We start from the raw sequence: 71,355 nt of genomic DNA, 5'->3' as shown, positions 1-71,355 counted from the left end.
CATTTCAGCAGCAGACCCCAGACATTTGGGACATGCCCTTTTCAGAATCTACATTCACCAGATGCGATATCAAAACCAACAGCACCTAAATCACCTTAAAATGAACACATGTACATGTCCTAGAACCAAGGATCATTTTACACCGTGGATCATTCAGGGCAGCTCTTGTTTCAGGCATCACACGCAAGCCAGAAAACAACCTTTCCCCCCCTCCCCCAACTATTATTCCAAGCCTTTCACTGTGGCCAAAACGTTTAATCTTTTTCCTTTCTTTTTTTAACGACAAAAGATGTCCATGATGGAGAATCTAGTAAATTCATTTCCTTGCGGATGGATTGAGAATGGGCATTTTCCCTCCCTAAAAAACAGCACCTGGCTGAGACTGCAGGCTGGGATTTGGGTGGGATACTGCAAGAACATCCCCTCCCCCTCTCCTCATCTGCTCTCTCTCTCTCTCTCTCTCTCTTTCTCTCTCTCTCTCTGCGGTGGGTTATTAGGATGTGAGTCGAGTGCTGCTGCTGAAAGCTGGTTGCTATAAATAGCTCGGCTGCTCCACACGATCCCTTTTGCACCAGGCTGCAGTGAGCTAAAAATAGCACTCGGGCCACGTGTGTCGGCCTCCCCTCTCCACCCACCCCCAGCATGGCCAGAGACGGCTGCTCCTCTCCCGGCACACGAGGGCTACACATGTGCTCCCCCCTCAGCTGGAGGCAAGCGTCTCCCATGAATAGAGACACACACTTCCATTCATGCCCTTTCATCACTGCTGGAGCAGAGCCCCCCCCCCCCGGTTGCTTTACCTGGGAAGCACTTTGACTGCAGCAGCTGATGAATGGAAGTTGTCCATTCATGACCAACTCTTCAGAACATGGGAAGCGACCTTAGATGGAGCGCAGACCATCAGGTGGTCTGTCTGGTTCAGTGCCATGGGCACCAGCCTGCTCCATCGTGGTCCAGCTGCCATCAGCCCCAGCCATGAGATGGGAGTTGTAGTCCAGTGACATGTAAGGGAAGGGTGGTCTATGCTGCCTGGCAGCCAGATTTCAGACTCCTGGAGATGCCAGGAATTGTACCTGAGATGCTTTGCATACCTTTCCCAAAAAAAGGTTCAGCATTCTTCTCCCTGCTTGCCCAGGATACGAGCTCAGGCCCACCTTGCTCCACATGTTTCTAATGCTCATCAACCATGGAGGGTAGCGGAAGGGTCATAGAACAAGAGAGGGCCAAGGAGGAGTCAGGGAGGGGGGCACTGAAGGTGTGCTTGGGCCATGGCTGTGCAGGTGTCAAGGCAGAGCCCTCGGCACCTATCAGAGGTGATCCAGGCATCATCTGTGATCATCGGTGCTAAGAGATTACAGAACATCCTGTTGGATGGCATGGACTGTAACCCGTATCATGAGAAAGAGGGGCAGCGAGCAAACCTGCTAACTTAAACCTTCCTGTGGTCCTCCTCATCAAGGCACATCTTTATTTCCAAGCTGCCTCCACTAAGCCACCCTTTAACCTCTTTGACTTTGCCACTGTCCCAGCCAACTTAACAGTACTGGGTAAGGCGGTAAGGCAATTAGGCGTGAGATGAAAATTAAGGCATCAGAAAATTAAGGCATCAACAATTTTAGATTTTTACTAAAGGTTTAGAAAAGCAGCAATTTAATAGTTGTTGTGGTGTTATTTCTAGGAGGAAAAACAGATGTAGCAGAAAATAGCATGGAAAAATGCATCCGTCTAAATCTAGTTTAGATGGTTTTCTTACTTTAGCCAGACCTAGCAATAAAGACATTTCAGCCCATTGCAGTACAATGTCCAGCCTTCTTGAATACTGCTCATCTTATTTGGTCTCTGGAGCCTGGGTTCTCTGCAACACACTCTATCCTGGCTTTTTTTTTAATTGCTTCTCATTTTCTCTTCCAATTTCTCCAACAACACTTCTGCCTGCTTGCCAGCTTCACTTCTATACACTATTCTAACCCCCTCTCCCAGCCTCTTGGGCGATCAAAAAGGTTGTAGGGTTTTGATCAGTTTCTGATTCCTGTAATTCGGTTTCTTTTCTCTCCTTACGTTTCAGTTTCCTAGGCTTGAGCCTGTGCACTTCCCATGACTTTTGAACCTCCTGGCCCACTTGCATTGGCTGCCTATACGTTTCCAAGCCCAATTCAAGGAGCTGGTTTTAACCTATAAAGCCTTACACAGTTTGGGACCACAATACCTGACAGAACGCCTCTCCCGACATGAACCTACCCATTCACTGCGCTCAACACCTAAGGTCGGAGGATGGCAACAAGGGAGAGGGCCTTTTCAGGGGTGGCCCCCCAATTATGGAATGATCTCTACGATGAGGCTGGCCTGGTGCCAACATTGTTATCTTTTCAGTGCCAGGTCAAGACCTTTCTCTTCTCCCAGGCATTTAACAGCATTTAACAGCGTATGCTAAGTTGGGGGGGGGGTTAATGAACCCCAGAACTGTTGTTGTTTAAAATGGATACTGTTTTATACCGTTGTTTTTATATTTTTGATGGTTTTAAATTTTGTATACTTTTTAATGTTCACCATTTTTAACTTTTGTAAACTGCTCAGAGAGCTTCGGCTATGGGGCGGTACATAAATTAAATAAATAAATAAAACCATCCTCTAAATCAGGAGTAGGCAATCTTTAGGCCATGGGCACATTTGCCGATTTAAGTCACTGTTCTGGGCGCCACAACAAAATGGCTGCCATGGGAGGAGACGTCACCTACTGAAAAGACTGACTATATGGCAGAGCTGGGTCTGAGCCCCAGCATGCTACAGAATTCCTTTGAACCCACAGTTTTCAGCACCAAAAGAAACCATATATCACAGTAATCCCTGCTGCCAGTAAGAAAATAAGTTAATTTGTTTAAAAAGTGGGAGGGGTTAGGGTATCTTGGTGGATGCCAAGAAAGGTGTTTGCAGGTGCATTGCTGCCTGTTGTCACTACATTCCCTACCCTGCTCCAAACAGAAAGCAACCATTTTACAACCAAGACCAAAACACAAAATGACTGAACAGTTTCATACCTTCACAACACAAAAGCCAAGAAGATCTCATTGCTCAAGTAAGGTCCTGGCCCAAAGAGGTTCTACATAGCCCTTCCTTTCCAATGGGGTTCAATGACCAGCCTGCACAGGTAGGGTGACCATATGGAAAGGAGGACAGGGCTCCTGTATCTTTAACAGATGTATAAAAAAGGGAATTTCACCAGGTGTCCTTTGTATGCATGCAGAACCTGGTGAAATTCCCTCTTCATCGTAACAGTTAAAACTGCAGGAGCCCTGCCCTCTTTTGTATCTAGTCAAGAGGGCAGAGCTCCTGCAACTTCAACTCTTGTGATGAAGAGGGAATTTCATCAGGTGCTGCATGCATACAAATGGCACCTGCTGAAATTCAACTGTTAAAGATCCAGGGGCCCCGTCCTCCTTTTCATACGGTCACCCTATGCATAGGCGTGGCTGATCCATAGCCTGAGAAGACTTCCAGCTACAGTTTTGATAGCTTACCACATGGGGGGAGCCCACAAACAGAAAGTTCCCAGTTTTTGTAGCCCCAGTAGCTTAGCACTGCATGCAAGGAGTAGAGGTTGGTGCAAAAGGAAAGTTCCCAGCTCTCTCTTTTATCAAAAGGGCTAGACATTTGCTCTCTGACATATATTAAAGTTAATAGGGGGTGTTTTCCTACACTAGATAGGGGATTATGTCAGGACCAGCATCACGGGTCAGCATAATGGGGCATCTGCTGAGGTTCCACACTCTAGCAGGGGGCCTACAGGCAAAAGCTCCCTGGACCTGCTGCTCCTCTTCACCATTGCAACTTGCTGGTTCATCCTTCTCTGGCCTTTGCACAGACAGCTGTGAAAGGGGGGCAGCAGATGCTCCTGCCTATTTGCTCAATGTTTCTCTGCCTCGCAAGCAAACAGGCAGCAGCAATGATGAGAAAGAGGATGAGGAGCCAGAGCAGCAGGTGAGCATGGTGAGAAGGTGAGAAGAGGGATTCACTGAGGGAGGAGATGCCACTGAGGATGTCTTGTCCAAGAGCCCTACGAAAGCTGGTGCCAGCACTGGGTTATGTTCAGCAAAGATGCGTGTACCTACAAAGATGCACGTGCCATCCAGTGCTCATCATGGTTGCATGCCTTCCTGTCTATGAAGCTACCATGCCCCCATGTGGCTGAGAAAGACAGATCATGCACACACACACACGCACGCACGCACACACACACACACACACACACACACACACTCACACACACAGGGACCACTTGGATAATACTACAATTCTCCCCACCCCTCCTGTTCTAAACTTTTAAAGTTGGATGGCCCCTAAATTAGGTATCTAACTCTTACATACAGTATCTATTCCGGAATCAACACTTTTAATATCATTTCTCTTTTTATATTTCAATCCATCAAAGAATTAAACAGTCTGCATAACGTAACAGTGCAAAAAAAAAAAAACCCATGAATTAAAAGAAAATCCACAATTCATAAAATCATCATCAGGATTCACAATACTGGGTTGGGTCCAGATTTAGTTAGAGTGGACCTATTGATATCAAGTCCCTTTGAATTCAATGAGTCTACTCTAGGTATGTCTACATCTGGATCCAACCCCATTGAGAGTAGTCATTATTAGGATAATAACTGGTCTTCAAATTTCTATGGCCTCTTGACATTTAGTTGGTGATATTAATATAACCCTAGTCGTGTTTCCAAAATATATTAAGCCAATTTCCTATCCTACTCTTTATGTTTGATGTTCAATATCATAATTATTTTTTAAAATGCTGAAAGCTCCTGTATCTTTAACAGCTGCGTTGAAGAGGAAATTTCAGCAGGTGTCATTTGTATGCATGCAGCACCTGGTGAAATGCCCTCTACATCACAACAGTTAAAGCTGCAGGAGCCCTGCCCTCTTTTGTATCTGGTCAAGAGGGCAGGGCTCCTGCAGCTTTAACTGTTGAGATGAAGAGGGAATTTCACCAGGTTCTGCCTGCATACAAATGACACTTGCTGAAGTTCCCCTTTCTATACAACTGTTAAAGATACAGGAGCCTTGTCCTTCTTTCCATATGGTCACCCTACCTATATCATACTTCAGAAGACTATCACTGTTGCACTTTCACATTCCTTCCGCACACAGCCCATTCCCCCCCCCTTCCCTCCTTTCACACGCAGGGCTTAATTCATTACTTCCTGGGGTGCTGTTTTTTTTTAATTATTTATTTATTTATTTATTTTATTACATTTCTATACCGCCCAATAGCCGAAGCTCTCTGGGCGGTTCACAAATCATATTTTAAATCATATTTTGGCAAGATATCCAAATCAGCAAACCATGGTTTGAGCAATACCTCCTAACCAGGCTGGCTGGGAGAATGCTGGGAATTGTAGTCCAACATATTTGGATGCCACTCAGGGAAGGCTGAGTTAGACTAACACTGGATACAACCCACTGGAAACTGTTTATGAATTGGATGTTGTTGTTGTTGTTGTCACTTGTATTTTACATTTTTTAATGTTTTAATATTACAGCATGTTAAATTATATTTTTAACTTTTGTATATTTTTATTTATCTGTTTTATTTGTATATGTTTTACTTTTGTTAAGTCACCTTCAGTCCCAATATTAGGGAAAAGGTGGGATATAATAATAATAATAATAATAATAATAATAATAATAATAATAATAATAATAACAACAACAACAACAACAACAACAACACAACAACAACCCACTGACAAGAAAAGGTGATTTCTCTAGCCTTGTAAATCACACCAATGAAGCAAATTGTCATCATTTCACTCACTCACTCATCATTCATTCTTTTGTTCATTCATTCAAAAACTTCTGTTATTCTGCAGGGTTTATGCTGCAAGGGCTGGCACGGATTCCACCATTTCTGTCTGCAGCATATCCTGGAGCCATAAATGTCAACAATGGACTTCATTCACAAGTTTGTTTGGGTTTCTCAGGAATAGGGCCAGTTCTCTCATTACAAAAAGTGGTCAAAAAGCACATCTGGCAGTGAGACGTTTTTATTATTATTCCGGAGAAGTGTGGTGCTCTGATCATCAACAGGATGTTTTGTCTTTATCACTCACCTTTTTAAAATCTGATTTTCCTAGTAATACTGATATTTAGCATGGGATCTATATGAGCACACGGATCCTTACAACAACCCTGGAAGGTAGGTCACTATTGTTATCCCCATATTGCATGGGGAAGGGCTGAGGGTTTAATTGCATATAAAATGCTATAATAAAGGGCCTCTTCTTTGTTGCCACCCTCCAAGCCCCTCATATAATATGATGAGCATATTATACAAGTAGGTTCATGCTGGCTGAGGTACTCCGTCAGGAATTGCGCGGTATATGAAAGGTTTTATAAGTCAAAACCAGCACCTTTAATTCAGCTGGGAAACCTCCAGGCACCCGGTGGAAGCAAGCCAGAATCGGCGTTCTGTGTTTGAACCTTCTGGTCTGGCCGCCACATTTTGCACAAGCAGCATCTTCTGAATTGTCTCCAAGGGCAGCCCCACTAGCACAGTTCTCCTTATGGTTTTAAAGAGGAGACATACCTCCTTTCAAGCAGCATCCTTGGTGGCTCTCGGACAGACCCTTCCTGCTCTCTCACTCTGTGGTCACAGGCTCAAATCCCCATGTCATTGCTACTCAAGGGGAGGCTGTGTCTTCATATCTGGATGGAAGAACACATACTTTGGTTTCAATCCCTCTTCCTCACCATCATCAGTTTAAAAGCATGAGGTAGCAGGTATCTTTGGCCTGCTCCGTACATGCAGCAGGATCTGGTGGCTGCAATAGGAGGGACCACCACACCACTTCAACCTGCAGGTGGAGCACCGTATTTTTAGGGCTTCCCGATATTAATCAACTCCTTGCAACGAAAACCAGAACGATAGGGAACCACCACCCCACCAACACGGTATTATTCCCTTATTGTTACTCTAGAGTATTCCCCACCCTATCCCGCCATCTTGCTTTTTGTAACATCTTGACTGATGAAGAGATCTGGAGATTCCAAAAGCTTGCACATCTTTTTGTGAACCTTGAATTGGCCTAATAAAGGGATTACATTATATGGATTTGGGGAGTTGGTTTTACTGGATACATGATCAAATTTTGATTAAGGAAATGTTTGAAATTGATACAACTGGACCAGACTTCCGGTGAGTTTTTTTTTTTTTTTCCTGTTAAGAACCAAAGAAGAGACCTGTTAGATCAGCACTCCCCAACCTTTTTGGCACCAGGGACCGGTTTTGTGGAAGACAATTTTTCCACGGACCGGGGGGGGGGGGTTGAGGGGATGGTTTTGGGAAGCCCCGCCCCCATCCACCCCCACTTCAGCATACTGGCTTCGCTTTGGCTGGGTGGGTGCCTGTTAGCCGAAGCAAAGCCAGGATGCTTGGGCGGGCGGCTTCGGAACGGCGCACCCGGAAGTCGCTCTCCCAGAGCGGCTTCCGGCCGGGCGCGCCATTCTGAAGCCGCCCCACCCCACCCCAGCATCCTGGCTTCGCTTCGGCTGGGCAGGCGAGATGGCGCTCCGTGCCCAGGTACGCTGGGGTGGGGGTGGGTGGGTGAAAGCAGCTCACCTGCGCGGCCCAGTTCCTAACAGGCCACGGACCGGTACCAGTCCATGGCCCGGGGGTTGGGGACCCCTGTGTTAGATCATATGAACAGCCCAATCTTGTCTAGCCTCCTGTTTCCCATAATGGCGAATCAGATGCCTCCAGGGATACTTCCCAGAAGCCTCCAGGAAACCCAGAAAAGCAATAACTCCATCTCAGTTGCTCCTCATCAACTCGGCTTCCATGACTGTACATTCACACAGGACGGGATTCCTCTTCTAATAAGGTGCCTACTGCGCCATACACAAGCAGCATATACAACAAAAGAGGGTGTTTCCCCCCCTGAAATGACTCTTTTCATCCTATGCTGATCAAGATGATCAATTCATTGTACTTAAAATGAACTTGACTGAATTGATCAAGGTTTCTCTGATTGGGTGACTCATGAAAGAGTCACATTTCATTGTGAATATTCTGAAACAGCTATCAGGGATGTTGAAACAGTATGATTTGCTTCAGGATTTTATTTTGTTTTTGTCCTATTCAGCCCAGCTTAGCAGGTATGGATAGACAGGAGATTTTTTTAACATGATCAGAGAAAGGGGGAAACGGAACAGCTTTGCCACCTGGTGGAAGACATGGCAAACTGCAATCCCATGACAGAACCCAGTATTCACACATAACACACATGCAGGGCTGTGTATGTAGATATACAGAGTCTAGCATCCACTGCTAGTCCTACTAAGAGTAGATCCATTGAAATGCATGGCACTTAGATTAGTCATCACTACAGTCATTCATTAAATTGTGTTTGTTTCCTATATGCTAAGAGTAAATTATTGGTTTGTTCTCTGAATGCTGATAATTAGCCAAAACAGCACCACCCCGGCAGAAGAGGGAGGTATCAGCTGGTTAGGGGCTATAGGAAAGGCATTCTAAGTGAGGAACCCAAATCAACCCAATGAGGACTGTGCATATTCAGTGGCCATATGATGCGGACTGTTTGTTGGAAGACCATCGGGGAGGGGGGGAGAAATGGAGTATCATCAAAAAGGGTATGGCTGACTGGCTGGCACCCTGAACAGGAACACTCCACACAGCAACATGTTGTTGCAAGTCCTTTTACTATATATCAAATATGTATATAAATTACCAAAATACTTAGAGGCAGGACTAGCTTTAGGGGTGGATGAGCTGGGTACTCACCTGCAGTGCTCAGCTGAAGGGGGCACTGAGCTAAACTCAGAACTGAACACTGTGTTCTGACTGAGAATCAACCAAAGCCAAATAGAGTGGTGCCATTACTCTTCAGGATCTGGACATTAAATTAGGGTGGCCATATGAAAAGGAGGACAGGGCTCCTGTATCTTTAACAGTTTATTTATTTATATTTATTTATTTATGTATTACATTTTTATACCGCCCAATAGCCGAAGCTCTCTGGGCGGTTCACAAAAATTAAACCATAATAAAACAACCAACAGGTTAAAAGCACAAATACAGGATAAAAACCACGCAGCAAAATTGATATAAAATTAAAATACAGAGCTAAAACAGTAAAATTTAAATTTAAATTAAAATTAAGTGTTAAAATACTGAGAGAATAAAAAGCTGGCGATGAAGGGAGTACAGTGTAGGAGCCAGGCGGACCTCTCTGGGGAGCTCATTCCACAACCAGGGTGCCACAGCAGAGAAAGCCTTCCTCCTAGTAGCCATCTGCCTCACTTCCTTTGACAGGGGCTCACAGAGAAGGGAAAGTTGCATAGAAAAGAAAAATTCAGCAGGTGTCATTTGTATGCATGTTGCACCTGGTGAAATTTCCTCTTCATCACAACAGCTAAAGTTGCAGGAGCTATACTGTGACCAGATTTAAAAGAGGGCAGGGCACCTGCAGCTTTAACTGTTGTAATGAAGAGGAAATTTCACCAGGTTCTCCATATATACAAATGACACCTGCTGAAATCCCCTTTTCAATACCACTGTTAAAAGATACAGGAGCCCTGTCCTCCTTTTCATATGGTCACCCTAGACATTATGCTTCCCTTGATACAGCCTAGGAATTGCATTAGCCTTCTTCAGCATTTCATAAATCTTGATCATGGCCCAATCAGGTTTCAATCCTGAACTCACTCACTCCTCTCTCCCAGAAAGAACACCTATAAGAACTTTGAAACTGAGAACTGGTGCCTGAGTATTGCTTTTGCTTCCCCCACCCCCACCCAATTTTTCCCTCACCATCCCTTTTCCTTTCATGTCGTGTTTTTTAGATCGTAAGCCTGAAGACAGGAAGTCGCCTAGTTCACATGTAACAATGACCCAGAATACAGGTTGAGTATGGCTTAAGTACAGGTTGTTGATGTTGCTGCTGCGTGCAAACCCTGCAGTGTGTTAACCACAAACAACGCAGAATTCACAACCCAACAATAAAGCATGGGTTGTTCATGGTTAACAGCCCATAGTTAAGCCACAGCACTAGAGTTCACATGTAACAATAACCCATCATTCAATGACGACAAATTCTCAACCCATACTCCGGGTTGTCTTTATGTGCAAATCAGGCCACTCTCTTATTAACCAGTTCACACATAATGGCTAATTATGAGTTGTTTAAATAATAATAATAATAATAATAATAATAATAATAATAATAATAATAATAATTTTATTTCTTACCCACCTTTTCCTCTAGATTGAGGCAGGGAACCACATAGAATACAAAAATATTATAAAATACATAAAACTGATTAAAACATACAAAATTAATACATTATTAAAATAACAGCCAGACATCTTAAAATTCGACTGGGTATGCCTGCTGGAAGAGATTAGTCTTTATTGCTTTTTTTATATTCAGAAAGACTATTGAGTTGGCGGATCTCTCCAGGCAGACCATTCCACAGTCTGGGAGCAGCAGAACAGAAGGTCCTCTGAGTAACAGTTGTTAATCTAGTTTTTGCTGGCTGAAGTAAATTCTTCCCAGAGGACCTGAATGTGTGGGGTGGATTGTATGGGAGAAGGTGATCCTACAGGTAACCTGGACCCAAACCATGTAGGGCTTTAAAGGTAATTTTACAGAAGGCAATTTTTGTGAACCGCCCAGAGAGCTTTGGCTATTAGGCGGTATAAAAATGTAATAAATAAATAAATAAATAAATAAATAACCAACACTTTATACTTCACCCGGAAACTAATTGGCAGCCAGTGTAGTGATTTTAAAGCTAGTAATATGGTCACCCCTAGCTGTACCAGTGACCAACCTGGCTGCCATATTTTGCACTAGTTGAAGTTTCTGGACTAGGCACAAAGGTAGCCCTATGTAGAGCATATTGCAGAAGTCGAACCTCGAAGTTACCAGCACATGCACTACCATCTTTAGGTCTTCCAATTCTAGGAAGGGGTGCAGCTGGCATAACATCCGAAGCTGATAGAAGGCACTCCAGGCTGTCGCATCTATCTGAGCTGTCATTTGGAGCGACGGATCCAGGAGCACCCCCAAGCTGTGAACACAGTCTTTCAGGGGGAGTGTAACCCCATCCAGAACTGGTTGACACACCTCCAAACACAGGTTCGGGCCTTTAACAGTAAGCACCTCCGTCTTATCTGGATTCAGCTTCAGTTTGTTTTTCCTCACCAAGCCCATTACCACCTCCAAGCATTCATTCAGAGGAGACACACTATCCTTAGCTGATGTTGTTGTCGAAAGCATAGAGAAGTATATTTGGGTGTCATCAGCATACTGATAGTACCTCGCCCCTAGGATGGAGCCTTGTGGTACACCATACAACAGATCCTTCTTTGAGCTATCCCCAAGCGTTACCATCTTGAATCTGTCCGAGAGGTAGGACCAGAACCACTGAAGCACAGTGCCCCCAATTCCCAATCCCCTCAGGCATTCCAGAAAGGTACCATGGTCGATGGTATAGAAAGCCGCTGAGAGGTCCAAACGCACCAGCAGGGACACACTCCCCCTGTCAATACTCAAGCGTAGATCATCTGCTAAGGCAACCATAGCAGTCTCAACTCCGTATCCTGCCCTGAAGCCGGTTTGAAATGGGTCCAGAAAATTTGTATCATCCAAAACTGCTTGGAGTTGGTTAGTTGTGGCCACACAGCAGCGAGCATGTTGCCTCCCACACACTCGTCACTTCCGCTTTCCAGGGGGGAAAAATGGGAATACAAGGCAGGCATTAAATGCCTCTCCCAGGCATTTAGCAATATATGCTGAGTTTTGTCTTAACTGACCTCAGAATAGTGGTTTTAAATAGATATTGTCTGTTTTTATGCTTTTTATGGTTTTAAATTTTGTATATTTGTTTTTAATGTTCACTGTTTTTAATCTTTGCAAACCGCCCAGAGAGCTTCGGCTATGGGGCAGACTAATAATAATAATAAATAATAATAATAATAATAATATCCACACCAACATCCAGAAAGCAGTCATAATTAAAATATGCTCAGTTGTCAAGAAGTTCCTGAATCTGTAAAAGACAGCATGACTTGGCAAAGCCCATCATGCTCATCTAGAAAAACCGCCTAAGAGATTATGATGACGATGATGAAGATGATGATGATGACGGCATTGTCATAATGAACTCATGATGCCCATACCCAGCTCTCTGGGTTGTTTAACCCTAAACAACCCAGAGTGCCAGGTTTGGACATCACAACAAGCAAGAAAGGGTTCATTCCTGGGTTGTTTCAAGAAGTAGAAGTGAGCAGGATCCAGTGCACTCACTCACAAACAACCCATGGTTTGTAAACCATGGGTTGATTGATTATACAAACTGGGTCATTATTAATCCTTCTAAACTGTTCTGGGAGCTGGAAGAGTGAGATAAAGATGCAGTAACATAAAATTTAGGAAGTAAATCTCATTGAACATACATGTCAATACTTTCTTGTGGGTAAACATGCTTGGGATTGCCATTTGATTGATAAATAAAGAGCCCCTAAAGGGCTTTAGCCTTTCCATGTAGGAAAGGTGTATATGCAGAGGGAAATGTGTAAAACAACCAAATTTAACCAAATTAAGAGTTGTTATTGTTGTTGTTGGAGGTTAAAGGTCCCAAAGATCTCAAAAGTTTTAAGAATATTGTTCACAGGGATCTGGATTTTGTACAGCTTCTTCTCAAATGCATGATCAGCTCCACATCCTTTTCAGCCATTAAATTGTAGGCAGAAAGGGACTTCTTGGTAGCAGCCCCTGACCTGTGGAGCACTGTTCCACTTGTTATCTACCATGACCCATCACCACAGGTCTTCAAGTGGGCCCTGAAGACTCATCTATCTACCTTGGCCTGCAATTGTGTTTGGGTTCTGCTGGGGCCATTATACATAAGTTGCTTATCTAGTTTTAGATGTTAATGGTAGTTTTATCATAGTTCATATTCTAGTTTTAAATTTCATTGTATGCTCCTTTGGAAGGGTTTGCCCTAAAAGGCAGCTTATAAAACTTTTAAATAAATAAACTAAAGTTTGTCCACTAGATGTCAGAGTCGTCCCATCATTTAGACTTTATATTTCATGGATTTGGATATTTGGGATTTAATAACAAGGGTTGCATTTAGATGATGATGATTCTGCCTTCTCAATCAGATTTCTTGAACTTGCAAACATACTGATGAACAAGACGAAATTGTCAAGAGTCCCGAAGTCTTATCTCTAACAGACCTGAGCTGTTATTTTTATTTTTTGAAATAATTTTATTGGTTTTCCCAAAACAAAATCAACCAAAAGAATGGAAAAGAAAATAAATAAATCAATAAAAAATATATGCATTGAATTTAAAGTGTGTTACAGAGAAAAGAATAAAAGTGCATATAGAGAGCATTTGACGGAATGATCAGAAGAGATTATGAAGAAGAATCTACGTAGGACTTTGAGAAATCAGGGGCAAGCTTTCTTCCTTCTAGGACACCCCTAATGCCTACCCATGCTTCCCAGACCCTATTCAACTGTACATCAGAACCGGATTTCTTAAAAAGTGGGTAGAGGACTCCTGGGACTGACTGGCCTGACAGTCAACCCCTCTCAATTGAAGTTCTAATCTTCAATAAATGCAGCCTGGAGGTACAATGGGGATCAGTATATATTCAGACATGCACTCCCGTCCATGACTGGCTTGTTATGGAGAGGTTGAGATAGTGATTGTGTCAGGAGGGGACCCACAGCAGACAGATCTGGGGCATCCTAGTCTTCCCAGCCGCATATAATCCCCCATCTTTTGTAAAGAATCAAGGTCTGGTCTACGACACACACAGCAGAATGGGGTGGTAAAATTCCTTCAGCTTGGGATTTTGGGGGCTGGAGTGCCAGACACTGCGATCAACATCTGCGGCATTCCTCCAAGTGCCACCTTCAATGGAGGCTTGAAAGGCGGCAACAAAGGAGAGGGCCTTTTCAGTGGTGGCCCACCAATTATGGAATGATATTCCTACTGAGGCCCACCTAGCGCTAACACTGTCTTTTTGGCACCAGGTAACGACTGTCCTCTTCTCCCAGGCATTTAATGCGGTATGATGGGGTATTTATGCCAGCTGCCTCAACAGGTCTCTAGTATTTGATTAAAATTGTTTTTAACTCTTTAAAAAAAAATTGGTATAATTAAATTTTTATGCTGTAGTTTATCTTGTGAATCGTTGCCTACCGCTCAGAGAGCTTCAGCTATTGGGCAGTATAAAAATGAAATAAATCATAATCATGATAATTTTTAATTGTTCTCATGCCTGAAAAGCTCCCTGCCAGAAGCAAATTAGCATAGCAGGGAGAAAGAAGGTTGGTTACAACCTATCTGTTTTGCACAATTTCGACTTCCTGGGCAAGTTTACTGTTTTTATCACTACAATTATTCTGAACATAAGATGAGTCCTGCTGGATCAGTCCAAAAGCTGATCTATTCCAGCACTCTGTTCAAGCAGAAGCCAAACAGATGCCCCAATGGGAAACCCACAAGCAGCAGCACCCTCCAGCTCGTGTTCCCCAGCATACTGCCTCTGACATTGGAGAAAATATGTAACCATTATGACTAGTAGGCATACTGAATGCTGTGTGTCCTCTTCTACAGAGGACAGTCCTCTATTTGAAGAGCTATCCTCCTGTCCAATTCCAGTTTAAAGATAAAGAAACGTAAGAACTGTCGCCCGCCCACAGTCTTCCACAGGGTGGCGAGATGTACTGAATTTCCTTTTAAACTATAATAATCATTTCTAAATACGCATCTATGCATATACATTAGCACATGCAAATCATTATCCTGTTTTGGGGGGATTCATATGTGGCCACCCTTGCACTAATAGCCTTTATCCGCCATGAATTTGTCTAATCCCTTTGAAAGCTAAAAAGCCCTCAGCATTGTGACCTTTCCTCATATGGGGAAATTGCTCCAACCCCTTGAACGTTTTGATTACCCAATTGAGCCACTTCTCCAGCTCCACAATATCTTTTTGGATGTGTCCCCAATAATCCTCCTTCCCAGAGCGCCAAGGCCCCCAATACTGCTCCTCCCAGCAGCTGCTTTGTTAAAACAGAAAGCAGTTACGTTAAATTCATTCGTGCATTTAACATCACCTCTGCCTTGGCCCTCCATGTCATTAAAACAGTGCTGGTTTCCTGACTACGACGTGGGACGCATAAATCGAGTCGGAGAAGATGCAATGTACCCCGGTCACATACGAGACATTATTGCAGGATCCAAAACAAAATCGGTGGAGCGATGCCCAGAAAAGCAAGGGCCGAAAGACTTTAGCAGCGACCACCAGAGGAATAGGCTGAAGGCCCTGTGTCCCTTAGCACTGAAAATGGTTTCCGAGGTCTCACTTTCCTCCCGACAACTCTAAATCAGAGGGAGGAGAGAAAAAAATTGGCAGTGGCCTAAAGAGCTAGCTGGAACGCACAGGAGATAGGGCACAGGGTGGTTTCTATGGTGCTGCTCTTTCAAGAGCCCTGAAAATAGCTAGGGATCTGGAGTATTATCGTTTTTTTTACAGCCAGAAAGCTGAACTCCACTAGATTAAATCATTCATTGTAACTACATTCGAATTGCTGAACCTGGGATTCTGTTGAATATTTATTTATTTATTTATTTATTTATTTATAGTATTTTTATTCCACTTCTTGGTCAAAAAAGGGGGACTTACATATAATAAATTCAATGACAGTCTCTTCCCATAGGTTTATAATCTGAAAGGGAAAAAGGAACGCGGGGGTGGGGGGCAACATTTCAGCAGGGTTTCCCACTCTCCTCCCCTTCACTATACCCTACTGGAATGGCTGCTGGATATAAGAGTTGAGGGAGGCCTTCACCCGCCTGGCATTCTCTAGCTGTACTGGACTACCATTCCTATCATCCCCAGCCAGCAAGGCTAATGGTATGATTTTAAAAAACTTCAAATAACACTGCCTACATCCATTGGCTCACCACAGCAGTGGTGTCTATATTATTAGCCAACAAGGTTTTGTGAATGGCAACGGTTCAGGTAATCATCACTGTTTGTACTTTTTGCTTTTCAATTTCCCTCTGAAAACAGTTTACGTCTCTCTCCCCCACCCCACCCTTCGTCTAGCATGCCTATATAACTCTGCTAAATTTGGTTAATACTATTAGGATGACCATATGAAAAGGAGGACAGGGCTCCTGTATCTTTAACAGTTGTATTGAAAAGGAAATTTCAGCAGGTGTCTTTTGTAGATAACCTAGGGAACCTGGTGAAATTCCCTCTTCATCACACCAGTTAAAGCTGCAGGTGCCCTGCCCTCTTTTAAATCTGGTCACTCTAGTATAGCTCCTGCACCTTAACTGTTGTGATGAAGAGGGAATTTCACCAGGTTCTCTATATTTACAAATGACACTTGCTGAAATTTCCTTTTCTATGCACCTGTTAAAGATACAGGAGCCCTGTCCTCCTTTTCATATGGTCACCCTAGTTAATACATCATGCATCTGATGAAGTAGACAGCGTCCACAAAAGCTTAGGACACAATAAATGTTGTTAGTCTTTAAAGCGGACAGAAGAACAGAAGAAGAGCCACGCCGGCTCAAACCAAGGGTCCATCTAGTCCAGCATTCTGTCCACACAGTGGCCTACCAGTTATCCATGGGAAACCCAGAAGCAGAACATGAGTGCAACAGCACCCTCCTACCCATGTTCCCCAGCAACTGTTGTACATAGGCATTCTACCTCTGATACTGGAGTAGCATTTATTTATTTATTTATTTACATTTTTATACTGCCCAATAGCCAAAGCTCTCCTGATATAGATATCAGGACTAGTAGCCTTCTCCAGGAAATTGTCTGATCCTCTTCTATAGCCATCCAAATTGGTGGCCATCACTACGTCTTGTAATAGCGAATTCCATAGTTTAACTATGTGCTGTGTGTTCCTTTTATCTGAGCCTCCACCTTGGCTAGCTCCATTAAAGTTCTGTCTGAAACCCAGAGCGGATTCACCGCCCCACTATCATCGGAGCCACCATCTTCCACTGGCCAATACCTCTTCATATAGCCACAATGCTGGGAAGCGGATATGCTGAAGAACGAACACAATCCCCCAGCAGGCCGATCTCTAGACCGCTTGGTAATAAAACATTGACACCCCCCTTTACTGTAATAAATATAAATGAATGGTTGTGCCCCTTTTACTGTGATCAGCATAATAAACAGCTACCCACCTTTTTTTTCTTGCTGCCATTGAGCATTCCTCAACACATTGGGACTATATAATTTGTTTAATGTATGATTACAGTGGTGTAGGGGAGCTGGGAGAAGGGCCGTTCACAAAAATGGGTGACCGTTTGTTTGAAAGATTATCATAAAATACGGTCAGACAATTACATTGATTATGGGAGAGGGTGTGTGTGTGTGTGTGTGTGTGTGTGCTAATGGAACAAACCTATCTCCCCTGTCAGCGTCTATAGCCAACACATTCAACAACGCCACTATAATCAGTGTAGTAAAAGATCACTATATGCCAACGTAATAACGGGATCAGCTCTATCTAAAAACTGTAATCTGTGTGTGCAGCTAGAAAGTACATCATAATCTTCAACAATCTTTGCCATCCACAGTCCATTCACACTCACTCACACACACACACACCCCTCAAATACAAACAAGGAGGGGCACTGCAGAAAAGTGAGCAAAACTAAGGCTGACAAGACATTTTCTGCTCCAATAAATGTCCCAAATATTATTATTATTATTTATTTATTTATATAGCACCATCAATGTACATGGTGCTGTACAGAGTAATATGCCGAAGGGTGTGAAAAAGAACTTCACCTCCCCCTTCCCATCCCACCCCATTAGTTTCTTTCAAAATGAGGAGAAACAATGATAGAGTGAGGGAAAGCTTTGAGCTAAACATTGGCCCTGTTCAGACGACACCTTAAACCACAGCTTTAACCATGGTGAATAAGGCAAAAAGCCCTTTTCACCATGGTTAAAGCTGTGGTTTAAGGTGTCTTCTGAACAGGGTCACTGTGAATTAGTGTGTCATGTGAACCATTCCTAACCATGGTGGCCACATAACCACAGTTTAAACACACTCACTACCCACTTGCTGCAAAAAGGTTAGTGGCTCTAACCATGGCTTAGCGGTCTAACCATGGTTTAGCATGTTGCCTGAAGAGGGTCAATGTTTAGCTCAAAATGCTTAGCCATCGTAGTTTAGTGTGTTGTCTGAATAGGGCCAGTGGGTCCCCAGCCTTTTTGGGCCCATGAGAAACTGCCGCAGGCACCAACACAAAATGGCTGCTGTGGGGGGTGGGGCTGTCTACTTATAAAGGACAAGTGTCTTCCCTAATAAATTTCACAGAAGGGAATCTCAGGCTGTTCAACACCCATCACATTAAGAGGAAGACACAACCAGAACTACCCCTAACACCAAAAGCAAAAAGGGACAACACACAGGCAAAACTACACATTCACAAAGAAAAAGATAAACACAAGAGACAGAACCACCATCGCCACCAAAAAAGCAGGCAAAACACATAACGGCCCCGTTCCAGGCAAAACAACCCCAAGTAGCTGCTTTCCCAATGCTAATCCCAGCTTACCAGGCTGTAGCAAGGCTTTTCTCTAACTAAAACGTGAATAGGATTGCACTTTTAGTCAACAAAGATGAAGAGAAACTAGCCTTAGCCGATGAATCTATCAATTAAAAATCAGCATACATTTGCATATGGGCAAAACATTTTGGAAGCAAGAAGCACATTTCTTTGCTTTTAGGTGATACCCCACGGGTTCTAACTTCTTAGAAGAGGCATGAGAAAAGAGAATGCCTCTTCTAAGATGGCCGTCCCAACTGTAGTGTGAGTAAGAGCCTGCAACAAAAGGTGATTAAAAATATATATCTGGTGCCCCATCAAGGTCATCCTTTTAGTCAATACTGCTTGTAATTTCCTGGACTAGCTTTTGCGACTTTTTTAAAAAATGTTTTCTTCTTTTATTGTATCTTACTCCTTTGTTAGTGGCCCTCAGAACAAGCATTTTAAGTTGAAATTTTGGGATATAAGCCATGCAAGTTTTCAGACTCCTTGAAATTAGTGGGACTGGTTGATTTCAACGGGTCTATCCAAAGCAGAACTACAGTAAATAAAGCTGCAATTTGAGCAAAATAAAAAGCCCCATTGAACTCAATGAGACATCCTTCTAACTAGACCTGTACAGGATTGCACCGTAAATATTACTACACTGGGGGGTGGGGGAACAAAACCAAAATGTCAGAATTCTGAAGACCCACCTGTTTTCACTGGCCTTCCCATTATGGGCTGCTGGTTTTATTGGTAACTTCTGTTTTTATTTTGTTCTTATTCCTTTATATTGGATCGGTTTGGTGTGCGTTTTATCTTGTGCGCTGTCCTGAGAGGCTCCCAGCCTTAAAGGGTGCCTAAAAAGAATTATAAATGGCTTTGCATTCAGTGGCCTGCACCTACTCCCAAAATTGTTGTTATTTATTTATGTTTTTCATATTTATTATTAAATACACTGAACTCAAAACAAAACAAAAAAGACTATACACATCGATACTTATTCTATAACACTCTCCGTTCCCTCCTCACACTTGGTCAATTATATCAAATCACAGCACTAAATAGAAGTATCTCATTAATTGTGACAAGTCCAACGAAGTATTGCAAGAAGACTGTTGATTATCTTGGGGATGGGGGGCGTTTTATGAGTCCCACAGATTTCTATAGGCTTCTGCCAAAGTTGTTCTATTTATTTTATTATTATTTAATTATATTAGCAATAAAATGGCATTAACACATGTCCAGGGTCATTCAGGCTCCCTCCCAACATTTGCCCCTCAGCTATTTATTATTTATTTATTTAAAACATTTGTATCCCGCCTTATATCACTAGGATCTCAGGGCGGCGTACAGATAAAATCATACAATATAACACAGTAAATATACACAGCTAAAAACGAATTAAACCATGAATCAAGTTAGGTGTTCAGCGAGGTGTTCTCGCCAGCGCCAAGAGGCTTCCTTTGGAATGAACTACATTGATCCCCAATACATCTTCCCCTTGAGGATCCCCATTGGCCAACTGCCTTCGCAGTTACCAACCGTATTGGCTGCAAGAGCCCTGAACCCTCCTCCTCCTGCAGCTACATGATATCCCTTTCACTTAGGGCAGCCTTCCTCAACCTGGGGCGCTCCAGATGTGTTGGACTGGCTGGGGCATTCTGGGAGGTGTAGTCCAACACATCTGGAGCGCCCCAGGTTGAGGAAGGCTGACTTAGGGGATATCATATTGTCAGAGAGCTCTGCCCCGCCCCTTCTCTCCCATTGGTCTCAACGGCTGCTCCATGTGCCCGCCCCCAGAGAGCCGGGAGACAGCGAGCGCGTGCGAGAAAGATACGGAACATCTTCTCCCAATCGATCGAAAAGCCCCTTTCTCCCCCGCACCCTCTGCCCGCCCACTCCCTGTTTCCAGCGAATCCATTGGCCGCGAGTCGAAAAACCCGTCTTGCCCTGGCCTTGCCTTTGGATGGATAGATAACCTGATTGGGGGGAGGGTGGAACTCCGGCAAGGCTCTCATTGGTCGGAAGTGCCGCCACCTGGGCAACGATTGGCGAGGCCGAGCTGTCACAGCGGGAGAGGGGAGGAAAGTGGCTGCGCCCTCCCGCACCGAGATGGACCATCGACGCGGCTGAGAGCGGTGGCGCGCGGCGGACAGCGGGCAGGTCCGCGGAGCAGGGAGAGCGTCCGGCAGGGGAGGCGGGAGGCAGGCAGAGCCGCCCGCGTGGGTGGTCCCCCGCGGACCCTGCAGGGCGCGTGCTCCTCCTTCCCACCTGCCCATCGCCCTCCCTCCCACGAGGGCGCCTGCCTGGAGGAGCTGCCGCAGCGGCATCGATCCAGCTCCGCCCAGATGGGCGTCGCGCGTGGAGGGCACGCGAGGGGCCAGACCTCCCCGCGGCTTTCCAGGGCTCCTGCTTTACCCCGTTGGGAGGCTGGGCTGGGAATGAGGGGTGGTCTTGCGGGGGGTGGGGGGTGCAAAGAAGCAGCAAGGACGGCGGCTGCTCTGTGGGGTGGGGGATCAGCATTGATTTGTCGGTGTTGCAGGTGGCGGCTTGTCCGTAGGGGTTTTCATGCATGTAGACGGGGAGGGGCAGCAGCAGCAGCAGCATTATGGGGGAGGGATCAGGATCGGATTTGCGGAGGGGGAGCAGGAGGTGTGATCGAGGAGTATGCCCAGTTCACTGTGGCTGTCTGACGTTTGCCCCCACCGGATCAGAGCTGATGCTTGTCACTAAACGTCAGACAGCCACAGTGAACTGGGCATACTCCTAGATCAGCGGGGGTCTCGGTTGGCAGGGTTGGGGGATGAGGGTAACGCCTGGTGTAGGGGGTTGATATTATTTAGTATTAGGGGTAACGCCTGGTATGGGGGGTTGATAGTATTCAGTAGTATTCTAAATAACGAGAATAAAGCAGAAGTCAGTACTTGGGTCATGGAATGGCTAGTATGAGGGATTTGTAATGGGGATGGGGGGGAATCAGAGTTTGATATCAGCATCACCTTTCAGTTAGAGCAGCCTTACTGGCGTGCTCCAGTTGTTTTGGACTACCACTCCTATCATCCGTGGCCACCTGCTGGCTGAGACTGATGGAGTTGGTAGTCCAAAACATTCAGCAGCTAACTTACGGGAAGAGGATTTGCTTCAGGTGTTGTGGGAAGGGGAGTCCTCAGTTGGAGGGCACGCTGGGAGAAGGTTCGGTTTGCCAGAGGAGGTGAAGGTTGTTACCAAGCATTGGGGGTCAGTGTTACTTGGGGGGCTGAAGCTGAAGTTGGTTTGGGTGCAAGGAGGGGGAAGCCCCTCTGGTGGGGGTGGGGGTGAAGGCTTCCAGTCTGGTGTCATGATTGGAGCATAGTATTGCAGCTGAGATGTCAGAGCATTTTTGTCTGGAGAGGCGTGAATTGAGGAGGGAGATAGGAATCTCGTATTTGGACAGTGTAATGAGCTTCTCCTCTTCATCCTTGTTACTTTTCAGGCTCCCCTACCCCACCACACCATGCAAGTAGCTGAGGATGCCTGTACCCATTCGGAGGATGAGCTGCTCTGTGAGTCAAAGTAAAATATTCACTTCTGCCCCATCCTGAACAAAAGTCCTTTTTCTTTGGCAAAGAAGTCCACAGAAGTTACTGGTCCATTTGTTCACCAGTGCTCGTGTGAGTGATTTGTAACCCAACCAAGAAGGGGGTGGGGAGAGGAACCACCATATTTTGGAACGCTGCCTTGGCTGGTCACCTGTAGATGTTTCTTACTCGCCGCAGGTGATCAGTTGAGTGACACTTCCTCAGCCTGCCTTTACATCATCCTGAGTCTATGATATGGGATATATGGGTAGGCTGAATGCTCAAGGAAGTCCTCACGTCTGCCCATGCAGGGAACGGATCCTCCAGAAGGAGGAGACTTTGAGGGACACAAACACGAAGAATTGGAAGCACTCTTTGTAAGGACTGGGGAGGTTATATGGCAGCGTTCACACACCCTTTTGTCCACCGGATATTTTGGAGTGCAACTCCCAGCATTCCTGCCCATCAGCCATACTGGCTGGGGCTTTTGGGAGTTGAAGCCTAAAACATCTGGAGGGCATGAGGCCTAGGGAACACTGGTTTAACGGGACAACCACCCAGAACAGGATTAGTGGTAGGGAGTTGCGTAAGTACTATAAAGCATGCGCTGATGTGGCATTCTCCCTGTCTCGATCTTTGGATTTGAGTGGCGGTACCTTTGCCAATGTATTTATCTCTTGCTGTATGTAGTGAAGGAGCTTAGGGTCTCCCCACCCCCGACCCCAAAATTGATCCTCACAACGATCCTGTGAGGCTGTCACTGTTCCATGGGGTTCCGTCAGGAGCGGTTTTGCAAATGTCTCTCTTTTCCCTCCCGCTCAAGTCTGTGAAGACTGCCGCCTTTATTTCCGGGACTCCTGCCCGCAGCACGGACCCCCCACTTTCGTGGCCGACTCGCCCGTTCCGGAAAGGGCTCCATCGCGGGCGTTGCTCTCCCTGCCCGAGGGACTTGTGGTCAAGGAGCGTTCCCAAGGAGGCTTTGGGGTCTGGAGTGTTCTGCCGGCCCTGCCCCGTGGCTGCATCTTTGGACCCTATGAGGGGGAAGTGGTCCGGGCACGTGGCGACTGCACCCGTTACTCCTGGGCGGTAAGACCCATGACTCTCCCACTGGTGTCCATGTCCCCCCTACAACATAGAACAGGGGTGCAGAACCTCTTTCAGCCTGCGGACCAAATGCCATTTTGGAGATGCTCTCAGGGGGCCTCATTCCAGTGGTGGGCGGGGCCAAAGGCAAAAGGGGCGGGGCCAAAATGCCAGCCTATTTTAGCTTCAAGCTCTTACTGCCAGTAACGAAGCCTTGGGAGAGGCATTTCAACTTTTTCAGGGGAGGGAACTGTGCGAAGGATGGGAAACCCACCCACCCCGACGATTGGTTGTTGGGGAAAGTGGGTGGAGCCAGAGGAAGAGGGTGTGGCCTTCTGGGCACCCCCTCCCCAGCCACACCAGATCCGATCCCGGAGACTGAGGTTCTGCACCCGTCATAAATTTTGCTGTGTTCGCTGGATACAATGACTGGCCTGACTCGAGTTCAAATCTTTCCTTAGTCTGGAGGTTCATCGTGGAGCCTGGGGCAGTGGGACCGCTAGGGCTGGACCTCGAGGCCCCAAATGACCATCCAGAGAGCAGCTGGTGATGAAGGAAACAGTAAACTGCCCCAGCAAGAGCGTCTGGTCCAGCAGAGGCATGTTGGAGCCCACCAGGCCTGCAGCAACCATTCTTCTTGTTTTTAGGGCACAATCCTATGCATTTTTAGACAGGAAGAAGTCCTACAACTCCTACCATGGCCGGCTGAGGAATGCTGGAAATTGTAAAGCTTTTATTCTGTCTAAACCTGCATAGGATTGCACCCTTTAACATTTTATAGTTAGGGAGCAGTTGACTGGGCATGTGCATGGTGTTACAGTTGCTCTTTTTTAAACTTAAAATATATTCATATTAACCTTTCCTGAAACAAAATGCTTATGCCTGAGTAAATATATTTAGGATCAAGGCAGCAGAAGCCAAGTCCGTAGCCACAATAGTGCTATGAATTACTTGAGTTTAAAATGCAAAACTACACATGCTCAGAGTATTTCTCTCTCTCTCTCTTTGTTAATCAGGGTTGACTAACATGTTTTTGTTTCTTTGTCAGAAGCTTGAGATGGAGGGGAGGGGAGAACTGTTAGTTGCACGGTTCACGACTGAAGCAATGCACAGCGTAAGAAAGTGCCCACGCTTCTTGCGTATTAAACATGCAGCGCGACATTTTATTTACATTTTAACTAGAGCATTTTTACGGTACCCGTTAGCCGGAAAGCGTCCCAGGCAGTCTCTGCCTATAGGCTTACAATCTAAAAGACATAACCCGGGGAGGAAAAAGGGGAGGGGAAGCAAACGGAGGCACCAATTGTTAAAGTTTAATAGTAGCCCTTATAATGACGGGCTGCAAATCATTCAGAGAGAGGAGGGGCTTGATGGAGCTGACCTTCCAGCCAGGCTTATGGGATGGCCTTTAATTTTATATTTAAACTTGAGGAGGCTTACCTACAGCAGTTTCCCAGCTGGACGTTGATGCCTCCAGGCTGTGCCTTAGGAATATTATTTACCAATCGCTGATGGGGGTTGCTTGCTATTTCTAAGGAACAGGGAAATCGCCGTAGCCACAGTTCTGCAAAAAACAGTCCTGGCTTCCTGCTTATGCCAGTGAGACTTCAGCGAACCAGCTCTGTTGGCTTAGGTCTGTTTGCAACTTGAGAGCCTTTGGCGAGGTTCTTTTTGCGACAAAGGGAAGCGGCGCACTCAACGGAAGGGACATGGGATGAGAAATAGGATGGACCATTGGGTCGTGGTGCAAATCGTACCCCAACAATAGGACACGTCTACACTGGTGAAGAGATGGACTATTACTTGTGTAGCCGTGCAGACCCTGACAGCTTTTCTTGTTTTTAGCAGCAGGTTTCAGTCCCTCATGGGGTCACAAATAGACTTGCTGATAAACTGTCCAAGCTGCAGTGTGCTGGTATTTTTTATATTTTGGGCCCCACCCCATTTTGCCTTCAGCCCCGCCTACCACTAGGATTGCCCCCCCCCCAAGCTTTTCCGAAATTGAATTCGCTCCTCAAGTTGAAAGAGGTTTGTCGTCCCCGGTGTAGCATTTCAAATCTCTGTTCTGCCACAAAGCTTTTGGGTGACCTCTCAGCCTATAACCTCCTCCACAAGCACGTTGTGAAGTTAAAGTCACTGTGTGCAGCTTTGTGACCTGTGAAATAAAAATATAATTGTCTTTGGAGCACCCCTGAAGAAAGATCTATACTTGGAATGGGTGAGCTTAATAAATAGGCTTCTGTTTACCCGGCGGTTTCCTCACTTCCCTAACCAGATGTGTCAGGCCACATTTCCTATCATCCCCAGCTGCCATGTTGGCTGGGGACAATGGGTGTTGTAGTCCAGCACAGCCGGTGGGTGTCATGTTGCAGAAAGCTGCGATGGACCATCCTTTGACCACCTATGGTTATATCATTATGAAACCCAAAAAAGCCAATGAGTAAATGGTGTCTTTATTTTTGGGCCTCGTGATGTCGTTGCTTCTCCCAACCTAGTGCCTTCCTGGGATTTTGGGCCACAGATCCCATCATCCCCAACCATCAACGAAGGCAGACATGGTGAATGCTGAACTAGGCATAGGCTCAAGCTGTTCGGAGAAAACGCCAGCCATGGGTCGAGAAGCGGCATACCTTAGTCCAGTCTGGCATGCGCCATCTGCTATAACTGCCCCTTCCACACCAGTGTTAGGGTTCAGCATCCGTCGTGCCTGTTCCCTCCACACTGAGTAGATGGGAAGGTTGGCCGTTTGCACCTTTTTGTGTCGGTTTTAAACAGTGGAGGCTGGTGGCTGTGATGTCGGTGGGGCTGTGAATCCATTCTGAGTTTTAGTCAGTAACAGCTAGAATCTAAAAGAGCTAGCCAAGATGCCGGACCCGGACTGAGAGAAATAAGTTTAGGCTGAAGAAAGAGTGGATGGCCCAGTCCAAGGTCACCCAGTAAGCTTTGTGTGGGGATTTGAACCTGAAGCTCCCAACAGCCTAACCACTAGGCCACATTGTCATTGTCAACTCTATGCTTCAGGAGAAAAAGTCACACAGTCCTCTTGCCTACCCAAATGCAATCCCAAGAGGGAGGCAAAATACAGTTTTAAATAAGTGTGTGTGTGTGTGTGTGTATCAAAACAAGAAGAAATGAAAATACCTCTCAGCAAAAGATTTACAAAAAGACAGCCTTGCTGCCACTTGGGATATAAAAATTGTTTGAACACTCCCTGCACTGGAGTTGATTTTTTTTAAAAAATTTAAGAATGCTGTGGCTGTGCAGACCCGAGAGTTTATCGCCTTCCACCAGGATGCCACCAAAAACTCCGTAAGCACCCATGATGCTCCAACGTCTGCTTTCCACACTGCGGTTGCTGTAGCAGCAAATCCACTCTCTGAGATGTAAAACAATCCCATTTTCAAGGTTCCCCACAAAGGTAGCTTTGTAGAGGAAAGCCCTTAAGTGAGGCAGGGGTAGGTAGGAAGTAGATCAGGATCTACTGTTGGATCCGTGCATGATTTGCAGTAGATCTGCAAGGGGTTCCGACTCCCAATCGTTTTAACTGTAACAACAACAAAAAGATTCCTACATGCACATACATGCAAATTTGGTTGTTAGAAGCCCAGATCTTTAGTTCTTATTTGTATATATGTAGGTCATCCCAGTGTACTGTTCATGGGGCGGGGGGGGGGGTCTCATGATTTGCTCCGCCTCTTAAGCCACCACTGCCTCCCTGTCATTATTTTGCATCTAGCTCTGATTGCTTGACCTTTGGGCTTCTTGGGTGTCACAAGCCTGAAGTTTGTCCACTGCTTGCCCTGTGGTTTGTGGAGTTTTTCAGATCTGCTGTAGGTGGCGCTCCCTTACCAGGTGACCCTCTTCCTGTCTCTGCTCTGGCATGCCTTTAGCCAACCCGAAATCCACCCGAGATTATGACCTGGTTTGCATGACATGACCGCCCACCATGGCTTGATTTATGCAAGGGGGCTGTCCCATGGTGCCGTGCGCCATTTTTTCATGGCACCTAGCCTGGTGTGGCTTATGTCAAGTGAAGCAAGGGTTGTTTGAAGGTTAGACAACCCTCAAATGACCTGTTACTTGTAGGGTATGCACCACATGGCAAGCTGGGTGCCTGTGGGTGCCATGCAGAAACGGTGCCCGTGTGCCCACCAGGATGCGACAGCCCTGGTCAAATAAAGCCTTGGTGGGCTGATGTGTTATGCCAACCAGGTTTATAAAGATTTATGGAGGGTAGCCTGAGTGCCACATAAGTACCAACTTCCTGGACCCAGATCGTGGCCTATTTCATGAATGCTGGGATCCATTTTTAAGCCCATGACCTTGGCCATCCACTTGCAAGTCCAAGTCTCATCCCATGGGATCATCCGTGAAGTTGGACAAGTTGGAAGTGAAGAGGGGGGCGTTGTGAGTGAGGTTGGAGCTTTTGGTTTTCTCCTGATGGTTCCATCCCTTCTTCAGGTGCGGGAAAACGGCTCCTATTTCTTTGTCGATGCGTCTGATGATTCCAAGTCCAACTGGATGAGGTGAGCATCTTGGGAGAGGGCCCCAACAAGAGCAGAGAGGGAAATTTCCCCCGCTTAGCTTAGTACACACGTGAGTGAGTTTTGGCCCCATGAAGCCCCCACAGTACACTGGAGCTGCACCCAAGGTGGGGTTGGGGAGGGGTGGATCTGAATATCCTGATAGTTCTCCGGGGGTGGGGGGATTTGGAAGAGATCAGCAACAATTGCCAATTGTTTAGCAATAGCAGTAGCAAAATGACTCTTCCTCCCTACCTTCACTGCCCAAAAGCGTACTGTCGAAATGAAGAAAGCAGGGCAGCCTTGTGCTCTGCAGAAGTTTTGGACTACAACTCCCAGCATTCCTAACCATTGGCTGTGGTAGGTGGGAGTTGAAATCCGGAACATCTGGAGGACACGAGGTTGTGGCAGGCTGGCTTGGGGTAAGCAGGGGTGGAAGGGACATGTGGACCCGTCCAGTTGGGGTACTTAAAAACAAATCCCTGGGCTCAGAATCCTCTCCTTCTGCATGCAGGTCTTTTGCACCAGGCTCCAGTTGGGGGATCTCGGGGTCCTAATAAAGAGAAATCCAGTCGATCCCGCCAGCCTGCAGCCTGCCCACCTAGGTAGACACTCCTTTAGTCATTGGGGACTGCTCCGAGCCTGCTTACCAGGTGTGGGCTGGCCGTACCCTGGAGGTGTATGCCGTGGTTCCCGCTCGGTGCATCCACCGACGAGTCAAACATGACGCATGCCCCAGCCTCAAAGTGTGACTCATTGCCCTTCCTCTTTGCAGATACGTGGCATGCGCCTCCACCGAGGACGAGCAGAACCTGACCGTTTTCCAGTACCGGGGATACATCTACTACCGGGTCTGCCAAGCCATACCTGCCGACACGGAGCTGCTGGTGTGGATAGGAGAAGAGTACGGCCGCACTCTGGGATTGCGCCTGGGTAGGCAGAAGGAGGGGCGGGGAAATGCATCTCAGATGTCTTAGCACAGCCTTCCCCCTACCTGGCGCTCTCCAAATGAGTTGGACTGCAATTCCCATAATCCCCAGGATTTGGCCGTGATGAGAGTTGTAGTCTGACACAGCTGGAGGCCCCCGGGTGGAGGAAAGCTGTCCCAGCATGCACTCCTGTCGTCTTCTCTCCCGGCAGCCCTTCTGGCTTTTCATAAGACCGTGGGAAGTTGCCTTGTAGCAGCTTAGACTTATTTGTCCATCTGGCCCAATATTGGCAATTGACCACAGTTCTCCTGGGTCTCGGACAAACATCCTGTCTGTCCACCACCTGATGGATTCAACGGGAAATACCTGGGATTGAGCCTTCCGCATGCAAAGGTGGTGCTCCGTCACTGTGCTGTGATCACACACACACACACCCCACCAGCATGGCTGGAGATGTAGAATGTCTGCTAGCCACAGGATTGGGGTCATCCTCTTCTTAAATACACCCCACGACCCTACGATTGGGTCCAGGGGTTTATTTAGCAAGAGGTTTATTGCATTGCCCTTTCATTTTCCTACTGCTGACAGCAGCTATAAAACGTTATCTCACCGAAGGCTTTGTTCTTAGGATTCTATGCCCACAGAATGCTGTGCTCTCATGGCCTGAGGTCATATTCCGTAGCTCCCCACACCTTCCATTTCCCCTTAACAGGCCTCTATGGGAGTATATATGAACCCCACAGCCCACCTTCATTTCTCAGCCTCTCCAAGGTAGAGTGTCGCCAGATACTGTTGAGCTGATGTCCAGCTTTAGATTTTGGTGAAACCGTTTAAAGAACGGATCTCTTGATTGACTGCTATTTTCAGAACTGACTCCTTGCGGCCAGATCTTGGCAAGGCGTCTAGAAGTCCACTTGCCGCGCTCACCATGGCAAACTTCTCTCCCTGCACTGGTAGGCAAGACGACGCCCTCCTAGTTCTCCTGGGCTTGAAGCCAAGGAGGAGAGTCGGGGGAATCATCCCAGATCATGTGCCCTGAGCACCCCCAAAAGCTTAGCTTGATGTCAAACAAAACTCCAAATTAAGAGAATTGCAGGGTCGCGGCAGTTGCACATTTGAACTTCCTACCACAGGCAAGGTTTGCGGATTCCCACTGATGAACTCTCAAAAACAAGGAACATTTGGGTGTTGGCGAGAATCAGAATCCATTCGATTATCCAGCCAGGCATGTGGCATTTGGCTCGTAGACATATAGGAAGCTGTCTTATCTCAGGTCAGTCGTGTCTCTCCAGGGGATCCAGAACTAGTTTATGGTGGGCCGGATGATGGCAGTGGATGTGGCCGTGCCCACTGATGCTGGGAGGAATAGCTCCTCCATGCACCAGCTGAGTCAGGTGCCTCCTCCATGCGCCTCTCACCATCCCCATCACAGTCAGTAAAAGGTTTACGAAGGAAAACTTGACCAGTGCTGGTAAGAGTGAGCACTCCTCCCAGCCGAGCCCCCTACGGCCCACATCCCCACTGTTATTTCCGACCTGAGGTTGGAGATAACCACGGAGGATCCCCTGCATGCTGCTCCCCCTCCCAAATGCGGAGAGATAATTAGAAGATAACAGCAGGGATTCCTGCAGGAAATTCCCCTGTAGGGGGATAACAGCAGGGATTCTCTGGAGGAATCCAAGGGGACCCCATGGACCACAGCGGAACCTGCGTGAGCCAGACGTTCCTTCTACTTCCATGGCCTTCTCTGACTGACAGCAGGTCTTGGACATCTGTGACCTGATCTTTTTTAACTTGTGATGCCAGGGATAGAAGCAGAGACTTTCTGCAGATGAAGCCAAGGCTCTGTTATTGAGCTATACTGCAGGTGCTACTCAGGAGGATGTGCCTGTGGAGCGTGTCTGCCAGCTTGCTTTTCCCTCAAGGAGACTCTTCCTGTTCCTGCCCTGCCCTTTGTGGTCTTGTGGGGCCCTTGGTTCTTCATCAGAAGTAATGGGGTTCTTCTTGGACAGCCTTTCCCCAACTGGGTGCCCTCCAGATATTTTGGATTTCCAACTCTATCAGCCCCTGCCAGCAAGTTATATTCCAAAACATCTGGTGGGCACCACGCTGGGGAAAGGCTGTGCTTGGGGGTTCAAGGTGCTGAATAGGAAAAGGGATGGAAAGGAGAGAAGGGAGATTTCTGGGAACTGGGGCCCTTGCACCTTGAAAAATGTGGGGGAGCCTCTCACCCCTGCGTTGCCATCTCTCCCCCACCCCAGGTGAGCATTTTAAGTACGAATTTGGCGAGAAAGAGCTGCTGATGAAACTCTTCCAGGAACTGCACCTCAAGACCCCGCCATCGCCTCCCGCTCCGCACGCCCCGTCCTCTCGCACCCAGTACCTGTGTGGAGACGCCACCGCCTCTTCCCTCCTGCCACTCCACAAGCCGGCCCTTCCACCACCGGGAGGGAGCGCTTTCCCCCTGCTGGAAGGGACACAGAACCTGGTGGGGCTGGGGCGGGCCCAGAGCCGCTACTGGACCTTCTTCGGCTTCCAGGGGGACGCCTACGGCCGCATCCTGGACAAGAGCAAGATCATCTGCAAGCTGTGCGGGGTGCGGCTGAGCTACAGCGGCAACACCACCAACCTGCGTCAGCACCTCATCTACAAGCACCGTTGCGAGTACAACCAGCTGGTGGGGGCCCAAGCCACTGCCCTCGACAAAGGGGCCGCGGGGACAGGTGAGTTCGGGGCCTTGCGGAGCCCCGCCCCTGGCCGGACCACGCGGGCCGTGGCAGACTTCATCGTGCTGGACCTGATGCCTGTGGAGGTGGTGGAAGGGGAGGGCTTCGGGCAGATGCTGGGGGTCCTGGATCCCAGCTACAAGCCCCCAGACGCCGCCTCCTTGGCCCACACGGTGCTGAGGGACATGTACAGCCACGTCAAGGGGAAAATCTGGGAGCTGGTTCGGGCCCTGCCCCAGTGCTCCCTCAGCCTGGACATCTGGCGCCACAGCAGCGCCCTCACCTACCTCACGCTCACCGTGCACTATGTGGACGACTGCTTTGAAGCCCGGGCCCGGGTCCTGTCGAGCCGCCCCGTCCCCGAGGAGCCCAGTGCCGAGAGCCTGGCAGAGGCACTCGCCGAGGCGGCCGAGGCCTGGGGGCTGCGCAAGAGCACCTCGTACACCATGGGGGGCCTGGGACCAGCTGCCCGGCAAGCCGCGGCGGCCCTCGGCTGGATGGCCCTGCCTTGCATAGGGCAGGCCTTGCGAGCGGCCATGGAGGCCGCCCTGAGCCAGCCAGCGGCCCAGAGTGCCTTGGAACGGCTCCGCCGCTTGGCCTCCTGGGCACTGGCCGGCACAGGCCGCAGCGAGAAGCTGTGGGCTCAGGAGCCTCTCCTCCAAGCTCACCTCAGCCGCTTCCTGCGAGACGGGGGCAAGTGGCACAGTGTTCACGCGGTCCTGCAAGGCCTACTGGAGCACAGCGAGCCTCTGGCGGGCCTCGGCCCTGATGGGGAGGCGACTCTGCGCGCCCAGGACTGGGCCGCCCTCCAGGACACGGTCAAGGTCCTCAAGCCCATGGCCATTGCTACCTCAACATTTACCAAAGACCCCTTCTCCAGCCTCTCCCTAGTCAAGCCCGTGCTGACCAGCCTCCTTTACAAGCACTTGGTGGCCAGCGAGTGGGACTCGGCCCTGGCCCTGGAAGCCAAAGCGGCGGCCCACAAGGAGCTGAACCGGCACTTCTCCAGCCCGGATGTCAACAAGGCCCTGAACCTGGCCTGCGCCTTGGACCCCCGCTTCCGCGGCCTGGATTTCCTGAGCCACGCCGACCGGGTGGAAACCCTGCACTCGCTCAAGACGGAAGCGTCGCGCCTGGCCGAGGCGCCCGCAGTGGCGGCGTTGTCCTCCAGCCTGCCCGATGTGGCCTCGCCGCCCGCCAAGCTGCCCAAGCAAGACGCCGGCATCGAGTTCCTCCTGGGCGACCTGTGCAGCATGCGCAGCGCCTCGGGCGCCAGCTCCGCCCACCAGCAGGCGGAGCAAGAGACGGCCAGCTTCCAAACCAGCAAGGCCTCCGCCCTGGGCCAGGAGCCCCTGCAGTGGTGGAAGACCCACCACACCCAGTACCCGCTGCTGGCCCGGGCCGCCCGCCAGCTGCTCGGGGTGCCGGCCACCTCGGTGCCTGCCGGCTGGCTCTTCAGCAGCGCCGGCGATGCCATCCACATGAAGCGGCAAGCCCTGACGCCGGAGCACGTGGACATGCTGGTGTTCCTCCACGGCAACCGAGCCATGCTGTATTAGGAGCTGTGAAGGGGTGGGGGTGGGCAGCAGAACCCCAGGTCCTCCACACACACACCTCCACAAGGGTTTGGGGGAAAGTGGAAGGGAAGCTTCCTGGGGCGGCGTCTTCTTCCTCCCCCCCCCCGCTTCAGGGGCCAGAGCAGTGGGCAGGCCCTCCCTAACCCTGTTCTGTGTGTTTGGGGGACAAGTGGTTGAAGAGAAGCAGAGCCAACCATTCCAGTCTTTTTCAGAGGGGAGGGAGCCAAAATAGCTGGGCGTCAAATACAGCAGTGGCAATGTCATACTTTTGGAGAACAGGAATAGTCCACTTTCGGGGGTGGGGGGGAGGAAGAGGCAACTGAGGAGAAGAAAATGTTCACAAGGAACCACAGGAGGCCTGAAGTGCAGGAATATTCCACGTGTGCAAAGGAATTGGGGGAGGGGGGGGGCTTGGGTATGAGAAAAAGTTGATGTACACATAGCTTGCACCACAGCTGTCGGGAAGAGAGGCCCACAGCGGAGGGAGGGCAGGAGCGGTCCATGAAAGGGAAGGAAGGAGGAGGCATTTGAGGACAGGAATGGTCCATGAGCAAGGTGGGGGGGGGAGAGGACACAGAGGAAAAGAGGCAACGCTGGAATGCTCCATGTGGCCAGGAAGATGGGTGGAGCTCTGACTGCAAGGAAAATATCCATGGTAGGGAAGCAGATAGATAATATATATTGATGGAAGGGGGGGCTAGAGGAGTACCTCATGTACCAGGGAGGGGGGCGGGGAATGACATGAAAGATTCCAAGTGTCTGGAATGTAATTAGCTGATCTATTGTGTATTGAGGGATGGAGAGGGAGGTTTTTCTTCTATTACGGTCCCCTGTATCCCCCTCCCCTTCTATAAAAAGAAGGAGACGATCATGTATTACTTGGGTCTAAGGAAGAGGGTGCAGTGTTAATGGTTTGGCATTGCCAGCAGCAATTGGAGAGGTTTAAGTAGAAGACACACAGATCAATACCTTTCCCCACACCTTTCTCTTGCCTTCAGGGGAATGGTGGAGAAAGTAGTAGCTGGAAAGCCCATCCACCCCCACCCCCACCCAGAGTGGTACCTCCTGTGCACTGTGAATGTATCGGCCGCCTTTTCTCTTCCGCTCTGTGCCACCCCTCAAAAAAGTCCAAGGAACAGATCGAAGAGGAGAGGAGAAGCCCCAATCCTCTTCTGAGTCTGCAATACCCCCTGGCCGGCCTTCCACCTTACCCGGGCAGTAAATTGACCTAAAACCAAAGAAAGTATTAACCATTCCTTCCCCCACCCCACGCAGTCCCCCCCTATAACCGACCCCCCTCCCCCACTCATCCTTCATATATGCACCGCTTTCCCTCCCTTCCCCCCCCCGCCCCTTATTTTTGCATGTAGTTGAAACGTTCAAACTTGTAATGGGAAAAGAGAAAGGAACAAATCTGAGAATGGGAACAGTGAGGTTCCTATTATGATCATCATTGCCCACATCTTGGGGGGTGGGGGGTCTGGCAAGCCTGGCAGGGGCCATGAATCTTTGCCTCCCCCCCCCCCACTCCACATGCAACCTTGAAACAAGTTTTGGTTTGGTTTGTTATTTTTAGTTCAACTTCAGTGCTTCAACAAGGAAATAAAAGATGTTTTATTTTAAAGAAAATAAAAGGTACTTCGGATTTTATTAAATGGCAGGAGGGGAACATGGGAGTGGGGCTGTTACAAGGATTTACCCCAAGGCAATAATAGAAATACCCTAGGACAGCCTTCCCAAACTGGGTGCCCTCCAGGTTTTTGGGACTACAACTCCCAGCGTTCCCGACCATCGGCCATGCTGGCTAGGGCTGATGGGAGTTGATGCCCAAAACATCTGGAGGACACTTGGTTGGGGATGGCTGCCTTAGGAAGTGGGGCTAAGGGCCAGGTGTGCACATGAGAGAGGAATTCCACTACACCCCCCTCTGACAAATGAATGTGATGGATCCGTTAGCCTTTGACTCCATCCATGATTCAGCCCTATTGCCATCCCATGTTGTTTTTCGTGGGTGCCCCTTTGTGTGTCTGTACTTCCTGAAGACCTCAGAACCCTCATATTGCTAGAGTTTTCCCCTTTAACCTCCTAAACTGCATCATAGTGATAGACGGCTTTTACTCCTGGCGGGGGAAGCCAACACATACAGTGCACCTTGTGCTTCTTCTTACTGAACTTTCTTTAGTGGTGTGAAGAGGGAGGTCAGGCTGCCCCACTGTGGCCAGTCAACACAGGGTACTGGACACTTTAGGAACACAGGGAGCTGCCTTATACTGGGTCAGACCCTTGGTCCATCTAGTCCGGTATTGTCAACACTGACTGGCAGCAATGGCTCTCCAAGAGGTTTCAGGCAGGAGTTTTTTCTGGCCTACCTGGGGATGTGGGGACCGAAACTGGGGCCTTCTGCATGCATGCCAGGGGCTCTGTCGCTGAGCTACAACTTCAACCCAATTCAGCCTTCAGTCCTAACTCTGCACTAGGACCAGCCTAGGGAAGGAGGAAAGTGCAGGTAGGGGAGAGAATTTGAAAGCAGACAGGGCAAAGAGTTTGTTGGCCCTAAAGTCAGTATTTTTTGCCTATATAGGGGTGGGTATGGTATCCCTAGGACTTTTTTTTTAGCTGTTGCCTTTTCAGAAAAAAAGATGGCCAGCGTTTTTCCCCATTGCAGAATGTATAGGAAAGGAACCTCTCGTGCAAGCACTTGAGTCATTGCTGACTCCTAGAGGGAGGCCTGCTTTCACTGACAGACTTTGTAGTGGGGTGGTTTGCCATTGCCTTCCCCAGTCGCAGTTACCTTTCCCCCAGCTAGCTGGGTACTCATTTTACCGACCTCGGAAGGATGGAAGGCTGAGTCGACCTGAGCCGGCTGCCTGAGAACCAGCTTCCGCTGGGATCGAACTCAGGCCGTGGGGAGAGTTTCGGCTGCAATAACTGTCGCTTGCCACTCTGCGCCACACATGTATAAGAGGCCCCTAAATTAAAAGGGGCTGTAATTCTATGATTTCCTTAAGGAAGAAAAAGATGGGACACTAGGGTTCCATGATCTCAATGACTGAACTCCAAATCAGCCTCTTTGTACCTGTATTTTTCCCCCAATGGGGCTAATGGAAGATTCAGGTGATGGAGTTTAGATTTGGAGCTCCATCACACCTACTTTTTTTATCCTGTTTTCATCCATGTTTCCCACCTCCATTTCCCTCCATTTCCCTAGTCGAGCGCTGGGCACTTTTACATCTGTGAGCCATTGCGCTCTTTCAGCTCATGTATCTTTTCACCTGGAGTGCTACTAATGCCAGCGAAATCTCCCACCCTGCCCCCTACGTTCTCCTTTTCCCTGCAGTTAATTTTTTTATTATTATTATTTCTGTGCAAATATAATGGTACAGCAGCCTGAAACTGTGCAATTACGGTAAAACCACACTCTATACTTTCCCCTAAGATCATATTAAACAAACTCTAGGGAAAGAAAGGAGGGAGGGAGTGCATGGGCCGACGCTGTTGCTGCCGCTTGGCTTGGGTAAGGTTTACAGGGGAGGAGGAGCGAACGTGCACTGCAGCTCGGGTACCATGCGCGCCGGTGCCTCGCTCCATTTCTTAAAAAAACAAGTCTTTAACTGTGACGCTTCACAGTACTAGGGAGGTGCAGGGGTGAAACACCACCGCCACTGTCCAGGTGCACTTTTCGCATTTCTAGTCATGTCTATGCAGGAGTAAAAACATAGTTAAATGGGACCTCCCTCCCCTTTCTTGGTTTAGAGGAGAACCGCCCCACCATCCTCTCTTGTTATCGAGACTGCCCTTAGACACACACAACAAAGAATGCAAGGACAGCAATACATGGGAGGCAGGAGCATATTTATTTTGCATGGAGTGGGGAGAAACCAGACTTTCCGCACTCCAAAAAGAAACGAAGCATGGAGGGAAAGAGGCGAAATGAGCGCAGGACAGGAACAACGTCATGTGAGTACCAGGCTGCAAAACAGCATACCAGGCATGGCGAGTGCATGATAAATCGCTGGTGTGATGGAGCACTTGGACAGCAGCCCAGAGGGGGGATGTTAAGAGGGGGGAAAACAGCACTCCTCTTCTGGTCAAATCTGAGGCCCACCCCAGCTACTTTACTCACGCACAGATATATCTGATCATGGATTTCCTGCAGCATGTCTATTTGGGTCCTTCGGACCAATTTTTTAAATTTTAAAACATTTTTATAGTGCCATCTTGCCATTTCTGGCATCGTGATGCTTTATAATAACCCATAAAACAATTTCCATTAAAAAAAAAAAAACTTCAACCCACATTAAAATTTCAGCCACATGACCTTCATCCAGTGGTTTGGGCTTGCAGGACTGATCTTTAATGAAGAGCCAGGAGTGTGGGTGGATCTGGATCACAACCGCATCGCAGGGCTTTAACTCTTTCCCCCTTGCCACAGTTCTGATTGACCGGGGGGGGGGGGAGGGGGTCTGTGCCTGCTCTTCACAATGGGAGGACACAACAGGTGCCAATGGAAGCTTTGCTCCCGTTGTGAAGAGCAGGTCCTGGGGGTGGGTTGGGGGTCCAGTTGGGGCAGTGGCAAAGGGTTAAGGCTGCTCCTCCATGCCGCAGTCCCAATCAGCGTGGGTCCCCCTCATAGCAGCTCTCTGTTAAAGAACAATCGCATGTGGCCATATCTAGTTTGGCATTGGAGGCAGATAATTTCCCCTATCACAGTGGCTTCTCTACATGGAATTGGGTTGTCTGAAGCATAGAAGGACAAAAGGTAGATCTCCAGACATTTTGGACTTCAACTCCCAGAAGCCCCTGCCAGCATAGCCAATAGTCAGGAATGCTGGGAGTTGAAGTCCCAGTCATTTGGAGATTTATTTTCTGTCCTGTCGTCTGACCCCCGGCTGGTCTGAAGGAGTCCAGTGTGCAATGGGAATCAGAGTCCTGACACTTTCACGGAATGATTGCTTATTTCCAGCTTGGAGTCCATTGTACAGTGGATCTCCCTGGGCAGCCCAGTTCCAAAGAGATCCTCTTAAATTGCAGCTGCAGAGAATGTCCTCGTGCCACAGAACAAGCAAAGCATGATGGAACTGAACAGGTTTACGAGCTGTGGACAGTTCCTCTGGCTTAAGAGCAGCTAGATCAGCTTTCCCCAACATGGTACCCTCTAACATTTTGGTCTCCAATTCCCAGCATTTCTGACCACTGGCAATACTGGCTGGGGCCGATGGGAGTTGAAGTCCAAAACATCTGGAGGGTACCAGGTCTGGGGAGGCTGGGCAAGATACAATTTATTTTTGGAGCTGGAGAAAGGCTACTAAATAAGAGGCATGCTTTAACTAAAACAGTCCTACAGGGCCGCCAGCAGTGGTGTGTGAGTGCCATGGGGTTAGGGGTAGGGTGTGGGGTGTGCAGAGGAGGAGGAAAGGTGTGTGCACACGCGCACACGATGGGGAAGGGTAGTGCCTTCCAGAGGTCACTGCCCGTCACAGCATTCATGCGCTGCTCCCCACTGCACTATAAATGGGAGGATGCCTGTGCAATCATGCGCAGGGGGAGGGGATCTTGTAAAAGGGTGCCCCCTAGAGGCGATACTCGCAGATGTAATACATGCGCCGCTCGCAGTCATTGTCCCACCACTTCCCATCATCCGAGCTGAGGGAGACGCAGTTCTCACGGGCGCCCCCGTTCGGCTGGGTCACCAAGTGGTCGCGGTACCAGTCGAAGACGGAGACCCGATGGCCGTTCTCGAAGAGCCACAACCCATCAGACCGCCGGTCGTTGATGCCCACCCAGGCCGGCCAGTTGTGGGGCTGGAAGGCAGCATGGAGGTAGCGGCGCAGGACGCCCAGCTCGGTGGCGTCCGCCGGCATGGCCAGCTGGCCTCCCCTGGCCTCGCAAAGCTTTTGCGCCGTGTCGTAGACCTCAAAGTCCTTGAAGATCAGGAAGCATTTGGTGTGAGTGCGTCGGCCCCGCAAGCAGCCTAGAATGGTGCAGAGAAGATTCATTGTGGTTTCAGTGGTGTCATGGAAATAGGGCTGGCAGGAAGGCAGCCCAGGCACTTTATCATCAGCAGGGATTTATTATTATTGCATTTATATCCCAGCTTTTTTCCTCTTAAGAAACCCAAGGCAGCATACATAATCCTCCTCCTCCTCTCCATTTTATTCTCACAACAACAACCCTGTGAGGTAGGTTGAGCTGAGAGTCTGTGACTGGCCCAAAGTCACCCAGTGAGCTTCTGTCACCAAGTGGGGACTAGAACCTGGATCTCCCGACTCCCAGTCCAACACTTTAGCCACTACACCACACCAGGGATGCTGGTTGCATCTGCACTACCAGCCTCGGAATCCCCTGTCCCCTCGGAGCTTAGCTGCAATGGCAAGGCGGAGCAGGGCGAATTTTCCCAGCAACAATATATTGATCCCTGTTGTAATGCAAAGTATTCTGGGGGTGGCTTGCTCTTCTTGAGTGGGGCGTTGAGACACATTGGCTTTACAAAGCACCTGCTTCTGATGGAGATGAAAACAGCTAGAATTGGTGTGTTGATATGGTTTAACGCCTCTGGACTGTTCTTGGATATGTGCCTAGGGAGACTCTCATGATGAGCGCCTGCACTTCAGAGATATAGTACTACATCGCTACTATTGTTGATAATATTTATTTATTTATTTTGTAGATTGCAGGAAGACAGGTCCCTGCCCCAAGAAACTTACAATCCGAAATACAATACAATGGATGTGTCCGAGGGCAAATGATCTTTTCAAATCTACCCTTGCCTCGTCTTTCTTCTCCTATCTCAACCCGAGCACCACCAGGCACTGATTTCAATCAGCCCCTCCTCTGCCCTAAATACCCCCTTCATTTTATCCTTTTGTTCCTTCCATCCAGAGCAGCGTTCCTATGAAATCCTGACTCCTTTGAGACGACCTGGTCCCGCAGTCTCACACACAGAAACGCAGCTCTGGGCTTTCCCTAAGGAAGGGATCTGGCGAAAAGCCACAACAGCCTGAGGTGCTCCATCCAGCTCGCAGCGTGGTCTCCAATTTCCAAGGGAGCTGCATATTATTTACTCCGTAACCACTTGGTCCCCTGCAAGCTGCAGGCCAAAAAGAGATGCCATGCGAGAGATCTGCAATTATACCCACCCACCCCACCCACCATTTAAGGCAGCTGGTGAGATTTCTTCTATGGCTTCTCCTAGGGTGACCATATGAAAAGGAGGACAGGGCTCCTGTATCTTTAACAGTTGTATTGAAAAGGGGATTTCAGCAGGTGTCATTTGTAGGCATGCAGCACCTGATGAAATTTCCTCTTCATCACAACAGTTCAAGCTGCAGGTGCCCTGCCCTCTTTTAAATCTGGTCACTCTAGTATAGCTCCTGCACCTTTAACTGTTGTGATGAAGAGGGAATTTCACCAGGTTCTCCATATATACAAATGACACCTGCTGAAATTCCCTTTTCTATGCAACTGTTAAAGATACAGGAGCCCTGTCCTCCTTTTCATATGGTCACCCTACTTCTCCTAATGTAGCCTTCTGTAGGTGCAACTTCCTCCATCCCCAGCCAGCCTAAGCCACTGCTGTGCTGTCCGAGGGATTATGGGAGTTGTAGTTCAACACATCTGGAAGGCACTAGGTCTGTCCTACTCTAAGACTGAAATCCTATACCTACCTACCTGGAAGTAAGCCTCATTGAATTCAATTTGATCTACTTCTGAATAGACAGTTATAGGATTGCTCAATTAATCTCTCTCTCTCTCTCTCTCTCTCTCTCTCTCTCACACACACACACACACACACACACCTGTCAGACCAGGGGCGGGCAACTTGTGACCCTCCAGATTTGGGAGATGGGGACTACAACTCCCATGATCCCACGGCATTGGTTATGCTGGCTAGAACTGATGGGAGTTGAAGTCCATACCGGCTGGAGGGCCACAAGTTGCCCACCGTTGTGTTAGATCAAAAGAAGGGGGAAATAGGCATGGTGACAAGTCTTTTTTTCCCCTCCTCAGCAAAGTCAATAGCAGCATTGGGGATAGGGAGGGGTTTGATCTGGAAAATTGGAGACTGGGGAAAGAGTTAAGCATGCACCACCTTCTCGAGAACCATTGCTCCAAAATCAGACCACCTTTTGCTCGCCCCCCCACAGCTGTTTTAGACTAGGTGTGGGCAGAAAGTAGAACTCCAGGTGTATTGGACTTCAGTTCCCAGCATTCCTGGCCATGGGCCATGCTGACTGGGGCTTCTGGGAGTTTAGGTCCAAAACAACTGGAGACCTGCCTTCTGCCCACCCCTGCTTTAGAGTGGGAGGAGGAGGTGGTGGTGGTGGTGGTAGTGGTGATGTCAGGAGCTCCAACCACGAATGAAATGCTTCATAGCTTTTGTTTTTTCTTTCCCCTGCCCCCTTCTCTTGTTAAAGTTTTTTGAGTGGTTGTATTTTTGATCATAAATGAACAAGAAAGAAAGAGAGAGAGAGTAATACCAATAGATCCCAGTCAACCTTCTGCTAACAACGAGGGCTCTGGTCAGCATCTAATCATTAACAAGAGCTATATTTCAAAGCTGAGCAAAAGCTGAAGGGGTCAGCAGCAACATTGCCACTGAGACACAGGCGATTGCTATGGGTTGTTTATTTGTTCTGCTGGTTGTTAAGATATCTGATCATTCCCCCCTAATTTAGACATCGGTTTTGCATTATTATTATTATTATTATTATTATTATTATTATTATTATTATTTTAAAAAACTGAAAGGGAAAAAGTGCCTCTTCCGTTTTGTTAAAGCTTCCCAGGGTGGTCATCTGGAGACAATTCCTGCTCATCGAGGGCGAATAGGCAAGTTGCCTTGACAGCTCACAGGACTGGTGTCAGGAGTTGACATCATCAGGGGCATGCTGAGGCCCACATCTCAGCAGAGCTCCCAATGCTGACTCCCAGAGCCTGCTGGCCTTGTGCTGCCTCCTTTTTGCTGTCTGCACTTGTTCACCTGCTCTCATTTGAATATGCAAAGAGTAACAGACACCAGGAGAAGGAGCAGCATTTTCTGCTCACCTTGCCCTGCTGGTAAGGACTGAACCAGATGAAGAAGGCAATGGCAATGACCCATAACTGTGGGATGCTGAAAGACCTCCCCCATGAAGGCTCCTCCTCCCTCAACTGTCACCACCAGCAGCCATACAGAAGGAGATGAGAAGCAGGGCCATTCCACCAGCCCTGTTATAAGACTGATTAATTATTCCTTTTCCCTCCCTGGCCCTCTTTCCTTGTGTGTCGTGTCTTTTCAGATTGTAAGCCTACAGGCAGGGGCCATCTTATTTTTGCCAATTCTTTGTAAGGCACTTTGGGAGTCCTTTTTGGCTAAGGAGCGGGACCAAAACTTGCATATATAATAAATAAATTATAAAAAAACTCTCCCCTCTTAAATCCTAGCCCCTCAAGCACTGAGGAAGCTGGAGGGGTGAGACAGCATGACTTTTATCCTCCGATTACCACCAGGCTGAAGAAGCCTGGTCCATCCCCAAAAGAGAATTCCTTTCCCCCTTCCCCACTCCTCACCGTCAATCCGCCCCAGCTCTTTCTGGTTGCGCGTCGCGACTTCGTTCACGGAGGTGAGTGACTCGCGCACCTCAGCCAGGCCCCTCTTCAATTCGGCCAGGCCTTCGGAGAACTGGGACACCCGCACATCCATGTTGTGGAACTGGACGTTGAGGCGATGCACCGCTGCGTCCATGCTGTTCAGACGTGAGACTGTTTGTAGGACACCCGGAGGGAGAATGAGAAGCAGCAATGACAATTTTTTAAGGATCTGGAGGCACGAGGACGGGAACGCTTAAAGCTTTCCCAGCTAGGGAAGGGAACGAAACAAGAGTGATGTCTATAGAGACCTGCCTTCCCCCAACCTGGGACCCTCCAGATGTTTCAGACTCTGATTCCCATCATCCCCAGCCAGCATGGCCAGTAGTTGAGGATGTTGGGACTTATCTGTCTGGAATTTACCAGGTTGGAGAAGGCTAAGCTCTACATAGCAGGGGTGTTGAACCAAGCGCCCAAAGGCCCAATCCGGCCTTCCTCTGGTTTCAACCACGCCCCTAATAGCCATTCCCCCAAGAGCCACGCCCCTTCCCATGCCTGTGCCCCCTCCCTGCCAATATCGTTGGGCGGTAGCCAAGCTCCTGTGCTGCTTTTTTCTTCCTGTTCTGAAATGTCTCTCCTAAGGATAAGTTACTGGCAGTAGAAGCTTTAAGCTAGAATATGCTGGTACCATCTTTTGCCTTCAGCCCCATCAATCATGAGAATGTGACTCCCAAGGTCTTCTCCAAAACTGAATTTGGCCCTGAGCTGAAATAATTTCAACACCACTGCCATACAGAGTGAATGGTCGGGGTGTGTGTGTGTGTGTGTGTGTGTGTGTGTGTGTGTGTGTGAGAGAGAGAGAGAGAGAGAGAGAGAGAGAGAGAGAGAGAGAATGAGGAAGATGAGGAGGAGGAGGATGAAGGAGAAGGAGAAGGAGATCTCTTACCCACCTCTCCCTTTGTATTTGGTCAAGAGGGCAGGGCTCCTGCAGTTTAACTGTTGTGATGAAGAGGGAATTTCACCAGGTGCTGCATGCGTACAAATGACACCTGCTGAAATTCCCTTTTCAATACAACTGTTAAAAATACAGCTCTGTCCTCCTTTCCATATGGACACCTTACCCTTGCATGTGCTCTCCAGGCGAGGCAATGCTCTCTTACCATTGCAGTTTGAAGTGGATGCTGCACAAATTGCCCATTAAGTGTCCGTTGTCTCAAGGGAGCCTTTGGATAGCATGGTTGACAACAGTACAGATAACGCAACAGTAGCGGGGAACATGGGAACCAGGGCTGGGAAACTAGGAGCCACTACAAACAGCAGAGAAATAGGAGGCAGGAAGAGAAAGACACGTGGGAGAGAGAGCTGGTCGCAGGCCATGCGTCAGCATGTAGAAGCCTGGCAGCTGTGCTGAGCAGGTGAGTCCGGGAGCAGCCATCTAAATTTCCCATAATGCCCTGGGGCAACTTGACATTAGAGCAAGGAGGCATAACATTTATAGCCCTGAGGGCTGCATCCAGAATCTGAGTGGGGGAGGTGCATGTGTGGCATATGCACACACTACACATGCTGCCACCACTAGCGGAGTGGAGGAACCTCTTTCTACTCAAAAGTAAGCAGGACTGAATGGCTGAGTTCGGATGACATGCTAATCAACTGGGAGAATGGGAAACAACCATTGATTAGCGTGTCGTCTGAACTCAACCAATCACTCAACAGCACTTTCAAATAGCATCCCAAATACCAAGCCTCTACAAGTCTCCTCACAAGTAAGCATGAGCATCTCAACTCAAAAATAAGCAGGGCAAACCTCTACATCTACACTCAGAAGTAAGCAGGACTGAATTACTCAGCACCTTTCTGCCCAGGTTCCCGCCCCTTCAAGCAAGAGGAAGCTCTTATCTCTGACTGGAGATAAGAATGCCCCCTGGTAAGCCCTGTGAGAAACACAGACTTTTACAGCACTCAGCAGGGGGAAGCTGAGATCAGCTGAGCTGTGGGAAGAAAGTGGGTGGGGTGCTACTGGCTTCCTGGGCTGCACCAGGAGCAGCCACGAGCCACGTATTCCTGCCTTAGAGGAAAAGTGGGAAATTAAAATGGCAGCCCCCAGTTTCCACTGAGAGATGGTGCTGCCACCACCACTTCCAGGTAAGTCTGTGGGGCCCACCAATACAGGAGGGGATTTACTAGAGGGCATTTTGCTGAGGGTGTCCTCAAATGTGTTGGCTGAAGAGGCTCAGCAGGAATATCACTAATACGGCAGCCTTCCTGTGCCCTCCACAACTCCCATTATCTTTAGCCAGCCTGGCCAATGGGTCATTGATGGGAGCTGTAGTCCAAAAGATCTGAGAACACCAGCCTATTGAGACCAGAGCCTGTCTTTCCTGGCTCTGTCAGGCTCCTTTAAAAGACCATTATCTCCTGTTGAGAACACGGCGCCTGTTCCCTACAGAAATGGCAAATTATCACATTACAGGGCCATCGTTCTGGCTGCGGACAAATTATAAATGCCAGTAAGCCAATTCGGCTAAGGAACAGAATGAGCAGACAGGGTCAGGATGGATTTCAGTGGCTGGGTTAACACAGGGACATGGGAAATGTGTTTGACCCTTCTTTTTTGCGGGTGGGGTGGCGGGAGCGGGTCTCTGTGAGTGTCAGTCCTGGGGCTGGGCCAGACCTACACCTTGTGTCAAATCATCATGAATGTAGAATGAAAAGCAGGAAATAACACTATGAAAGCAGAATATGGAGTGTGGCTTGTGCTCCAACAGTTATCAGTGCACTTCAATCCCACTGTAAAGCAGTAGTGTAGATCTAGCTCTCTTGGGGCAAGGGACAGATGGGAGAGGGGGGCCTATGGGTGTTCCAGGACTTACACAAAGATCCACCTGGGCAGTTGACTGGCAGGAAAGGGGTGTGTTTGTGGGTGAGACGACATTTGTCTTTCCCAACCTGGGGAAGCCTCAGGGGTCTTGGACTCAATTCCCAGCATCCCCTGCTGGCTGGGGCAGCTGGGAGTTGTAGTCCAGCACATCCGGAGGCTACCAGGTTCAGGAAGGCTGGCCTGCTGTGACATTAAGCCTGCCTTTGCATTGAATGGGCAGGTTTTCAAAATGGAAATTGCATCATGGGGTGGAGGCAGATAATGAACAGGATCACACAAGAAGGGAGAGGGGGATTTGAACCTTTCTTCTTTTGCAGCAGTCATGGAAAAAAACCCCACTCCTCTGAAGGTGCTATTGGCACTGGTGGGGGGGCAGGAAATTCCAGAGAAAAGGGGCCACCACGCTGAAGGCTCTTCTCCTGGTGGACTCCCGTTGGGCCATAAGTCCACGTGGAACCACCAGGAGCATGCCCTCTAATGACCTCACTGACCGGGCAGGTTGGGAAAGGAGAAGGCGCTCTCTTATGTACCCTGGTCTGAAGTTGTTTAGGGATTTGAATACTAGTACCAAAACCTTAAAGCTGGCCTGGTAGCCAGTGCAGTTCCCTCAGCAAAGGAGTTGCGTGCTGAAACGGGGTAGCTCCTGACAGTAAAAAAGATAAAAAGATTAGAACGGCAGTAAAATTATTCATTTTAAAAGAGAATACCAATTAAAAAAAACGTGGCTGGTCAGTTAAAGAATGCTTCCTGGGAAAGAGCTGTTTTCAGGAGGTGCTGGAAGCAGCACTGTGTTGGTATTGGTATTCTCTTTTAAAATGAATAATTTTACTGCCGTTCTAATCTTTTTATCTTTTTTACTGTTTTATTTCTTATGTTCACTGCTCCAGAATCTACTTTAGATATGGAATGGTATATAAACATTGTAAATAAATAAATAAACAAATAGCAGCGTCAGAAGAGGGATTTTCTCAGGACCACAGCAGGGGAGGAAAGGGTTAAATTCCCTCTCCATCCCTGCTGTCATCCAGTTAATAATCAGCCCACCCTCGCTGATGTAATTTGCATTTTACGAAATCTGCACATTAGATGCAAAGAGGCATTTAATGGTCAGGTGTAGTTTGTCTCTTAATGGAAGCAGGAAGAGCTACCGTTTATTGCTCCACATCTTTTCCCCACAGCAGTAAATTTCTCCCTCACCAAATGTGCAAAGCCAGGCAAGTTAAGGAAATGACATTTAATTTTTTAAAAATAAATTAATCTGGAGTAAATGCCACACTTTGATCTGCATCGGGTATGGGCTCTGTTAATTAGGGCCGGCCCTACCGCTAGGCAACGTGAAACAGCCGCTTCAGGCAGCAGATGCTTAGGGGCAGGGAGTAGGCAGAGCAGTGTATGCAAAAGCACCCACCCCCTCCTTGCACCTATGTCAGAGAAGAAGAGGGGATTGGGTGGGGGGAGAATGTGAGTGTAGCATTATGTGTGAACTATTCCATACACACAAGACCCCCTTCTACACTATTCCTTTTTAATGCTGCACTATTCCTTTTTAATGTGGTGGATTAGAGACTGACTGTACTGTGATCCATGAAGGCCCTACTTCAAATCTTGCCTCTGTCATGAACGCACTACCAACAATCTCTCAGCCTCCCATGTGTAATAAAGGGATAATGGCACTAGCCTGCCTTGCAGGGTTGTTGTAATGATGACTGAGACCACGCTTCCAAACTGCAGGCTACATGCATGCCCTGTGCGTCCACTGTTTTTAAAACCCCTTCATGGATGGCTTGATGGCTGAACAAAACTGAAATACATGTTAACTTGGCTTCAGTCAAGTGTGATTGAAGGGCGAGCAAAAGCTATTAGAATTTTATAAAAAGGCATTAACTGAGAACAAGACAGTACTATGGACAGAAGGTTATTCACAATACCCTTTCTTTGCTGGTTCTACTCCTGCGATAACCACATCAGTGTAGCCTTAACAGACGCAATTCAGCTGTAATATAACTAAGCGGATTTGTGTGTGTGTGTGTGTGGTTTCTCCCCTAATGTTTACTTCACGCTGAGAGAGAAAAATGTTCTGTTCCCAGGGATGGGAAATTCCTAGGAGCCTGCATCAAATTTCTATGTCCTGCTTTACTAGGTAGTTGTGTGTGGGCTGGGCTATCCCAGAATCCCTTTCAAGAATAAAGGCCAAACGAAACATGACACGCTGCTGTGCATAATTTTATCCTGCTGGACTTTCTTGTGTATGTGTCAGCCTCTTTTCCCTCTTCACTCCTCTCTCTCTCTCTTTCTCTCACACACACGCACACACACACACACCTTTTCCTCTTAGAAAAAATACTGGGGCAAAATCAAGCGCAACTTTGCATCATATGAATGGTCTGGTCCTCGATGAATAGGTTTTACAATAACTAATTATTTATGATGGGGAGGAGAGCTCTATGAATTTTAGGGAAGAAGGACACATTAAATCAGGAAGCCCCAACTTTTGGGGACTTGTGAGCACAATTGGAATTTTGATGTGTGGTGAACTTCCCAGAGAGCTTTGGCTATTGGGTGGCATAGAAATAATAAATAAATAAATAAATAAATAAATAAATAAAGGTGGATGTGACCAGTCACAAACAACGTACCCCAGGATCTAAGTACAAGGCAGAAATGAGGTCTGAGCTCCAAAGCAAAAACCACGCTTTTGAACCCACCATTTCCCCCCTGCAGCACCCATTTCCAGAAGGCCAACTGAATTTTGCCAAGGAGCTGAGTCTATGAGCTCCATCAGACGAGCGTTTTATTGCACGCTTGTTACTGGGCACTCACAGATTTTCGTGGGTCCCTCTCACAATGTCATCTGTTTCCCACACGCCTCCTGCCCCTCCTAGCCTTCTTCACGGGACAAAAAAACACCCCAGTAAATCGTCTGACTTATTTTTTTGAGAAAGAACTTGCTGCCGTGTGCAGGAGAAGCAGCGCGATCAAAACAGCCCACTGAATCGGCCATGTGTGCATTGTTTACTTCCTCTTTCCTCTCCCTTGAAAATGAGGAAGTAATGAAGGACAGACCCGCAGGCTGAGAAGCAATGGTAAGTAAACATGATTTTCCTCCATGTGATGACACTTTATGAGGCAGGAGTAGGATCTGAGCCCCAAAGCCAAATCAGGGAGAGGAAAAGAGTCTGGCAGGCAGCAAGGAAGGTGTCCGAGGGCAAATTTGTTCCCACGGGCATCATGTTGAGTAGCCCAGCATTACATGTTCACGTGTGTAACAAAAACCCTGACTTTTTTTTCTTCTGTAGAAGGGGATGATTTGGTGTTGAAAAGTGGCAGCAGGTTCTTAACCCTCTCCCCATCCACTGATTTTCACCTGCAACTTCCTCCATCTGCTTTCACCCGCCCCACCTCCCACGAGGTTCCCGAAATGCATTTCTAAGAGTTTAGAACCCCCCTTCATGGGCAACAGCGATTTGGAAGCAGGGAGCCACAGGTCAAAAGAGGCCGGTGGGGAAAGGGTTAAGCACCCTCTCCCCTGCTGCTTCTCCACTCCAACCTGCCCCCTCCCAAAGCTGTTTTACCCCCCACAGCTTTCTGAGTTTTATTTACACACATTTCCAGTAGGTCTGTCTTTAGAAGCGTCCAATGCCAGAACGGTATTCACTAGTTTCGATTGGTGGTGCCAGCAAGAAGGGTCTGTGGAATTGTGGGAATACATTGGCAACTGTCTTTCGCCCTCAGAGGACGGGTTTGCGGTGTTCCTCTGGGAGAAAAGCAACGATTGAATATCTTCTCTGTGGGCTCTGCGACAAAAGTCTGGGCAGTGATAAGGAAACTCAAAGCAGGCTCAGTGTCTGAGCCCCCCGCCCCTCTTTATTTCATAGGCAGAATCCAGAGGGAGGGCAGATCCAAATACATCTGGAGCTGACTTGCCTCTCCTCAGATTGGCAGGGCCGGCCCTATCAAGAGGCAGCATGTGATGGCCGCCTCAGGCGACAGATTTGAGCTATAAAAATGCAGCAGGTTTACATTTAATTGATGATTATTTGGGGATGGGGTTTTATTCTGCCAGGGAGGGAGAGAGGCAATTCTGGTGCCAAAATAACTTGCCTTACCTCAGGCATTATGACTTGATGCAGGGCCCTTTCCAGCTCTGCCTCAGATAGCAAAATGTCTTGGACTGCCAAGCTGTCCATGCCAGCAGGAAATGATGGGAGTTGTAGTCCAAGACATCTGGAGGGCACCAGGTTGGGTAAGGTTGCCTTATGGAGTGGTAGAAGGTTGTGGGCTGTTCAACTGCCACCTGATGGAGCCCGTGTTCTAGTTTTTTGCTGGATGAACTCCCACAACCGTCATCTCTTCCAAACTGAATCCCCGAGGCAGAGGAAGGGCATCGCGTACTGAGGCCACCCTGCACTCTCCATATCACATATGGTACTATCACGGGGTTATTTCACAGAAGATGTCATCTAGGCCCACCTCCTGCTCAGTGCAGGAATCATGTAAGTGCAGCATGTATGACATGGAGCCGCCCAGCCTCTGCTCAAATACCCCCAATAAAGGGGGGCCTTCCATTTCCTGAAGCAGCCTATTCCACTGTCAAAGAACTCTTACCATTAGGACGTTTCTCCTAATGATTAGCCAAACTCTGCTTTCTTGCAATTCTTACCCACTGGTTCTAGTTTTGCCCTCAGGAGCAACAGAGAAGTCTGCTCCATCTTCTGCAGGACAGCCTTTCGGATATTTTAAGATGGCTGCCATGTTTCCGCTTAATCCCCTTTTCTCCAGGTTAAACATACCCTGCTCTTTCATGGCTATATGCTACCTCCAGTATGTAGTAGTAGGATGCCTATGTACCCCAGCTGCTGGGGAACATGGGTGGGAACATGGCTGTTGTACCCTTGTCCTGCTTGTGGGTTTCCTGTGGGCAGGTGTTTGGCCACTGTGTGAACAGAACCCTGGAGTAGATGGATCCTTGGTCCAGGGGAGGCTGGTGGCTCCAATCCCAGTGGAGTTGTGAATCCGCTCCAGATTTCAGTCAGAACTCTAAAGGAGCTATGCAGCAGAGCACCTTGGATAGCTCCTTTAGAGTTCTGACAGGTTCTGACTGAAACCTGGAGTGGATTCACCACCCCACTGATATAGGAGCTACCAGCCCTCACTGCGTTAGTCGGATCCAGCATGGCTGTTATGTTAACCAGCCCACAAAGGTCCTCTCACCATCCCGATTACCTTCCTGTGGAAGCACTCAAGTATGTCTGAACATTCAGCGCCCAGAACTGGACACGGAACTCCAGATATAGTGTGTCTGGGGCAGAACAGAGTGGAACTGTCACTTCTCATGATCTGGGCTAGTTCTACACGAGCGCTTTTAATCAGTATAAAAGTGCACTGATAACTGTTGGGGCGCCTTCCACATACCCCTTTCCTAGCATTACTTCCCACTTGTTGTTCCGTAGTACCCAAAAATACTGCACCAAATGTGATGGCATGCGCTACGAGGCATAAATAAGCTGGAGGGATCTCGCATCACCATGATGGGATCGTATCGATATGACACGAGGTGTAGCTCTAGCCTTGGACAACAAGTTCCTGATGAAGCAGAATATTTGGATGCTTCACAAAGACAGCATTGCGTTGCCAAACTAACTCCGCCACTCCGCCAGCTGTTTATCAACCCATGATATCTCTGCATCTGTTTTGCATCTTGCCTCTATGGAAGGCCCATTTCACAACATGACACCTCTGGACACACTTGATAGCAAAACGGGGGATTCTACACATCGTACTGAGGGCGCTTCCATGCGCCCCCAGTGCGCCCCCAAAGCGATCGTGTAACTTGCCTGGAGAAGAGACGAGGAAGAGGCGTCCTTGCCGCCACCGCCACCCACCTACCTCCTCGCTGGTCGGGTCGGAGAGCTCGGCGAGGAGGTAGGTGGGCGGCGGCAGCAACAGCAAGGACGCCTCTTCCTCGTCTCTTCTCCAGGCAAGTTACACGATCGCTTTGAGGGCGCACTGGGGGCGCATGGAAGCGCCCTCAGTACGACGTGTGGAATCCCCCCTGTTCTGTCCCCACCAAAAAGGCAAGCAGATGTTGGTTGTATTTCAGGGCTGGAATGTTTTATGAGGAGGGATGTCCCCCTAAAACAGCCTTCCTCAACCTGGGGCGCTCCAGATGTGTTGGACTGCATCTCCCAGAATGCCAGAGCTGGCTGGGGCATTCTGGGAGTTGTAGTCCAACACATCTGGAGCGCCCCAGGTTGAGGAAGGCTGCCCTAAAATAACACATCTCTTGCCACATTAGTGCTCAGGGGTGAAGAGGGTCATCCAGATGTAGTTGGATTCCCTGACCGTTGTGGTGGATGGGAGGATGAGCCCACAACACCTGGAGGAATACAAGTAGTGGTGGCTGGTGGCTCCCATGTTCTACCCCCAGCATCCCCAGAAAAAAGAATCAGGTAGCAAGTGATGGGGGAGCCTTCAGCTCCCATCAGTTCTAGCCAGTGTAGCCAATGGTCAAGAATGCTGGGAGTTGTAGTCCAAAATATACAGAGGCACCAGGTTGGGGAAGGCTCTGAGTGTGGATCCTTATGTAGCCAAAATTGTACCATCCATGCACAGCAGGGCAGTATCAACAGGGATGGGGAAACACCTAGATCTGCAGAAGTACAAGAAAAAAACCTTAGGAGAGAAAAACACTCAAACCAGTCCAATGAGGACTGGGCATGCTCAGTGGGGATGGGATGACAACTGACAGTGTGTGTGTGAGGGGGGGGAGTGCAATGGAAAAATGGGCAGGGGTGGAATGGAGTAGGCTGGAAAGGGGTATGGCTGGCTGGAACCCTGAACAGTGGACTTGATGAATCTTTGGCCTAATCCAGAAAAGCAATTCTGATGAGGTCAAAGATCCATCTGATCCACTGTTCAGGGTTCCAGCCAGCCATTCCCTTTTCCAGCCTACTCCATTCCATCCCTGTGCCCCATTTCTCCATGCACATTATTTTAAGGCTGGATATCTGGGGATGCTTGTTCTGGGTGTGGGGGAAAGCTTGTTCTTAGAGTAGCAGCTAAAGACCATTGTGGTTTGTGAACTCTAGAGAGGGGATATTTCTATCAGTGGAGTAAAAAATGCTCACTGGGTTTTCGAGTAGAAACCTCGTTTTTTATAAAGTGGAAGGAAGTCACTGATGGGTAGGTTTACTGTTGCTTCCAGCCAAGACCAAAGAAACCAGGATTTATGACTAGGAATTGATTTGAGTTCGATGTAATTGGCTTCTGTGCCGGAGGACAAGGGAGGAAGCAGAGAGCCACGGCTTCAGAGAAGAAGCACAAAGATTGATCGTTTGGGAGCAGGGGACAACAGGCGAGGGAAGGCTCGAGAAACTGGATATGTTCAGCTTCTCCAAACGGCTGCTAAGGGAGGGCGCCGTGGCAGTTCTAAAATCCGTTCATGGCTGAGCTGGGATTCGAACTCGAGTCTCTCCGGAATACACCCAGTGAGTCTGCAGGGGGCTACCAAATGAACAAAGCAAACAATCCTATTCCAAATCCTATTTAAAAGACAGGGAGCACAGCAGTGGCAAAGTTAGTGCAGATCCACTCTCGCCAACCTGGCGCCCTCTGGATGTGTTGGACTACATCTCCCATAATCCCCAGAAAGCTCCTGGATTTTCTGCAGTTCAAATAAAAAGGCAATGGGGAAACACAGGGCAGTTACAAGGGGAGGGAGAGGAGCTCTGCCACCACCACCACTCCTGTGAATGAGGCGGGGCTATTGCACCATAAAAGCCTCATCTGGAAGCACGCCTGGTATTCACTGGCACAAGGGGAGCTGCAACAAAATGTTGCAGTATAAAGTGCCTCTGTTCATGGTTCCGGTCACTCATTCCATCTCCCCTCTCTTCTTCCCCCTCTGGTTTTCCTCTTTCTTTTTCCTCCAGCAGCAGAGGCAGCTCTGTATTTGAGGAGAATAGAGTGACAACTTTCTGCCTCTTCCCCACTCACTTGAGGCAGAGAAATCCCCCCACAAACAGGGACATTTCATAGAATCATAGTTGGAAGGGGCCTACAAGGCTATCGAGTCCAACCCCCTGCTCATTTGCAGGAATCCACCTTAAAGCATCCCTGACAGATGGCTGTCCAGCTGCCTTTTGAATGCCTCTAGCGTGGGAGAGCCCACGACCTCCCTTGGTAATTGGTTCCATTGTCGTACTGCTCTACCAGTCAGGAAGTTTTTCCTGATGTCCAGCCGGAATCTGGCTTCCTGTAACTTGAGCCCATTATTCCGTGTCCTGCACTCTGGGAGGATCGAGAAGAGATCCTGGCCCTCCTCTGTGTGACAACCTTTCAAGTATTTGAAGAGTGCTCTCATGTCTCCCCTCAATCTTCTCTTCTCCAGGCTAAACATGCCCAGTTCTTTCAGTCTCTCCTGGCTTCGTTTTCAGACCCCTGATCATCCTCGATGCGCAACATGAAGCTGCCGGTTGTCATGCATGATCTTCCTCTGCTGTTCTCCAGCAATTTCATTAGAATATTGAGCACCCACCCTGTCCTGTGCTTTTCCAAGCCCGCTGGGCACCAGCCACCGCTGTCCATGAGTGACATAGCATTCCATGGCCATTGAGCACAACCAGTCCTCATTGGGCTATTTGGGTCTTTTTTTCACCACCACCACCACCACCCACCCCAAAGGTTTTTTGTACATCTGCTAACCTCAGGCTCCCTTGTACGTGGGTGGTGCAGTTTTGGCTACATAAGCAATGGCACTCACCGCCTGAACATCGGAAATAACAGGGACGCTGCTGCTTGTGAAGCTGGAGGTTGCATATAGCCATTATAGCTGGTGTCTTTTGAAAGATAAACTAATGCTTCACTAAGCCCCCTTGAAAGCCAGCTAGAAGAAAAGACTGTTATGTTCTCTGTGAATACTTGGGAAGTAGGGAGGTAGGGTGACCATATGAAAAGGAGGACAGGGCTCCTGTATCTTTAACAGGAAAAATGGAATTTCAGCAGGTGTCATTTGTATGCTTGCAGCACTTGGTGAAATTCCCTCTTCATTACAACAGTTAAAGCCGCAGGAGCCCTGCCCTCTTGACCAGATACAAAAGAGGGCAAAGATGACCTTTGGAGATGGAAGTTGCCTTATTTTTATTTTTAGGCGTTCTGCATTACTCACATACATAGGAGAAGTTGTCCTCCTCTTCCTGAGCCGGGGATGCTGTCGTTGGGTGCAAAAGAGTGGGATGGTGTGTCTCCTCCTGCGGCTCTTCCTGCTCTGTGTCTCCGTCCAAGATCTCCTGGCCATCTGGGCCCTCGTCCTCCGTCAGCAAAAAGTCATGGTGGGACAAGTTTCTTGTTACCACTTCCAGCAAATCGTCTATATTCTGGGGGAGTCACAGAGATGGGTTACAGCCAGGGGGAGGAACTACAGTGCCTCCAGGGCAATCTGCCAGCAATGAATGGGACAATGGTCTAAACCAGTGGTTCTCAACCTGGGGCACTCCAGATGTGTTGGACTGCATCTCCCAGAATGCCCCAGCCAGCTGGCTGGGGCATTCTGGGAGTTGTAGTCCAACACATCTGGAGCACCCCAGGTTGAGAAAGGCTGGTCTAAACCATCCCATACTTTTCTCTTTTCTTTCTTTCATAGACAGATACATCCATTCCCTTCTCTTCCCCCATCTTTCTCCCCACTCATCTATTATTATCATCATCGTCATCATCGTCTTTATTCGTATCGTTCTGGGCCTCAAGGCGGCTTTACAAAATTAAAACACACACAAGTAAAAACTATAAGTAAAAAGACAAAAGGTTAAAAATATAATTAAATAAGTTTCGATATTAAAACATTTCAACATTTAAAATGCATTTTAAAAGTCTGAAACCTAGATGGAGGTCCACATTATTCAGAAAAGGCCTGCTGAAATAAGAAAGTTTTCGCCTACCTCCGGAAACACATCAGGGATGGAGCCAGTCTAGCTTCCCTGGGAAGAGAGTTCCAGAGCACTGGAGCAGCTTCTGAGAAGGCCCTCTCCTGCATTCCCACCAGGCATGCCTGTGATGGTGGTGGGACTGAAAGAAGGGCTTCTCCAGAAGATCTCAAAGCATGGGCAGGCTCATAAGGGAGAATGCGGTCTTTCAGATAACCTGGACCCGAGCCATATAGGGCTTTATAGGTCATAACCAGCACTTTGAACTGTGCCCGGAAACAGACTGGAAGCCAGTGGAGCTGTTTTAACAGGGGAGTTGTATGCTCCCTGTAACTAGCCCCGGTCAACAATCAGGCTGCAACACTTTGAACCAGCTGGAGTTTCCGAACACTCTTCAAAGGCAGCCCCACGTAGAGTGCATTACAGTAATCCAATCGGGATGTAACTAAGGCATGTGTCACCATGGCCAGCTCAAACATCTCCAAATGGGCGTAGCTAGCACACTAGCTTTAACTGTGCAAATGCACTCCTGGCCATCACTGAAACCTGGGCATCCAGGCTCAGTCCAGAAGTACACCCAAGCTGTGAACCTGTGTCTTCAGGGGGAGTGTAACCCCACCCAGCACCAGCTGTACCCCTATTCCCTGATCTGCCTTGTGACTTACCAGGAGCACCTCTGTCTTGTCTGGATTAAGCTTCAATTTGTTTGTCCTCATCTAGTCCATTACTGCTGACAGACACTGGTTTAGCACAGACACAGCTTCCTTGGAATTGGGTGGAAAGGAGTAGTAGAGCTGGGTGACATCAGCATACTAGTGGGTGTTTTGTAGCGCAACATCCCCTGCACACAGTAGGAAATCCCAAGAAGAATCGGGATATCCAAGCTTTTTGTCCATTTGTTTTTAAACGGAATAATCAGGGGAGGGAGCAGGAGAAGTGCAGGAGGCTCACAGCATCGTCAAAAGGACCCCCAAACTTCTGTGAGCGGTGTGCCTTATTTCTCTCATGTGAAGAAGCTCCCAGGCAGTGGTGGTGGTGAGAAGGAGGTGCAGTAGGGGCCATTGCTCACTTGCTCACTGCCTGCCAAGTAAGCAAGTAGTAGCAACAATGAGGAAAAGGATGAGGAGCAACAACAGCTGGTGACAACGGAGGTGAGAAGGTAGATTCACCGAGGGAAGGGGTCTATTGAGGATGCTTTGCCCAAGGGCCCTGGGTCCCTACCATGAAGGATTTTCCAGCTTAGGCTCCCCAATCTACTGCCACCACACACTGCCTCTCTTCGCTTTTGTTAAGGAACGGAGATTTGTCATACAGGTCTGAAAAATCACGTGTCTAATAGACCCCACAAAATCCTTGGCAGAATGATAGGAACCAGTTGGCCCCTCTGATGTCAAAAGCACCTGGTGTTTGCATCCTTTTAAGGCTATGATTGGATCTGAATGAGCCTTTATCTTTGGCTCGATTGCCAGCTGACCAGTTGCCATTGAGGCTGCATTGTTGCGGCTCAAGGCCTGGAACAAAGCCTGGATTTCTCCGTCCTGTTTGACTATAAAACACGTAACTCTTTTAGAACAGTACCCAAGTTTTGTGACTTGGCTTAGCTCTTTCAACGGATGTCAAAGTCAAAGCTGACTGTAGCATGCATTTGCATTCTTTTTCTTTCTGTGCCTGTTTTCTTTTCCTGGACAAATGTAATTATTTCGGTAGCTATCATTTTGCCTGGGTGGTTTCTAAGATTCTGTCCTATGCCCCCCTCTTTACATCAAATTCCTCTGCTTTTTAGCTTCACGTCTCCACAACGTTTAACCTATCCAAGCTGAATGCAGCATCAGCCTCCAGTTTTGCCGCCTGTCAAGGACAGCAAAAACAAGGAGATAATCAAGTGTTTGACAAAACAGAAGTCGTGGCCTGCAGACTGCATTTTGTGGGTGTAGGAAGGGTCTGAGAGAGAAGTTGGATAGTCAGAACAAAGGAGACATAGAGTTTGGCAACCAGCGTAATTACCACTAATGTGACTCTAGGTTTTGTTTACCCAGATTTTGGATAGAGTTTGAGCCATAGCCTGGGCTGGCCCTGCCATGAGGCAGAGTGAGGCGGCTCCCTCAGGCAACAGATGTTGGGGGACAGCAGCAACAGTCCCCCAGACATTTCACTCTGTTGGAGGACAGAACCACATGCACCACTTTGCCTATGCCCTGTACCGTCTAAACAGGCCTGCTGCCTCAGGTGTGGTGGAAGATGCTATCCCATCATCATTATTGAAGTCAGATTCCATTGGCAGTCCAGTCCACTTCCAGTGACACCATTTTGTCCTTCACCTTCAGATAACTTGGGCCAGCTAGCTCAATGGTTGAGTACATGCTCTTCATGCAAGAGGTCCCAGATTTAATTCTGGCATCTTGAGATAGGACTGGAAAGACTCCCCTCTGAAACCCCAGCACTACATGGACCATACTTCTGACTCAGTAGGAGGCGGCATCCTAACCTGTGCTCAAAACATAAGTGGTCTGGTGGCAGCAAATACACATTATGGATGGAATGAGACTCAAGCTCTGTGCAAACATCAGTTAACACATGTGGGTGTTAGAGAGATGGAACTGGAATCATGGCCCTTGCTTGATTTATGGGAGAATAATTCAGGAATTTCCCCTAAATGAGATCCCTTGGCCCAGGACCAACTCCAGATTTCAGGAGCCCTCAGCTAAATGCTCTACAATGTCCTATGTTGGTGGGCCCTGGTGAATTTAACTGACAATAAGCAGCAACCAACAGCTCCATTCCAATGGTGGCTAGGAGACACCATTTTAATTTCCCACAATGCACCTGAGGTAGTCTTGCTATGGGATGTTGTGGGAAGTTAAAATGGCAGCTCCCAGATTCATCTTTCTGGCACTCATTGGAGCATTACAAGATAAAAAATAGGGGGGCGCGTCAAAAATGAGCCAGTGCCATGTGTTGATGCCAGGCCTGCCTTAAAGAAACCCTCGTTTTTGCCAAATAATAACCTGCCCTGCAGCTTTCTACAAACAGTAGCTAAGGGGACTGTGCCAGAGGTAAGGAGACTAGGCTCCCTCTGCCCTTTCTGTAATTCAAGGCCACTCTTGAATCCTGTGTTTTTAACCAAAGGCCTGAACATGGCCTGTGCATGGACAACTTGTTCATACATAGGCTTTCCCCAATCGCCAAGCAATTGAAAATCCTGCAAAAGGTAAGGTCCCCAACTGGGTGTTCAGAGCCTACATATGTACAACTTGAACATACATAGACCTGGTTCATATGTATTTTGTTCTGACTTTATACTGTTAGTTTTACCCTACCCAGTGCCTGTTTACCCTACCCTGTGCCTGTTTGCATTCTCTTCCCCTCCTTATTGTTTTATTATGATTTTATTAGAATGTAAGCCTATGCGGCAGGGTCTTGCTATTTACTGTTTTACTCTGTACAGCACCATGTACATTGATGGTGCTATATAAATAATAATAATAATAATAATAATACCGACAACCCACAGTATGGGGTCGTGGAATTGTTGGTTGTCATTGAATCATGTGTTCTCATTAACGTGCAAAGCCTGCACTATGGATTAACTCTAGGTTGTTAAACATGAACAACCCAGAGTTCACAACCCAACAATAAACCATGGGCTCCCTTCCTGGTTTGTTGCATAATTCAGACACCAATTCCTGCCTTCATCCATTCCCCACCACTGTCACCATGGTGCCACCTGAAGCCGGTCAGCTCCCCCTGCTTCATAGTAGGACTGGTCCTGCTTTATTTCTATCCCTTGTATGTTAATCCACCCCTGGGTTTGAGGAGGGAGAAAATCTTTTGTTAGATACTGAGCTCCCTTTGGGTGTTTTGTTCTAGTTGGGCTGTCCCCATGGTATTGCTAAAGAAACTCACTGATTATAATTCTTAGCATAGAATCATAGAATCATAGAATAGTAGAGTTGGAAGGGGCCTATAAGGCCATTGAGTCCAACCCCCTGCTTGATTCCTGCATTGAGCAGGGGGTTGGACTCGATGGCCTTATAGGCCCCTTCCAACTCTACTATTCTATGATTCTATGATTCTATACTAAGAATTATAATCAGTGAGTTTCTTTCGCAATCTCATTGTATTGTTATATGTGTTTTTTCTTTTTTCTTTTTTGCTGCTTCTGCGTTGTGGTTTTTTCCTACTTTATTTCAAAATAAAGTAAAATTCCATGATGAAAGAAAAGAAAACTCCACTAACTCAGCCTCCTTGTTCCATAGCATACAACAGAGAGAGAAAGTGGCCACTCATGAATGGCTAAAAAAAGAGAAAATGCCTCAACAAATAGGAAGGCAAAATAGGGTGGTGATTTGCATACAATTTCCATATCTTTATGTAAACATTTAATGCAGATTTAGACATTATCATTAGAATTTACACAGAAATACAGTAGACCTCGCCACACGGTGGAGGATTGTGGCCAGGTGACCTCTGTGCCTGAAATCTTCAGTCTGTTGTTCGTGTGCTAAGTGTTGATGGGTAACAGCATTTCTTACGGTTCTGTGTCTTTAAACTGGACTTGGATAGGACAGCCCTTCAAATGGTGGACCGTGAAGGAGGTCGCCTGGCCATCCTACACATAGGGCCAGTGCACACATCATCCCAGGCCAGGGTTCTGTGGGAACATTAGCTTATCGAGATCATGCATGCTGCTCAATTGCTCCTGCTTGGCTCCTCCTACAAGAGGGGATTTAAATAAAGTAAGACCCTCCACCTGAGATTTGTTGATTGCAGTGAAAGCACCCTGCATAGGTCCTTTAGAATCCTGGTTGAAACCTGGAGTGGATTCACCACCCCACTGACATCGGGGCCACCAGCCACCACTGAGCCAGGGGCCTTGAGGTGCTAAACACCTGCACAACAGACTGAACAGGCAGCCACACAGGTCACAGATGGCCACAGTCCTCCCCAGTCCCCACTATGATGAGATGTATTGTATTCCTATTTAAATTATAGTAATTATTTCTAAACTTGCACTGATATATAAATCAGCATATCCCAATTTTCTGCAAGCCTGTGTCCTCTTTTATCTCCTTTCTTGGCGAAGCCTGAGTGGCCACCTTAGACAAGAGCAGGAGGACTTGGAGAGAAACGAATCATAACTGTGGAGTTCTCCTGGTAAGAAAGTAGCTGCAGCTAGAGAAGCCAGCAGCCAGGACTCCTTCTCCTTTGCCAGGCGTAGTGGTGGCGACGGACCGCCGGCCAACTAGGTTAGTCTTTTACATAAAAAGACCACATGCTTTTCCTGGACATCACCAGGCAAAGATGAGGGGATCCTTTATGCTGGAACCATGCAAGGTAATTTGGGGGGTTAAGAACATAAGAAGAGCTACATTGGATCAGGCCAAGTCTCCATCTAGTCCAACACTGTGTTTACACAGTGGCCAACCGGCTATCAACCAGGGACCAACAAAGCAGGACACAGTGCAACAGCACCCTCCTACCTATGTTCCCCAGCAACTGGTGTATGCAGGCTTCCTGACTTTGATATTGGAGGTAGCACATAGCCATCAAGACTAGTAGCCCTTGTTAGCCTTCTCCTCCGGGAATTTATCCAACCCCCTTTTAAAGCCATCCAAATTGGTGGCCATCACTACATCTTGTGGTAGTGAGTTCCAGAGTTTAACTATGTGCTATGCGAAGAAATACTTCCTTTTCTCTGTCCTGAATCTCCCCCCCAGTCAGCTTCATGGGATGACTCTGGGTTCTATTATTATGGGAGAGAGAGAGAAATCTCTCTCTATCCACTTTCTCTACACCATGTATAGTTTTGTACACCTCTGTCAGGTCTCCTCTTAGCCACGTTTTTTCCCCAATCCCAGCTCTTGTAACCTTCCCTCATAGCTGCTGGTTAATCACTGGGGTGGGGGGCAGGGTTTTGTTTTGTTTTTATCACCCTAGGCTTAGTGGACACCCCAGAATCCCCTGTGAAGTTTCAGTTGAGATTATGGGCCACATATGCCTTTGGAATGAAGCCATCCCAGAAGTGTCACATGATCCTGGACTCACCGGCATGGCAGACACCCCCAAAATGGTGTTGCCCCAGGAACTGCCTTCTTCCTATATTGCCTATATACTTCTGTGTGCCAGGAGATGGGTTACCGGGGGAAGGGTAGTCTCACTCACTCACTCACCTCCCAGTGCAGAATTCTTTTTTCTTCCTTGGGTTTTTGCTCATCTATCTGTCCCTGAGACGCCTTGAGCAGCATCCCCAAAAGTAGCATCTTCATCAGAGCCCAAAGCTCCATGGCACTTCCTTCTCCACCCGGAGTTTGTACACAAATGTTACGTGTGTGTGTGTGTGTGTGTGTGTGTGTGTGAGAGAGAGAGAGAGAGAGAGAGAGAGAGAGAGAGAGAGAGAGAGAGAGAGAGAGAGAGAGAGAGAGAGAGAGAGAGAGAGAGTCAATTCTCCAGAATCTGCCCCAATCCACTCAAGGATACAAGGAGTCTGCTTCTCGCTTTCGCTGACTCTTGGAATTCACTGCAGTCTGCCCACTCAGGCGATGTTGGGGCAGAAATGGGGGGGAGGAGGAACCAAACTTCAGCCAGCCAGAAGCCGGAATGTCTAATCGGATCCAGATGTGGTGTGAGAACAAGCCAAGGCTTTACCCAGACAGGATTGGAAGTGAGAACTGTGGGAGGGTGTGTGTGTCATCTGGCCAGTTTAAATCTGGATTCACTTCTTTCTTTTCTTTTTTGGTAGTGCAGCTGGGTTACATTGATTGTTATTGTATGTTTTTTGGTCTTTGCTTTTAATTTCGGTTTTAAAAGGAAAGTTACCCAGCCTCTATGATGCAGGATTTTTTACATGGGCATACATGTACATTGGGGTGGGCAACTTGTGGCCTTCTAGATATTTTAAGCTACAGCTCCCATCAGTCCTAGTCAGCATAGACAATAGTGAGGGATCATGGGAGTTGTAGGCCAAAACATCTGGAGGACCACAAGTTGTCCACCCCTGACATGAATAATATCTGTCAATAGCAAGAAGTGGCACCCCACCCACCCCAACCCAAGAAAGGTGGTACATTTTCAGAGAGGGAGGGGGAAACCCTCCTTTCTGCCACCAGTCCAACATGTGTGGGTGTAATAGTCTGCTACTGCTGCAGATATTTATTTATTTTATTTTATTTAAAACATTTCTTGGCTATCCTTCAGGGCAGAAGCCTTCGCAAGGCGCCTTACAACAATAAAATACATAAAACAGTTAAAATATTAAAAGCAATCAAAACATAAACACAATAAAATAGCAATTAAAAACAACAACCAATAACAATAGCAATAGCAACAATAACAGTACTCAGAATGAGAAGGCCACGGTAAAATCAAATGTTTTCAAGGCCTTCTTAAAAGCCTGCAAGGATTGTACATGGCAGACCTCCGATGGGAGTTTGTTCCAAGGTGTGGGGCCACTGCAGAGAAGGCCCTGTCCCATGTGATCACCCTCATAATTGCTCTCAAGGGCGGGCAAATGAGAAGGGCCATTCTTTCTGATCTCAAAGTGTTGGCAGGCTGATGGAGGGTGAAGGTGGTCCTTCAAGTAGCTTCGTCCCAAACTATTTGGAGCTTTAAATATCAAAACCAGCACTTTGAATTGGGCTCGAAAGCACACCGGTAACCAGTGCAGCTAGTATGGTTGTGTGCATGTCTGTCTTTGTCACAGAACAATTAATTGCATATTTGCTCTTGTCAGGAACAAATGGACCAGTTCTGTGTGTTTGTCTCAAGACATGTTACTCTTGTGCAGGTTTCTGCATGTGTAGGAGAAATCGTGTATGGATAAAAAATTAAATCCACAGACCTCTTATTATCTTGACAGGCTCCTACTTCCCATCTATATCTGAGTCCATAGACATGTGATTCTTCTGATGCTAAGAAGGACTCAGTCATTTTATACCCAACACAGTTACTTTATAAATAGTTAAATTTTAAACATTTATTAACACCAAGGAAGTGTATTTAAGACAATTATAGAAAGAAATTTATATCATGGCCTTCTTGACAAAGGTTACAACAGGAGAAGAAAACAAGGCAATGTACAGTGCATACATTTTCTAAAACAGATTATTATTATTATTATTTATTTATTTATTTATTTATATAGTACCATCAGTGTACATGGTGCTGTACAGAGTAAAACAATAAAATAGCAAAACCCTGCCGCATAGGCTTACATTCTAATAAAATCATAAAACGATAAGAAGGGGAAGAGAATGCACCAAACAGGCACAGGGTAGAGTAAAACTAACAGTATAAAAGCCAGAACAAAATCAAGTTTTAAAAGCTTTAGAAAAAAGAAAAGGTTTTAGCTGAGCTTTAAAAGCTGCGATTGAACTTGTAGTTCTCAAATGTTCTGGAAGAGCGTTCCAGGCGTAAGGGGCAGCAGAAGAAAATGGACGAAGCCGAGCAGGGGAAGTAGAGACCCTTGGGCAGGTGAGAAACATGGCGTTAGAGGAGCGAAGAGCACGAGCGGGGCAATAGTGTGAGATGAAAGAGGAAAGATAGGAAGGAGCTAGACAGTGAAAAGCTTTGTAGGTCAACAGGAGAAGTTTATATTGGATTCTGGAGTGAATTGGAAGCCAATGAAGAGATTTCAGAAGTGGAGTAACATGGTCAGAGCGGCGAGCCAAGAAGATGATCTTAGCAGCAGAGTGGTGAACAGAAACCAACGGACTGATGTGAGAAGAAGGAAGGCCAGTGAGAAGAAGGTTGCAGTAGTCCAACCGAGAAATAACCAATGCATGAACAAGCGTCTTGGCAGAAGAGACAGACAAAAATGATCGAATCCTGGCAATATTATACAGGAAAAAAACGACAGGATTTAGCTACTGCATCAATATGAGGAATAAAGGAGAGCGATTAAGGAATAAAGGAGATTTCTGCCAGCACAGATTACTCCGGGCCAGGAGCAACCCCAACAGATGATGTTTTGTTTTTATTTGTAGTATAGAAATTTCCCAACTTGTCCTTTGAGGTTTTGGCCTGTATGGGGCATGAACCTTGGTAATGTTCACTTTTCCCCAGGTCAAGTTTCCTGCCAGTAATAGGTCAAAAGCAAACTTTGGTTTAGGCAGCCATTTTAGCTATGTCTCTGATATGCCTGATATGATCATTACCTTAAAATTGCCTACACATGGACTGTGTGTGTGTTATGTTCTCGCTACGGCCAGGTGGTTGGACTAGATCAGGGATGGGGTATCTCCAGTAGCCTGCAGAGATTCCCTATCTGACTTGCAGAGGCTTAGATTCCCTCCCTAAACCCTGGAGAGCTTGGAGAGGCTAGTGGGGAGAGGAATACCTGCTCTTATCTCTGTTCAGAATTCACATATAACAGTGTGGATGCCCTAGCACGCCACCCCTCCTCCTAATTGATGGACCCCAAGTCTGTTCTAGCAGGGCTATTTATTTATGTTTCTTTTACTATTTTATTTTATTGAATACAGGATCTACTGGTAGATCCCTGGATGATTGGCGCTAGATCAGCAAGTTCTAGTAGCTATTGATAGCCTTATGCACCATGAATTTGTCTAATCACCTTTTAAAGCCATCCAAATTGGTGGCTGCGAATTCCATTGGGGGCCGCAATTCTTGTGGTTGCGAATTCCATAGTTTAACTATGTGCTTTGTGAGGAAGCGCTTTCTTTTATCTGTCTTGCCTTGCCTCTCCCACCAATCAGCTTCAGGAGATGACCCCCAGTGGGTTCTACAATTCTGAGAGAGGAAGAAAACGGTCTCCCTATTCCACACCATGCATGATTTTGTACAACTCTGGCATGTCTCCCCTCACTCGCCATTTTTCTAAGCTAATGTTGCAATCTCTCCTCTTGGGAAAGCTGGTTCCAGCCTGTGGATCTATTCCAATATCCCTCTTTAGGTGCACTGACCAGAACTGTATGCCGTATTGCAAGTGTGGTTGCACAATAGATTTGTATAAGGGGAGTTTGATATAAGGGGAGAACTCTAAAGGAGCTATCCATGGTGCTGAAACCTAGCCCAGCCTAGGTTCAGCACCATGGACAGCTCTTTGGAGTACTGGCTGGTTCTGACTGAAACTCAGAGCAGATTCACCATCCCCAAAGAAATTGGAACCACCAATGTGGTGTACACAGTCCAGAGAATTTCAATTATTGGGCGGTTTAAAAGTAGAGTAAAGAATACACAAGGGTGGGCAGAAGATGGATCAAGATCTACTAGCAGCAGATTGCTGGATGATTTGCAGTAAGCACCATGGTTTCTTACTCCCTGCTGTTTTACAGTAGCAACAACAAAAACACTGTTTTCCCCAATCAATTAAGTTATTAGCATCTCCGAACCCTAGCATCTCAGATGTAGATTTGTAGTTGTATACGCAGCATATGCCTCATAGGTAATCGGCTCTAACCCCCTGAGCCACTCATTTTGCCCATGGCTCTATCACTGGTGGACATTTTCTTTTCTTTTCTTCCATGTGTCCAATTTTTAATGAATCCACTGCATTTTATAAATGTTGTAAGCCTCTTTGAAGACTCCAATCAAACCGTGGGATACCAATCTACCACATAAATAAATTACAATCCCAATGGATGTGTGTGTGCTTATATGTCACATCCATGTCAAATTGCACGCCCAGTCCCTGTGCATGCATTTCCATGGCTCAGGCAGGTCAAACAGTGAGTTTTGTGGCTATGCGTGTGCCTCAGTATCGCCATATGTGCGAAACATAAAACAGTTGCAAACAGTGGTAACCTTTTTGGACTGTCATCAGAGAGTACTGTCACCACACAAGCAATTGCTTCTGCCATGCATGCCACAGCCTATGGCTCAAGTCCAGGATCACTGGCGATCGTGCAGTCTCTCATATATACGCCAGCATTCATGTACACTGATTCATGTACACCAGGCAATAACCCTTTTATTTTCCTGAGCATTTTACATGCAATTTTAATCCCGCTGGCTGTTTTCATGCTGCTGTTATAATTTGGGGCCTTTTAGCTTATTTGGTGGTGTGTATGTTTTGTATTTACATTTTAATGGTTTTATTCTTTATTGTAAACCGCCCTGGGAATATAATTAAGGCTGATATATAATAATGAATAGCAAAAAAACAAGCAAACAAATTCCAGGATTCATGCGCAGTCATGAGTGTTTAAAACGGATCTCATTTTGGAGAATGGCCCTTCAGTCTCATGGCCAAGTGTTACCTATTTGATCCCACAAGAACATTTTAATTTCTACAAGTTCTTCCCATACCCAGGGCCGGTGCTACCATAGAGGCCACTCAGGCGGCCGCCTAGAGCGCCAAGCTAAGAGGGGCGCCGGGCACAGCACAGCACTCACGCGCGTTGGCTGTGAGCCAGCCCGGCCCAAGGATTCAGCTGGGCCTGGGTGGGCAAGATGGCGCCCCGCACCCACCCAACTGAAATGAAGCCAGGGACGCTGGGGTGGGGGTGTGGCGGCTCCATGTTCGGACTTCCGGAACGCACCCGGAAGAGAGAGAGAGAGAGAGAGAGAGAGAGAGAGAGAGAGAATGTATGGGTGAATGGGGTGCAAAGGGTCTTTGAGAGTGAATGCATGTGTTCGTGCGTGTGTTTGTTTGGAGGGAGTGATGCTGAGTGTGTGTGTGCACGTGCGTGTGAGTTGGGGGGATGATTTGGAGGTGATATTCCTATTAAATAATGCATTTTAGACCCATAGACGTTCCTTTCCAATTTGTTTGCTATAATTGGCATGACGTATTTCTTGCACTTTAAAATAAATTTAGCAGTTTCAAGTTTTGTGCTTCTTTTTCCCCCCAGGAAACATATGTTCTTAAAAATCAAAGTTGGCATTTTTTGGGGGGTGGGTGGGTAAAGTAGTTCAGCTTGCCTAGGGCGCAAAATAGTCTGGCACCAGCCCTGCCCATACCACCGTTTCCAAGCCATGGCAATAGAAGTCTGGAGGAATGGCAAAAACCGGGAGGTCACAACAAAGAAGGGAGTGATATAAAATGTATAAGAAGGATGTTTTGGTCTCTTGGGTTGGTGTTTATACAGGTTGCAAATAGTACTGGTACAAAAGGATCAGTCAGGTATGCAAGGCTGCGAATTCCGACACATTAAATAAGACTTTCTCAGCAAGAAGGTTGATATCTACAGATCCTAGATGTTTGTTTGCATGGGTGGGATTCAGAGCATAAGGATGGGACCCTGATGCAGGAACGTGTGGGGCTGTGATGGAGCGGTCTGTGGGGCTACGATGCAAGGCATGTGGGGCTGCATGTAGAGTTGTGTGGGGCTGAAGATCCCCGCAGATCTGAGTAGGATAGAATGAAGGATCAAATGGTGGAGGAAAGAACTGGAACACACATGGTAGTCGAGCGTGCTTAATTTACAAAACCCACACTGTAAACGGATTTTGTACCCCAATTCCATTTAAGCCTCTCCCTGGAAAGCACCGTAGGATGGATGGGGCAGGTGGTGGAGGAGGAGCGGGAGAAGCATCTCTTTCTAGAGATGCAGGTGATCCGAGATGAGCAAAAGACTCAAGGAAGAATGGAGCGCAATTCAGGGATGTAAATGAAACCGGTCCCCAAGGATGCAGGATCTATAAAATGGATAAATGAGGAAGGGGAGGTGGGGAACATGGATGAGACCTGGCGCTTTAGGAAAAGCCTCAAGGTTGTGAGAGGAGCCAAGAAGAGGGCGGCAGTGGGGAGGGAGGGAGAGAGAAGGAGGGATGCAGGGTTGAGGCTGATAACCAAAGCTCTGTGTGTGTGTGTGTGTGTGTGTGTGTGTGTGTGTGTGTGTGTGTGTGTGTAGTGGAGGCTGGTGGCTCCTATTTCAGTGGGGCAGTGAATCCGCTCTGGGTTTCACTCAGAACTCTAAAGGAGCTATCCAAGGTGCTGGCTGGTTTTGACTGAAACCCAGAGCCGCCAGCCTCCTCTGTGCGTGTGCGCGTGTGTGTGTGTGTGTGCGGTTGTTGGATCACTCTCCACCCCCACCCCGTCCCCACACCCACACCCACGTGACGCTATGAATGAGATTGGGTGGGGGGCTGGGCACACAAAAAAGCCATACATTCCTGAACAGCAGAAAGGGAACAGGGCTGGGTGGGGGCGGGGCGGGGAAAGAGGGAGGGAGGGAGGGAGGGAGGCGAGGCGAGGCGGGCGAGGCGAGGAGCATCCTCCCCCCAGCAGCAGCATTAGGAAGGTGGGAGGGAACGAGGGAAGCAGGGAGGGAGCGGCTGGTAGCAGCGCAGCCCTGAGAGACCAAGCCGATCGTAGGCACCGAGGGGCGCCGCCATGGAAGCCTGAAGAGCCGCCCCCCCGTTCCCGCCTATACACACACCCCGATTTAGCGCGGCTTGGCCTCCGCCCCTCCCTCCTGAGCGGACACATCTGGAGGACCTCTCCGCCCACCGCAGGACCGCAAGGACACGCCGCCAGGAGAGAGGGAGAGAAGGGGGGGCGGCGGAGGAGGAAGGGGGGGACCAGCCAGAGGGTCCCCCCCAAGGAGAGAGAGAGACCGAGAGCATGTGCTGAGCGGCTCCCATCCTTGGCAGGTAACGCGGGAGGAGGGGAGTGGAGGGGGTGGATCCATGTGGGGGTGGTTGTGGGGTGGGGAGCGGCGATTGCATGCCGGGGGAGTTTGGGGGCTGGAGTGGAAAGAGGTCTTTCTGCGTGGGGTGGGGGGTGGGGGCGTCACCGACCTCTGGTGGGAAGGAGACCCGCGGGGGGGGGGTTCCCACGACGGGGGAAGGTGCTGCCGCGCTCCACTCGGGCAGTGGCGAGGCAGGCATGGCCGCTGGAGGTGACACCGGCGCAGCCCCCGCGTGCGGCTACCGCGGGGTGGACCCTGCCACGCCCCCCTCTGGAGGGCCCTGATCCCCAGTAACGGGGGGTGGGGTGTCTCCGTTTACGATCTCGAGGGGAGGCGGCAAACCATTGATGGGACCTAGGTGAGTGAGAAAAGGTGTGCGTGCGCGCGCGCTTGTGAATGAGTGAGTGTCAACGACATGGCGGGGGGGGCGGTCTCCCCTACCCCTCACCTTTTCCACACACATCCATCTTGGTAGTTCTGTAGGAGGCAACGAGGTTGTCGTCGGGGGTGGGGTGGGACGGTCAAAAGCCCCCCCCCCCCGAGGGAGGAGGTTGTGGGAGCTTCAATCAAAAGGGCATTGGGGGGGATGGGCTGTGCGCGGACATGTGTTCCCCTGCGCAAGGTGTGCAGCTTGGCCGGAGGCATGTGGACACGCTTGCACACACGTGGAGACCTGTACCAGTGCACATGGGCTGGTGCGGAGGGGGGTTGCAATGTGTGTGCATGCGTGTATCTTTGTAAGGCATGTACAGAAGTGTCGGTAGTCATGTGTTTGAGATGGAGAAAGAGGGAGAAGCGAACACGGGGCGTGGGGAGGGGGGAGAAGCGGTTCCATATATTTCAGGGTGTACATGCATCTCTGTGTGTGCCTGCATTTGTATATATGCTGTTATGTACACCATTATGTGCATCCCCCTCCCTAAGCCCTTAATATGTAGGTATGAGATTATGCATGTATATTTCCTCCCCGTGAGTGTGTGTGTCTTTTCCCTGCACATCTCTTGTGTGCCTGCATCTTTGTGCATATGGGTCCATGTATTTGCGCTCATGCGTGCCATGGCAAGCATGCTTCTCCCTTGCAGTGGCTGTACCTTTGTGAGACCATTTCCCCCTCTCTCTTGGTGTCCATATCTGTGTGCAGTTGTGAGCAGAGAGAGGGACAGATATAAGTACCTGTGTGGGCATGCTTCTCTGAATGGTTGTGTGTCAGCGCGTTCAGCGTATCTGGATCCGTCTGGCGTGAGCCCCGTCAATCCATCCATCAATCCCTCTACCTCAGTGTGCGTGCACGCGCTCATGTACTAGACAGGTCCAGGTTCACTTCTCCGTGTGTGCATCTACGACTTAACTGCACAAGTGCAGAACCTGGCATTTACCATCCCAGGAATCCCAGCTCTCCTGCAAAAGAGGAAAGCAAGTTCCTAGTCCTCCTAGTCGTGAAGCACTGTGAATGAATGAGGTCTCGAGAAGGTTCAGCAACTGAAGTAGACTTGAGCAGTGTATCCTGTTCCTATAAGTGGGTGGAGCCTTGATGCCTTCTAGACCCCCCTTTTCTTATGGTTCCTCTGCCTTGTCCCCCAAACTCATCTGTATGTATTTCTCTCACTACCCCTCCCCCAGCCTTTTCCTCTGCCAGCCTTGCAAATCTGTCTATTTTTGAAAATCATGTGGGGGTGGGGCGGTGGGTGGAGTGGAATATAATTTGCCATGGGTCGAAACCTGGACAAATGCATTTAATACCTTCTGACTGAAGGTGCATGTGTGGCACTCACACAACCCTGGATTTGTCAGCCTAGCTGGATATGCATTCCTCTGTATGATCACACATTGCTGTGTGGGTGTAGTCATGAGGGCTGCCTGTGCACATCCCCATCACATTCTATATGAGCTGTGGCAGCCACAGTCCAGCCATGCGCAGGCACGCAGTGGCTTCTCAAGGCAATCTGCCCCTTCAGCACTCATTCACAGGGAAACTCACACTGGGCTGTAAATTTGTCTCCATGTGGCTTCTTAGGGGCTGCGGCACATGCTGTGTGTGTGTGGCATGTGTGTGGCGTGTGTGTCCATTATTTCCCCATTATGTTCTGTGGGCTTTCACTGTGTGCTCATAGATCATAGTGGGAATGTTCTCCCTAAGAGATAATATCCTATTGTGGATGCTTCTACAAATGTATCATGACCTGTAGGCTGTTGGCACAGTGCATCTCTCAGCTCACGGGCACAACAGAACACTTATTTTATCTGAATTTCTTTCATTCTCCTAATTGCCATGTACCTATAAACTTGTGCCCTACAGAATTCCATTCATTCTTGTATTTAATATCTTATCCATGCTCTATGTGTCTCTCAGTGTTGCATCTGCCATACTGAT

The 71,355-nt window shown here is 48.1% G+C and overlaps 2 protein-coding genes across 2 annotated transcripts; one reads left to right on the top strand and one right to left on the bottom strand.

Moving 5' to 3' along the window:
- The first annotated feature begins 22,122 nt into the window (after positions 1 to 22,122).
- Positions 22,123 to 33,014, top strand: LOC134406528 (E3 SUMO-protein ligase ZBED1-like). The gene is made up of 5 exons (XM_063137998.1): positions 22,123 to 22,171; positions 23,010 to 23,272; positions 27,731 to 27,795; positions 28,568 to 28,725; positions 30,983 to 33,014. The coding sequence occupies exons 1-5, from the start codon at positions 22,123 to 22,125 to the stop codon at positions 33,004 to 33,006; spliced, it is 2,559 nt and encodes an 852-aa protein (XP_062994068.1). The 3' UTR covers positions 33,007 to 33,014.
- A 5,442-nt stretch (positions 33,015 to 38,456) lies between these two features.
- Positions 38,457 to 61,739, bottom strand: CLEC11A (C-type lectin domain containing 11A). The gene is made up of 4 exons (XM_063137674.1): positions 61,563 to 61,739; positions 54,639 to 54,846; positions 42,574 to 42,765; positions 38,457 to 38,995 (listed from the first exon to the last, which is right to left on the bottom strand). The coding sequence occupies exons 1-4, from the start codon at positions 61,674 to 61,676 to the stop codon at positions 38,595 to 38,597; spliced, it is 915 nt and encodes a 304-aa protein (XP_062993744.1). The 5' UTR covers positions 61,677 to 61,739; the 3' UTR covers positions 38,457 to 38,594.
- Positions 61,740 to 71,355: the final 9,616 nt, after the last annotated feature.

This window comes from Elgaria multicarinata, chromosome 11 (assembly GCF_023053635.1).
Source record: "Elgaria multicarinata webbii isolate HBS135686 ecotype San Diego chromosome 11, rElgMul1.1.pri, whole genome shotgun sequence".
Taxonomy (NCBI): Eukaryota; Metazoa; Chordata; class Lepidosauria; order Squamata; family Anguidae; genus Elgaria; species Elgaria multicarinata.
The sequence above is the reverse complement of the archived record's forward strand: the minus strand, read 5'-3'. Positions and strand labels throughout refer to the sequence as shown.

Bases quoted from the DNA above. Each gene is read 5' to 3' on its own strand.
- LOC134406528 (XM_063137998.1), top strand. From the start codon at position 22,123: ATGCAAGTAGCTGAGGATGCCTGTACCCATTCGGAGGATGAGCTGCTC. The intron at 22,172-23,009 runs GTGAGTCAAAGT...CTCCCGCTCAAG, and splicing joins TTCGGAGGATGAGCTGCTCT to TCTGTGAAGACTGCCGCCTT. The intron at 28,726-30,982 runs GTAGGCAGAAGG...CCCCCACCCCAG, and splicing joins CACTCTGGGATTGCGCCTGG to GTGAGCATTTTAAGTACGAA.
- CLEC11A (XM_063137674.1), bottom strand. From the start codon at position 61,676: ATGGAGCTTTGGGCTCTGATGAAGATGCTACTTTTGGGGATGCTGCTC. The intron at 54,847-61,562 runs GTGAGTGAGTGA...TGACTCCCCCAG, and splicing joins AAAGAATTCTGCACTGGGAG to AATATAGACGATTTGCTGGA. The intron at 42,766-54,638 runs GTGAGTAATGCA...TCCTACAAACAG, and splicing joins GGACAACTTCTCCTATGTAT to TCTCACGTCTGAACAGCATG.